This window comes from Kryptolebias marmoratus, linkage group LG19 (genome assembly GCF_001649575.2).
Source record: "Kryptolebias marmoratus isolate JLee-2015 linkage group LG19, ASM164957v2, whole genome shotgun sequence".
Classification (NCBI taxonomy): domain Eukaryota; kingdom Metazoa; phylum Chordata; class Actinopteri; order Cyprinodontiformes; family Rivulidae; genus Kryptolebias; species Kryptolebias marmoratus.
In genome coordinates this window covers 11,569,369-11,640,678 of record NC_051448.1, presented here as the reverse complement: position 1 = coordinate 11,640,678, position 71,310 = coordinate 11,569,369, and the positions used below count along the sequence as shown (strand labels likewise).

The following is a 71,310-nucleotide window of genomic DNA, read 5'->3' as shown; positions in this document are numbered from 1 at the left end:
TCTCTGTTATTGCCTGGCATTTTGTTTTTTTTGTAAAGTACATTTACATTAAATATATTTACATGGATGCTGTTAATGAAATTGGGGTCCTCGGTGTGAAATTATAGTTTGCAATATGGCAAATAGAGATATGACACTGAAAAAAAAAAAAAAAATTTAAGCTTCATATTGTCATTATTATTATCATTTATTTCTCCTCAGGGGTCCTTATTTACATGTCCCCTGAATGACACCTAGCTAATGAGAACCTGTTCTCACTATTTTCCATCTTATTGCTTGAGGTCAGTGTAGACTGCTAGAATTTAAAACATATATATATATATATATATATGTGTATATTTAGTGTGGATGTCTCCTGCATTCCAATATCATTTTTTTACACAATATTCCTCTCTTATCACTGAGTTATGCAGTATATCATTTTCAAGGGATCTATAATTACCAGTTATGTTGCTAAAATATATTATTTTAACAAAACGATGAACCTGATGGTAATGTACTGCAGCTTACTAAAATATTGTTCTTAATTCTTTCTGAGTCAGTCATTTTACTAACAGGTCATTTCAGTGTTTTACAGCCACTGAATTAACCAGCCTTTTTTCTTTTTTGCATTTATGTGTTTTAGAGGTCAACAGAAAATGTTTTCGAACCATCACTGAGCAAAATTTTTGTTGTGCAAAGCAAAACAAAGACTTTATTGGTGTTTGCATAAAAAGAGGCAATATACATAATGTGTTTTATCTGAATTAAAATTGGATTGCCATTCATAGTAAGGAGCTTCAGCTCCATGGGCATTTTGTATTCTACATATGTTTATTACAATCACTTCTCTGCTCAAGTATAAGCAGGAGAAAGGCAAAATGTCCATCAGGAGAAAGTCAGGGAATAAATTCCCAGCTGTGAAGAGCCACGTGTGCACATTTTTCTCTGATGTGCTGCTAAAGTACACTGAGAATTGTTGTCATGCTGTTAAAGTGACAGTTATCAAGACGACTGAGAGAAATCTTTGCGAGGGCCTCCCGCTTAATATGGCAAGAGGAAAATACAGGCTCTGTTTACAGCAGCTCACCTCCTGGTAACTAGTTACATCTAGTTAAAGTAATGTGCAGGTAAAAAAATAAAATGGGGGGAAAAAGTAAATTCTTAGGCAAAAAAATTAAAAAAACAATACTACAAGATTTTTTGCCACAAAGTATTAAAAGTATCTGACAAAGCACACTTACTTCCTGTGCTAATTATACTTTCATAGATATGCTTCAAGTCTTTTACAGAGTAAAACTTTAAAGAATCAAACATTTGTAAATGCATAATTAAATATTGCCTGTGGGGTTCTAGTCAAACAGCATTGTTACACAGAGATTTTGATATAAAAACAAAATTTACCTCATTCATTCATTCCAGGTGAATGGTATTCTGGACGATTAAACTCTTTGTACAGTACAAATACAAGCAGTGTTTAAGCAGAGTTTCTTGTTGTGGATATGAGGGATTACATTAAAATTCCTCCAGTGCCCGCTCTTTAGTTGAGCCATACAGGAATGTAGCACCAACCAGGAATAAATAAAAAAATAAAAAAAAAAAAAAGTTTGTGATAGAAAAGAAGCTTTGCCTGTTGGGATCTAGGTTCAAACTAAATGGCCTGTAGCTACAGATGTTAGCAAGAAAACTCCTGTTAAACTTTTCAGCACTTTCACTCTGATGGCACCCTCACAGCTCCCAGTGCTCCGAGTTTTATCTTTCTTTTGCAGCAGCACAATCACAAAGCGGCAGTGGAGGAGCCTCCTTTCTGGCTCATGTGCAATGACCTCAGTTAGACAACTCTTAGTGCGCTGAGCTGTGCAATCAATACGGCTCACCTCGCTTCGCATGTTTCCAGATGCCTGTGTTCTTCCCGTCGGGATGTCAGCGTGAGGTTACAAGCTGAGATCTGGTTTTATTCTATGTGATATGTTCAGCTAAACAATTTTCATTGTGTTGGTGATGGTTGTGGGAAGTTCCGGTCTGACAGTCCTGCTGTTAAAGAGTGAAGACATGTTCCTGTGGGGCGGGGGGACTTCAGCTCCTCGTCTAATCAACACTGGCTCATTTCAGCCAGACTGACAGCTGAACAGTCCTCGCCAATGTGCTCGTTCACTACAGAGAGATAAGACAAAGTGGCATCTTCACTCAGAGGGCACAGGAGAAATGTGAAATTACCCCTACCACCTGCCCATGGTCTTAGCCACGCTGGCTTTCAAGATAATGAAATCCTGCAGGCGGCAGACTCATCGAAGGAAGCACCACTTCACCACACCGCACAGCTGCAGCACTTCAGCGGCACAAGTATTTCTAAACAGCCTCATTTGGCACAGGTACTAAAAAAGGAATCATTTTGCCACAATTCTTCACAGCAATCTCATCAGAAAGAGAGAGAGAGGGGAGGAAAAAAAAAATAGAAGTGAAAACATTTGAATTGGTTTCCAGGAAATGTTCTGTCAAGTCATTCAAGTGTTGAGTGTTTAAAAAATTATTAATGCAGCAAAATAATTAAAGACTTTATCTCCTGGTACTGATTTAACCTTGAAACCAATCCTTCGTTCATCAAAACTGTATATTTATGAATATGAAAATAACCCCTCCTCGGTTTAAAATGCCTTGAATAAACTGCACCATTGCTTTATTTAATGTGTATGGATAAATACAGTATTAAAATGTAAAAATAACCTGAATAATTTGGAACTTCTATCCCCCAAAATGACTTCAGCAGTTCATTTATGGCTCTGATCATTGTTAACGTACTCTATGCTATATTCATGACTGGCAATAAGCATGAATGAAACTTCTAAAACCATATATGCATTAATTAATAGTACATAATAAAGGGATAGTTCAGATCTTTTGGAGTAGGGCTCTGTGGAAAGGTAAAGCACAATAAATATTTTACCTTTGATGACCCTTAGTGTAGAGGACAGTAACGGTCCACTGTCTGGCCCCTAAGCTCCCAACACTTGTTGTCTTTGTGAGTTTATAACTGGAGATATGGCTAATAGCAGTTAATTGCTAAATTACACAAAGTGCTGTAAGCATCATGGTGACAGGAAAACACTGTCACTGCAGTATTCAACAATAATATCACAGTCACATTGTTCCAATATTGTTAAGTTCTATTACAAACGCTAGATGTATATTAACTTTACAGGAAACCTTTTTTCATTCTAAAGTCAGGTTTTCATCCCATTTGATATTTTGATAAATGTAGCCACATTATCTACACTTAACTCTCTTCCCTAAGTTCTGGGGGAAGATTCTGGCCACGGGTTTACAGAACCTACGCTGCAAAAGACGTTTTCAATGTGACTGCCTGTGAAAATTGATTACACATCGAGCCAAAGTAAAAAACTGAATTAAAATGTGCACCAGTGCCTCAGTTGCTCAGCGTTTGCCTTAAGCCTGGTAATCCAGATAACACGGAGCCTCGGATGCTTGCTTAGCTATGCAACTTGTGAAACCTGAGAGACAGAAAACTTCTTCGGTTGTGGTGAGTGTGTGTGTGAGACTTCTCTGGGGCGCTGAAACACATTCGGATTGATGATGAACACCGGAGAGTATTAAATCTGTCAGTCACAAGTGAGACGTACTGCCTAAAACCATTATTACTCTCGCCCCCCACAATAAAATGACATTCTTCACTCTGTCACACTTTTCTTTGAACCTGTTCTGATACTATTTAGCACCTAATTGGTACATTTGTTGCAACAGATTTGAATTAAAACTTTGATTGTTATAATCTGATTTATTTATGTGTTTGTTCTGAAATTTTATAGTATGATGAATTATTAGTCCCAGATTAACAAATATATTTTAAAATCACATTAATCTGGATCTATTTTTGTATTTTATTAAATTATAGGTGAGGCTGATACAGTCTAATATATGATGTTATCAATGTTTTTGACCAACAAACACGTTTGGCTTAACTACACAATTTGATTTGATAGACTTTTTTTCTGATGTCTCATAATGTTCGAGACTAAATGTCACAGATCCAGCCTGAGACGTGCACCACACCACAGCTCCAGCCTGTGCCTCAGTCCAGCACTATGACACAGCCACACCTCCAGCTCAGGCAAAATGTTCAGTTTCACACCTGAGTCCTGCTCCTTGCCACAGCCTCAATCAGCATTTTATGACGCTCCACCTCATGGAACCAGCCTGGGTCCTGGCGTCGTACCACCATGTCACAGCTCCAGTTTTAGCTGGAACACCGACGGCATGGCCCCTGCCTGGAACTCCACCAATACTCTGGCCGACTTTCCATCAGCTTCTGCTTCTGTTACTGAGGGGCTCTGGTCCAACTTACTACAGGTACATCAGGTCAACAAGGGGGTCCAGGCTAACCTGCTTCTATCTGCTCCAGCTCCAGGAGCCCTCCTGATTTGTTTGACCCTTTTGGATTGTCCCTGAGCTGCCCTCCTAAACTGTTCTGTCTGCCTGGATGGCTTCTGGACTGGCCTCCTGAGGTGCATAGGCTTCTCCACATTTTGTGTTGCTTGGTCCCTCCTTCCAAGCCTTCTCCAACTACCCAGTGAATGATGGACATTTTCTGTTTTTTCTTGGGACTTGAGGAGTTAAAGAGACAGTACTATCATGGTTTGAGGTTTAGACATCTTGAGTCAATCCATGTTTCGTATTCTTAAGGTTTCACTGTTTGTAGTTTTGGTTATTTGTTCTTTTTATGTTCTTTTTTTTTGTATCTTCATAGCCTCAAGATGTCCTCAGCTGACACTGTTTTCAGCTGTAAAAGAACGAGGTGAAGTTTCAACTGCAGTCTCACTGAATTCTGAGTGTTTCCGACCAAGCAACCAGTGAGCAGTGCGGCCGCTTGCGAAATTGCATTCTAAGCCATGCACATTATTTAATTGTCCATCTCTGCACACATCATACTCGCCTCAGACTGCTTCTGGTATATGTACTCCTCATTCTCCAGCTCATGGTCAGATCCTCTGCTTCGTGTTTTGCCCGTTTGCCTTTTGTCTTTACCCTAAATTTGCCTTCAGCATGTCTGCATTTGAATCTTTTTACCTACTTAGCAACCAAACCGTGACATTAAAAGTCTTGTCACACATTTCTTCATGGTAAGTCAAGATGCACACACAGAAAAGCACAATGTAGCACAAATTCAAAGCTGCCAAATAATAGTCACAGACTGTTTCGCATTTTTGGATGAGCCGCCTCTTCTGCTTGTGCACTGACAGATAAAGCCTTGTGATCTCTTGCAGCCAACATGGAATTTGATATACAGAAATGGACAGCAGTGTTTGACCTCGACTAAAGCCATGACATCAGCTTGTTTTGTAACTAAGCACAGTAATGTGAGAGGAACAAGACAGCATTGTCCTGAACTGAGTTGTTACCCCAGGGCAGTGAACAGACCAAACAGTTAGTATACCTGACACGGACGGACTGCAGTATTCAAAGAAACTATGTTCCCGTAGTGCAAAGATAACGAAGAGGAAAAAGAGTGTCGGAATAAAGAATCATTGAAAAGAAAAGTTGATTTCCAAATAAATTCCTACATCTATTAAGATGTTATACATCAAGGTCAACACAGTGAACCCAGTGAACTAAACCTTTGTGCTCATTTTTATCACGTAGTCATGTATTATGCCTTGATTTAACAAGGATGAAACTAACCATGAAAAAGCTGACCTGTAAAATCTCTGCAGTTTGGTTTAGCACGCCTTAAGGCTTAGCACTGTTGCAGTTTATCATGCCTACAAATAAATGCATTGCTGCAGTGCTCCAACCTGGCAATCAAATAAACCATAAAATGAGTCCAATCTTTGGAGATGGTTTTACAGTGGGCCAAAGAGAGGCTGTTAACCTTGGAGGGGAAGCACCTTTCTTTGCAAACAGTGCTTCTGTGTGGAGTCACATCCATTACGCAACCAATCCAAGCACAGACACAAGAACACAATCTTTATTTGTATCTGCAGAGGGTTAATGGCTTACCTCTGGTAATTCATACTTTACATATGACAAAACTTTGCTGTAGGTACTCAGAAATTACCATGTTATTGCAGCCTCCAGTGCGTGGCATAGACTGACAGAATGAGATTAAATATCTGTGCTTGAGGCCCATATAGGAAGCAATTTACACAATGCACAACACCCAAGTCTTGGACAGAACAAATAACATCCTCATGGTGAGCTGGAATATTAACTTTCTGCCTTCAAAACAACAGTTTAACAGAGACGTGCTGCTTTATGTGGCAGACCATTTCTGTGCTACACCTGCTGCTCAGATACATTCTCCCTTCTTCTGTGAATCCACCTGTCTGGATTGGTCAGATCCTCAACAGTTCGGTTCATTTTATTTTTCTCTCTAAACGCCCTGCTGCTGCTGTTGAAACCTTTTGCATTCATATTAAACTCTTTCTTATGCCCCAAACCAGGTAGTTACTGCACCTTAGTTCCTGTTTTCACATAAATGCAACTATTTAATATCGCCATCACTTACAATCACATCCAGTGGTTTTCAAAAAGCAGACCTGTAAACATCTCCTCTTACGAAAACTTTTGTGTTGAACTTGTAAACCCGTGACTGATGGCTGAGGAAAAACAACCCAAATGCAGAACACCAGAGGCAGGCTGGTGACAGAAAACTCAACTGGAACTGACAAAAAAAAAAAGAAACTAAGGGAGACTGAAACTGTTCCAGCCAGCAAAACAGAACAATGATCTGGCTGAAAAGAACTGAAGACACAGAAAAATTAACCACCGACAGAATAATGGACAAATAAGGAACATGTTAGTGGCGATTAATAACAAAACCCATGTGTGTAACAAGGACAGGAAGACGAGGTAAACACAAAAAACTGGAGGTAACAAGATTTTCACAATAAAACAAGAAATTAGGAAAAATACAAAAAAGTTTAAATTAATCCTGCTACAAGAAACTAGACAACTAGAAATAAAAAAGCCCAAAACAATGTCTTAAAAATAGTTTTATTCTGCGCATTGTATCCTCTATCTAGCCCTTACTAAGAGTTTTAGTCATGTGTCTCTGATTAATTATCTGAATTAGTGTTTAGTGCTGACAGGGTCGTTGTTCCGAGCAATTTAAATATTCATGCTGACGCCGAGCGACACAGTCTCAGGAAGGCACTTTGTTCATCCGTCACACACTTATTCTTGTTTTGACCTATGCCATTAAAGTAAAACAGCTGGTAGTTTTTCTTCAGAACCACTCCTGATAAGATTTATAATCACATTCAAGAGCTGTATGAAGATGCTTGCCACCTAGCCGTTATGACTTAATTCTCCTTTTTTTTTTTGAATGTATAAATCAGGTCAGTTAAATAAATATATTTTTTTAATCCCAACACATGTTCAGCATGAGACACTTATACTCTATAAAGCATAAAAAGGCCTAATATTGACTCTTACTTTTCTGAATTATCAACATCATTGGGTTTGTTGTGCACTATTTGTTTTTCTGGTGTTTAAAATGATTAAAGCTCAGTTGAGTTTCATTTAACATGATTACACCAAATAATTTTATGTAAATACCTTTAGGTTCATGTATATGTACATGTCTATTTAATATAAAAACAGCTATATTATATAATCATACAAGAAAATTTTCCTTTAAATGTCAAGGGGGGTGAAGAAGGAGGTGAACCCAGGACGCAGACTCATCATAAAAAAACTAATTTATTAAAGTAAAGAAGGAACAAAAACAAAGGCTGACGTGGCAGCAAAAACTAAACAAAACAAAATCCGAAGCAAGGCAAGGCGAGAGACAAGGGACAAGGGACAATAGACAATGAACCAGCCGGGTAGTGGAGAAAGTGACCGGGTTTTAAGCACTGAGGATAATGAGGTGAAGTGGGCACAGGTGAGTGATAACGATTGCTCACAGGTGGAGACGGGCGTGGCAGACAAACAGGAGCAGACTGAGGATAAGTGGGAAATGATGACAAAACAAAGACAACAAGAACAAAACCAAAAACCCAGATGATAGAACAATGAAAGAAACAATAACCCGAGAAAACAGAACATAAGGCCAAAAACAAAAACACTAGAATTCATAACATTAAATGGCTAAATTACAAATGCTTGAAGTGATGCAGCATGAAGTGTCAGCTGGGAGCTAAAGGAGCCGAATGTTTTTGCTGAGAAAAGCAAAATGATCAGTCTCGCTAAAAAAAGGAAGATTGTCAGGACATTTCTTCTTGCGAGCCCCGTGTCGAGCAGGTTGGTAAAACAGTCCAGTGGAAAGTGTTTGGCACGCTCTAATGGCCTTTTGCTAACTGCTGCTACGAAATTGCTCTGAAAAAAGGAAGTTATTCCACGGGGCTCTTACGTCCGTGGAGGCTGGGGGTCAAGGTAATGATGGTTGCTGCTCTGTGCAGCTGAAAACAGAGCACTTCGCTTGTTTCCTGGTCATATCTTAGTTTGAGCAGCGCCTGCATTAAACGGTTCCAGGACCTCGGAAGTTACACGTCAAGCTGAAAGCGGAGATAAAAATTGGGAATCCAGATAATTCTAATGCCTGAGCCGGCGGCGAATCTGAATGGCTCACTAACCCATCTAATACGTGGATTAAACGAGGAAAACGGTCACATTAGAGTCTGTTCAGGTGTGCGTTGAGATAAATATTAACATCAATAATAGTAGGGCCAGCCTGATGATGTGTAACAAGTCCTACTGATCAGTTTACAGTTAGGCTGCACATGTAAACATTGGCTAAAGGTGAAACAAAAGGGTTAAATATAGACAGAAAACAACTGACAGGTGAGAAGGAAAGAGAAAAATAATCAAAAGATCAGAAATCTAACCCGTGTTTCAAGAAATAAAAAAAAATGACAGAAGCAAAACAAAAGATGTAAAGAATAAATGAAAGTTAAATGGATAATTTAGATTCTTTAATCTGAGGTTCTGCGGAAAGTTATGAACAATTAAACCTTACCAGTGACATAAAACTATGATTATTTGCAAGCACACATTTGTCCTTTCAGTTAGTGCAGCAGGGGGCATTTCTGACCGGAATATCGTAACATTTAAACAGTATTCACATAAATGATTTGTTTAAGACTGAAGTTGCTTTAGGATTGCAACAATCTAACTAGCCTTTAGCTCATCAGTCTGGTCTGAATTAAACTCTGTTTCTCCAAATTGAGGTCATTCAAAACACAACAGGTGAGATAATCATTCTTCCACAGAAAACCACTTCAGAAGATTTCAGCTATCGCCTTAAGATCAGTGAAAGGCAGAGAATGAAACTTGAACAGGAAAGAGAAGTCTGCAGTCTTTGTGTGCTATTTCGTTATAAACAGCTTTAAAGCTTCTAAGGCATGGGAAACTAATTTGTTGAGTGGGACATGAATAAACTTCAACTGGTCAAAACATGAAACGAACAGACACAGAAAAGCATCATTACTTTCAGCTGAGCGGAAAGTATTCATGTTAGCAGCGGCATTTCATCATCCAGGAAGAAACTGTATAAAGAAAAGTCAGCAATACAGGCAGGACTATAAACTGTCTATAGTCACACACACACACACACACACACACAAAATATACTTACATCATCACTAAAAAGTCTTTACTTTTCTATCTGACTGTATTGGCTAGAAATATTTTTCTTTTAAATCCATATCTGTTTGTCTCTTTTCCCAATCTAAGACCGTATTCGCGCAGAAATACAGGTTTTCTGAAATGTTTCTTTTTTTGTTCTTTCTAAAAATATCCGTGTAATCATAGAACAGCTTCTAAAAATGTATTCATTCGCACAGAAACACCAAAAACAACCCAAAATGCTGTAGTGAGCTACACCAAAAACAGGAAACCAGGCAGGGGGAGAACCCCAAACCCACAGTTTTCTCCCCCTGGTTCTCCTTCCCAGTGAGTCCAGTATGTGGTGTTTGTACGTTAGTGTTTATCCGTCATGTCTGCTAATTGAAGTAATTAGAGGTTTCGCTGCAATTAAGTAACTGGTTTCAGTCGCATCTGCAGCTAATAAATAAGGATGGCTTTATTAATAGGCTTTATTGGCTTGGGTTGTAGGTTAGTTTAGAGGCAGCATTGTTTTCTTCTACACAAGGGTGGCGTTTCAAAAATATCTCGATTTGGGGCTCCTAAAATCCTGTTTCCGGGCGGACGGAAGGCTGAAACTATTAAAAAAAAACACGGTTCCTGTGTGGCGTCTACATCTGGAAGAGAATAAACGACCCCGGTGAGACCTGTCCTCCAAACAAAGTGTCCAGAACCACAGAACCACTCGCCCATCATCCCACGTTCTGTGCACACATCATGCCACTTACAGGTACTTGTTGCAAACATAAAATTCATAAAGTAGGACACAAAGTTTGCACTTTTTTATTGTCATTTCAATGGTAATGCATGCAGTTTGCATTCAAGTTTACATTGAGAGTGGACCCACATTTCAAAATTGAATATCAATATATCTGGAAAAAGACTAGACTAAACTCTTTTAAGCTACATTATTTGATATACAGTATGTCAGGATAACCTTTAAATGTTTGATTTCATAGGTAGTAACTAGTACCCTAAAGATCCTTCGTGGAAACAACTGAAATCCAGAAACTGTTTCCTTTTCTTCGGTCATTTAAACAAACTGGAGGCGATTTATCACTTGAACCTTGCATTGTCTAAGCTGTTTAATTTCACATCCAGCAACCGAAGGGGAAAAAAAATAACAAAAAACCAAACCAAAAAAAAAAAAGAGAAACCCTTGAACCTGCAGAAATTAAGCATCTCATTGAAACGCACAGCTTGAATTTTATGCAGGGAAGTTCACGTGACACTTCAAATGGAGCTTAGCGCGGCGGCAACGTGTTAATGCAATCACCGAGCGAACTCAGCCGCTGCCAGATTTCATAAGGTGCCGTGTCAGTAACGATGGCGTGAGAGCGTAAGTGTGTGTGTGTGTGTGTGAGAAAAGGAGGGGGAGAAAAAAAAAAAAACAGGACACAAAGAAAATAGTGAGCGGGAAGCCAAAACAAAAGAAATTCCAGACCCAGCATGTTCTTCAAAATTAGCACTATAAGAGCTCGACAGCGAGCAGACCTGCAGAAACCTGCACTAAGACGCTGCCAAACCCGGAGCCGAACCGCCGTTTCAATCTCTGCCCGGTGCTTGGCTGCCCACTGGAGCAAAGCATCATCTCCTGAGCATCACACGTGCCGCAGCCTCCCCTCTCTTTTTAAAGCCAATGTAACGTTCTAAATTCAATTTTGGGCCCAGTCCGCAGCTCATCCCGGAAACATTCTCCCTCCACATTAAGTCCCCGCAGAGTTTGTATGTAATGTGTGAAAATCCCATTATTAAGGCCGACTCGACGAGAGCCTGAAGGACGGAGAGCTGCGCTGAACGCGTTGGGCCGGCGTGAGCCGAATGCCAACTGCACTTTGGGCTGAGCGGAGCGCCCGTTTGAAAATTCGTCCACAAAGGCAGAGCTGAATTCTCACCTTTCCTTTTTTTTTTTATCTGCACGTCTGCACTTTCAAGTATACTTTTGAAGTTTGGAGCAGAACTTGGAAACAGTTGTTTCTGCTAAACTTTGTTTGTTTGTTTGACTATGTTATGTGTGGATTTCAAGACATGACTGTGTTCTGTCTGAATTCCACAGCCTGTGAGGTTTTCACCAGATATAAGCTCCTGTGTGGACTCTGGAGGCAGAGCTTTGGTTCGGAGCATCCCGTTCGGACCTGGGACTCTGATGTTAATTCCTAATTGTCTTTAAGGCTCTCTGTATGTCATGCAACATAGATAAATAAACCTGTTTGAGTGTTTTCATCTAACAGGGCCTGGAAAATGATTTTCTTCCACAACAATTTCAATCCAAATCATATGAAGTTGGAATATATGTATATATATATTTATATATATATTCTTTGACTTTATTGGTATAGGTCAGCATCTGAAGAGCCCCTTCACATCTGGGATCTGAGTGCTCAATTTCCCCCCTCAGAGTGACGGGATGGACAGGACGTGACCCTGACCTTCACTGTTTCGCCCACATGACTTTTTGGGCTGCTCGGCATTGATTAAGACTTCCTGCTCGGATGAGGCCACAGCTGGGGTCTCCATTCTTCACTTTCCTCATTTTCGCCTCCTTCTTTTACCCACAAGAGTAAATACAAGGTCAGAATATATCTCCGTCACAGCGGAGTCAGAAATGCCCACTTCCAGCGGAATATAAATAATTGCTTTTATTCACTACGTTTCTCCACCGCCACCATAAAAGGAGGACAATATTGTTCCCTCCTCTGCATTTGTTGGTCTGTCTGTTAGCAAAATTCCTCATGAACCACAGGATGGATTTCAATGATACTTTTAAAAACTAATTACGAGCGGCTTGTCTACCACTGATTAACTTTTGGAGTTAACCTGATTTAAGATGACCACCACAGGTAATCAATCTTAGCAAACACAAAAAACGGCTACAACTCTTTTAAGCTAAGATTTGGTGTGGTAGCAGCTGAGACTCATCCCCACTGAAACCATGAGTTCATCCAGATCACATAAGATCTTTCTTTAAAATCTTGGCATGCTGACTTGTATGTAAAGTCAAGATTTGAGAAAAACTTTTTTTTTTTTGAGGCATATCTTATAATGTCACCCAAACTTATCAAAATGTTGTCTGCTGCTGGAAAAACACTAATATTTGGAAACTTCCTGTTGATCTTTTATGACTCAATATTTTTAAAAAGTAGTAATAACTTTACAATACTAAGATGTTTAAAATTAATCTTTACAAGAGACAAAATTGAACGACTCGATAAAGGACTGATAGAAAAGAACGATCAGAACCGTGATAATAAACACTTATTTACATACAAATCATTCAATATTATGGGGGGGAGGAATCATGCAACAAACTTACAAAAAATAAAATCTTTGAAAATTAGTGTTTTGTTCATAAATCAAGTGGACACATTACTTAAGTTTGTAATCTTGGGTAAGTCAAACCCAGGAAATGTCACATCAGGGAGGTGCAGTGGTGATGAAGACGGCTGCATCATCATCTGGTTTACATTATTATGTTGTGATCATCTGAGCACGACGGAACTAAATCTGATTTGACCATTTCAAAGTACAATTGGACTCAGTGCATGCAGGAGGCTGTAGTGAGAGGGGTTCAGCATGATTGATGCAATGTAGTTTACAACAAAAACTTTTTCTATTGTAAACAAATCACTATAATTTTATGAGGAGAATCACACAAAACCATAACTTGTCTCCTAAAAGTCAAACACCTCTCGTGTATTTTTGTTTTCACCAAAACTAAAACCTGCGTTCATCAGACAAACACAAATTTTATTCATGTGCAGCAAAAAGATCAAATATATAGTAATCCAAAAAAAAGAAAAAACTAAATAAAAGCTCCTTGTGTCTGGTTTTAATTGGACAGCCTCCGCAGTAAAAGTGTGACTTGCATGGTATAACATACTTAGTTCTCTTTTTGCTATGCTGGGTAAAAGGGGTAAAATGCCTGAAGGTGTCTTATCGTTTTCCTGACAATATTCTTAACTTCATGGCTATTTGCACGGAAAAGGGAGAACAAAAAAAAAAAAGATGAGAATTGACCTAAAAAATAAAAAGAGTAGCATGTTGGAGAGGATGAAGACTGAAGAAAGCAGCTATATTAGAGGAAAACGTCCTGTTCCTAAACAGTTTATTTGAGAGTCGTTAAGCTTGACTGTGAAAGCAACATTTTGATGTTTTTTTTTTTTTTTTTTTTGCCACCACTTTACATCGATTTGAATGTTTCCATGTTCTCAGCAGAGACTGTGGTCACTGTATTGTTGTTGCACTCTGCGTTAAGTTTTTCCTTGTGTTCTTCTTCAAAGCCACGGAACCCCAATAAAGCTGCGAGCGAGACGTCAACGGCAAGATTCTTTTCCTTGAATTCACTGATTGTGAGTGACACTGTGGAGGACGTCCGGGGTTTGAGCAATGGCACTTTGAAAAAAACGAACAGCTGTCAAGCACAGGATACAGTTTATTTTGAAAAAAAAAAAAGTGCAGCTTCCAAATTACACAGGACTCTAAGTAGAAACGAATTAGTCAAAATGTAAAATTCATTTAATTGTAAAATAATTATTTGCATATCTCCAAAATCAGTGAGAGAAAAATACTTTCTGTATGAGTCATTAACTGAATGGATAAGCTTGTTTTATGTCATTTATTTATTTGTTTTGGTGAGTGACAACATATCTGTAAAAGGGCAGCACGATGCTCGCATTATTTAGTCATCTATTGTGCCCTCGTGGTCTCCAGGAAGCACACAAACTGACTTAATTATGTTTGCCTGATTGAATTTGGGCTTACCTTCTGACCACTTATCTTATATTCATCCTGGGATATTTAATTATGTTAAACATCAGCTAAGAGAGCTCGGATGTTTGTGTGCGCCGGCTTTGATGCAGCTGTGTGCAGACACTTGTGTGTCAATTGGTCCAAATCTGTGTTGGTCGGATTGATCAGTGTTCCCTCTGTATCCTTGGGCTGTCTCATTTCCTGCTCTTTGACTTATTTAATGAGGTCTGCAGGGAGGTCTGCGCTTCCTTTTACTGGGATGGCGTCTGTTGCGAAACAGAGCGTATCAAAGGCAGCTTGTGCGGAGTGGAGCCGAGTCCCCTTTTTACAGTCTTTCAGTGTCCACTTTAAAAGCAGTGCAAGTTTTGTGCTCTTGTTTTTTTTGTTTTTTTTTATGAAACAACTCACAGCTTTGAGAGGGGTCAAATGCGAAGTCTAACTTTTTAAAAATCAGATGGAAACAAAAAGACTTGTCTCTTTACAAAGTCAAAGGTAATGTTCAGGGCTTCTCAGTTCGTTTACCTGCACCCCTCTCACTAAAATGACATATTGACATTGCAGGAATGCAGAGAAAGAAAAGATCTGTGACTAATTTCTCTTGATAAAATATCACCTGTCTGTGATGCGTTTCATGGACGCAAACAACAAATTTTGGCGTCAGGGTGTAAAATATCCCCTCAAAAAAACAGTGAGGCCGTGTACTTTACGAACACACCAGCTGTAAGTTTGTGTTGATTTAATAATACTCAGTTTCAAGATGTGGAGGATTTACTTCAGGAGGATCATAATCCCATTTTGAAAATGTTTAACAGCTCGACTTGGATCTGCCTGCTCTGTTGCTGCAGGAAGTCGGAGGGGGAAAAAAAATCCCTTTTCTAAAGTTCTCAGCTTGTATTTGCAAGGAAAAAAATAACAAGGTACACAATAACAGCAGCTTAAACTGACTTAGCAACATCTAAAATAAACTGGAAATAAAAAAAACTAAACCCGAACAACCAAATAATAGACATGTCTCCTTGAATGTGGTATTTTAGTGTGAAAGGCAGTAGCTGCATGAAAACGGAGAATTAGTAAAGAACTCGAGAAGCAGCCAGTGATTCTTCCACAAACGACATCTTTCCCTTCTATTTAGTTTTAAAGAAAGCGATTCATTCAGTTTCAAACTTATAATACTAAATGTCCAGCAAGATCCACGGGATTCAGACTCAAGTGGTTTTGATAAACCAACAAACACATAAACCGACAGATGACCCGTCCAATGAAACATCCACTCATCCAGTTTCTGTAGCAGTTTGGGCTCGTTCCGGGTGCTTCTCTCCAGCAGCCAACAACCATTTAGACGCACACTCAGTCCCCGGGGTGGCCAACTAAACTAACGTGCATGTTTTTGGATCGTGGGAATAAGAAACTGGAATTCCTGGAGAAAACCCACGCACCAGCCAGGACCTTCTTGCTGCGAGGCAGCAATTATAACCAACTTATAACCAACCGTTCCGCTAATGCTTCCCGCACTGAAAACATGTCTTTGCCGAAGGCGACAATACATGGGTTATGTCACATAGCACACACACACACAGACTCTATTTTGTTGGTCAGAAACATGTTCAGTTGAACTTTTAATCAGATTTAACTATAGTTCAGAGTCTAAGGACTTAGTTGACGTGTTACGTTTGTGAAAAACTACAATAAAATAATCCGCAATGCTTGTTTTTTTGATACATATATAACCAAATTCAAACACACAAACAAACACACAATGCCTGATATTCCAGAAGGTTTATTATCTTGTTGGTAAAACCGTAGCTTTATCAGTGGGCCCTTGTTAGCTTTCATCATTTAAGGTCACCCCAGTGTGTCAGAGCATTAAAGCAGCCTCCCATTTCACACAACACATCCAAGCAGAAGATTTATTAATTACTACACAGAATTTGACATGTTATAAATTTAGGAAGTCAATATTATCACCGTTCCCTGCCTGTTAGTCGCGAAGCAGTTCAATCTGCGCTGCAAAAAGAAACATGGACAGAGTGGCTGAGCGCGCGGGTTCTAGGCACTGAGAAAAAAAAGCCAAAACTCTGTCCGGGCCCCAGAGCGGATTAGCAGAGTTTATCAGCGCCAGCACACTGTGGCAGTCATTGCTTTCACACTCTGCCACGGATAAGTGGGTGAGTCGGCGTCTTGGTCAATAACAGCCCCGAGGATATACGGGCCGCTGGTCAATTAGAAAACGCTGAATAAGATTCTCGGTCGATATATCTGCAGCCACAGTTTGATTTAATGTGTATTTGTTAACACTCCGGTGATTCATATTGTGCTTTCATTTGAAATTACATTTTGGATTAAAGAAGTTGAGGGATTAAAGCGAATTAACACAAAAAAAAACATGTTCTTAATATTTTAATTGCTTTATATTGCACGAAACAAAGCATTTTTTAAAAATTTATACCTAACACTTGAAGCATAAAATCCAACTTTCCCTCTCTCTAATTTATGAATGGCTTGATTTGCTGTCTGTCACGCATCTTCAAAAGCTGCTTCTGAAAACATTTTTCCTCCAAATGTTGGAGAAGCGTCTGCATTTCAACGCCACGAGTCACATTCACCATAAATCTCAAGGATTCACTTATGAAACACGGTTTACATCAAGGACAAAAAGAAAACAAGGCCCATATGGTATTTCCTTGAATGAATCATTGTAGACATGCATGTCTAAACAGGGCTAAGTATGTTTAACAGACTGATGTTTGACGAAACCCATCTGGCTATGAGCAGAAAGACGGTAACTTGTGTAGCTGCTAAAATCTTCTTCACTCTCCTGAGATATTTTGCCTATTATTAACTCTAAGTGATTTTAGCGTGAACTCAAAAATTAACTTTAGTTGTGGTGAAGTTAGTTTTTATTTACTTGCTTGAGTCTATTTGAGACCTAACGCTCTTTTTAAAGGCCTCTTTTCTTAAGTTATCAAAATTTCCTAAAATATTTGTGTCATCTTTTGGTCAAAACACAATAAGAATACAGAAACACATCCTTCTAGACCATGACTTTGTCACTTTTTAAGCAGGTTTTTAGGGACATAATTAGACACTCTTTCCTGCTTTTCCACGTGGCGTGTGGCTTTTAAACTGGTTGTAAAGTCATAAATCTGGCCGCAGAATGAATAACCACTAATTACGCATCATTCACTACCAAAAGCCTACTGCATAATTTGTAATAAATGAGGGAAATCAGCAGAGTCAGGTTTTGTTGCCAACAATTACGAGTTGTTTGTTTATATTCGAAGACTGACAAGTTCACTTCAGACGGTCTTTTTGCACCATGCATATAAAGTCGGTAAAATAATCCCCGGATGTAAGCAAAGTCAGAGGGAGAACGATGGAATCAGAGACGCCAAAGTGAAAAGTTAAAGTTCTTTTTTCTGGAAAGAAACGACAGCTAAAAGCTGTGAGGACGAGAGGCGACAGAAGTGGAGTCATTCTGGGGAGGAAATCGAGTGGTGGAGAGAGTCAAAGCAAAAGTTAGGGCCAAGATTGTATGCAAATGAGCTGTGATGAGATATTCTGAGCTCTAACGGGAGAGTTTCAGTTACTGATCGCTGAATTTAGTTGCAAATTTGAGGAATATCTGCTGTTTTAACAAAAACCCTGATGAGTTTGAGTTACATTAACCCCCAAACAATCATTTAATGTAGAAACGTAATTAAAAAAAAGGGTATTTTCACAGCTATTATGGTTTTAACTAACGCAGCCAATCACATCATTTGTTGCACAACAGCTTCACAAAATGTGTGCTTTACTGTCGTTTATGTTCTCTGGGTTGTCTTCGATTGGCTAATATTAGGTCATGTCTATTTGTTGTTTGTTATTTTGTGATGGCAGGAAATTTGATGCGTTTGAAGTCAAATGGGAAATCAGAATTTCCGAGGGATGCTTGAAAAAATAAAATAAATAAATAAAAGCCAGTAATAAGTGGGTTTTCCTAGCGGGTAAAAATAAATAAATAAATGCTACACAAAGTGCCAGCAGAGCATTATTCGCTCATCTCCTTCTCAAGTTAAGTTCAACTCTTGATGAGAAATTGCTGTTGCTGCAAATCCAAAAGGTTCAGGCAGGGTTGTGTTTTTTTTTTATCACTCAAAGCTGCATTAAAAGGGGGATTTATGTGTACAATAAAACACATTTAAAGGGCAAAAGTAATTATGTCCTTTCAACACAACAGTGCTGATGTCTGTAGGTGTGTCACATGCCTACAGCCGACATTTAACTGTCTAATACCTTCAGCTTCATAGATGTGTTTACCTTCTAAAGACTTTGTCTATAACCCTATGTCTCTTCCAAACCTTTTTTAAAACGCTCCCTTCAGTGAAACGTTGTATCGCAGCAGTTGTCATAAATCGTTCAAACAGAACTGATCTGGATTATTAGCCGCCGTATGCAGGCTGTCGTGAATTCATGCTCCCAAGATTAAGAGCTAAATTTCCTTCTGTGAGTCCACACAATCGTGGCGTTGTACCAAAAAGGCGCTTTTGCGTTCCATTTTATAGAGATTCGATTGTCTTTGTGAGACAAATGAGACCAAAAAAAGCCATCTGTGAGGCAAGGAAGACGGAATATTACCAAGATCTCATTAATAGATGGCATAAAAACACATTTTGTGGAAATCACAGTCGGTGTTGCCAAAACAAACGGGATCTTTAACTGCATCATTTCATGGCTTTTAAACAATGAGACTCCATTACCGTGAATGGAGCTGATGTAACGCAGCGTGCCGAGCAGATAGCGGGGAGGCCTATTATTAAAACCTTTCACACTATGAACACAAGACGAGCAACCCTAATGTCAGATAAAAAATTATAATTATTGAATGCGTCTGCAGAACTCCAGATAGGATTCAGGACCATTTTGATCCAATTCCTTCAATATCTGAGCACGGCACTGAGAACCTCACGAGTCAGGGAAAGATGAGAGTTACACCAAACATCCTCAGGGGAGCACGTCGCATTTCATCTTCAGACATTTTTATTGTCTACTGAAGAGAACAGAGCAGGGAAATGTCTAATAACTACAACATGTTGGGAGTTTTGTATAGAATAGATATTAGTATTTCTATTAGACCATAGTTTATTAAGAAATGATTCGTATGAAACAATATAACCAGTCACTTTGATGCTACCATAATAATAAAACAATGACTGTGATAACGACCAGTGGTTTATATCGGAGCATTTATTCTAAAGTACTTCACCCTAACTCCGAAATCTAAAAGAAAACAATCTTTTTGTCTGCCTTAAGTTTTGCATAGGTGTTCATGCATAATGAACAAGGTGGTTTTAAATGTCAGATGCAATGTATTTGAGTCAGCTTTTATTACTATTACTGTAATTTTCACCTTTAATAGATGCTCAAAAGGCAAAAACAAAATACCTTAGCTGTAGTTATTTTGGATACAGAGGAGCTACAGCTGTACTCTGAACCTTTAGTGAAAGTTGGAGAGAAGACTCCCTGGTAGATTGACGATTTATAACCTTTTGGCTCAGATTTCTGCACCACCACAGACTGATGCACAGCCCCAAACTGCCTCCTCTATAGCCTCTCGAAAAACAGGGCCCAGAAACCCTTCAGCTCCTCCAGCTCACTACAACCCACCCTTCTCCATCTGAGACACGTCAACACACTCCAGTACCTGCTAAAGGTCTCGGTTCAGTGAATCCAAGAGGGCCGCTTGATCTGCGAAAACTGGGCTAACTAAAAAGCCTCTACATCTTGGTTAGAAATTTCGTCCATTAGGAATATAAATGGGACAGATAAGGATGAGCTTCTTGGGCAAACACCAAACAGAAACATATCTGATTTGCTACGAGCAGAACAAACAAAGCTCTCACTCTAGTAAGGGTAGCATATCACTGGGCTGTGACTGTTGGAGACTAGTTGGGAACTCAAAACTGTGAGAAAATTGCAAGAAAAAAGGCAAATTTTCCGTTGCAGTCTCACTGAATTCTGGGTGATTGCGACCAAGCAATAAGCAACCAGTTTATAAAAAATCCTGCGCTATTTTTGTGTGTAAATTACAGCTCCGACATCAAACCGAGAGGGCTTCAAAATGCACACAACAACACTGACTATTTTGTATGAAAATGTGTTGCACTGTTTTTTTGGGACATTTTTAAAATTCAAGCAATGAGGCTGAAGCAAGGAAATTGAGAAGCCCCAAAATGTTTTGAGACATTTTAGAGACTATAGATCTCTTGAAAATACATTTTTCCAGTTAGTTGCCGACAGTCGCAGCTCAGTGAGATACCCCACACTTTTTAAATACCTCCAACAGGACACCAGAAAAGACATTGTCACAAGCCATTTAACAGAAAAGCTGGTTGGGTAATCCTCCATGTGTCCTCCAATACTCTCAAAAAGATAAAAAGGATCCATCTTCCTTTGGTTGCATAATCCAACATCTGACTATTGGGCAGAGTTTTCTTTCCAGCACTTTGCCACAGATGTTCTCAGAGAGGCCTTAACATTTACTTAGCATTTACTTAGTAAAATAAGAGGCTGATGTTTGGATACATATTTCTCAACAGATAGATAGATTTAGTCCTCAGAAAACACTGGCCTTGATTGCAGATTCCACACATTTTCCTCCATAAAAAAAGATGAAAAAACAAACATGTGTAGACCACAAATTGGGAAGAACCGTCTTGTTCTTTAAACGTTCCAGTGTGCTCTGACATTTGAATGTCATTCCTCGAACTGAAAACACCCAAACCTTCAGATCTTTGCAGATTTGCCACTCACTTATACCAAGAATCATCATCCATGAAGTGTAAGAGTTCAGTCTTGGGTATTCCAGTTCTTTTATTGGTTGAGCTTGTTGTTTTTTTAAGAACATAATCATGTTTAAGCAGAAGAAACTTTAAGCTTGTTACCAGACTACTGGGGGTATAAATGAGAGGATATAACTAAAACTTCATCAGCAGCTTCTATATTTTTTTAAGAAAACATAAGTACACATGACTGCCTCCCCCTTCAGCTCTTTACATCAAGATACATAAAATTGTCTGAGTTGAATTTTCTTCCTATTATAATCTAAAGCACAAACCTCAGACATATTTTTATTAAAAGGTTTCCAGGAAGAATAAGAGAATGGATATCCAGCAGTTTTTATGCTATGCAGCCTTTATGCTTACTTTACTCGCCAAGTTCTCCATATGTGAAGTAGATTACAGTCCTTCTTTCCCCTCCTTCTTCCAGCCCCTTTCCCCATTACAAAGAAAGAAATCATTCAGTTCCAGCCTTTTTCTAAAAACACCCCCCTCCTCTTCCTTCTGAAACCCCTCCCAACAGCAGTCAGAGGCATACAGACAACCACACTCTCCAGCCAAACCCTAATTGTGTTTGCGTGTGTCTGCTTTTTTTTTTCCCCCCCTGTCATGAAGACAAAACCCAGCTGAGTATTTGTTCTCTTTTGTTTCTAAATGGTCCTCTTGAAGTCCCTGAGCTGATTTCTTTTGGACTCGAAAAGCAGAAGTGGCAGAAAACTGTGAAAAGTTACAGGAGTTGGGTAAGTTGGATGCATGCAGATTGATGAAAATTTTAGATTACAACATAATTGAGTCGAGCTCCTTCAGTCCCTGCTGAAGTAAAGGACTTCCCTTTGAGTTGCACACCCTGCTGGTAATTTTCATAGCATTTGTCTTTATCAAAGACAGAAACAAGTGTTTGGTAATAAGATACAATTACTGATGATGATGAGTTTCAAAAAGCATGAGTGATTTCTATTTTTATTTTTATTTTTTTCGTAAAGAGTTACATTGTTTATGTAATCAGTGTTAATGCAAAAGTTAGGGCACCTCAAAGTTTAAAAGTTTAAAAGTTAAAATCTATTTTATTTTCTCCTCTGGCACCTATAGGTCCTCCTAACAGCTGCTTGCCATTCTAACAATTGCAATAATTGACGTTCAAAATGCAGCACAACTCTGCAAAGTATATCTAACGATCTGCCTGGGAGGAGGTTCATTCAGCCGGTTGATTTTCTTGCCAAAGAAGCACAAATATGACAGAACATTTGACTAGGGAAATAATTAATTCATGTTTTATGTTAAGAAATCACACAATGGTAAATGGTAATGAAATAAAATGTAGAAACATTTTCTAGCCTGGGTTTTTAAAAACAAATACCTGCATAAGGTCAAAAAAAGAAAGACTGACTCTCAATAATCTGCTTTGTTTGAGCAACAATGAAACAATGAAAAGATAATGAAGCCAATAAAGTGGATAACATATGTGACAAAAGATGCTGGTTGTTGTTTGTCAGCTTTGCCTAAAAAAGGTTATGAAAGGAAAAGGCAGATGGACGAAAATGTCCAAGTGTTAGGATAGAAAAAAAGAGTAATCTGCCCTGAAAGAAGGAAAAAAAAACTCAAAAAATGAAAACTTATTAGGTGGGAAAAAAAGGTTTTTTAAGTTGTGACCAATAAGCTACAAAACTAGCTAAAGGTTTTACGATTTAGACACAGAACATCCAAAAGTAAACCATTTTTAACACCTAAACAGAAGGAAACGGCTTCAATGAGCTGAAGGAGTCATCATAAATGATCGGACTGTAGTCATTTTCTGTAAAAATCATCAATCTGAATAAGGCAAGGTGTGAAACTTTAATTTCATACGAGTCCAATGAAACACACAAGGACAGCTTCATTTTTTTTAAATCAGCAAAACTATTGACAGTATCATCTTTTATGTCAGGTAAAGAACTGGAGGAGGTGTCAGTCAGTAACCCCTACAGTAAAAACACCTTTCTTATTCCATCAGTCAACGGTAAGCTTGACCGACAATGCAGCAAACAGATACCAATGAGATTAAAGATTTATGGCAGAAAGAAGAACAGGATTCATAAAACGGGTCAGTCTGGCAAAACTGATTTATGTAAGAAAGGTAAAACCTGGCGGCCAAAAAAGTTTGTTTTTTATGAGATCTATGCCTCAAAAAGAAAGTGACTGAATGAATTTCCCTCTGCTTGATTGGAAAAAACCTGCTAACCATAAGTGTTTAACGAGAAAACTCCATGAGCTATTTGTAGAGTTGCTAGTAAGGCTAATCAAAACCACTTATTTATCGCAAAAACACTTTAAAACAGACTTAGCTGGCACACCACACTTACAACATGGAAGAAGACATTTTTTACATCATCCACACAAAGTTCAGCATCGAAAAGTTGCAAATGAAAATCTAAAGAAGCCTGGTGCACTTTGGAAACCAATCCAATACATTGATGGGAGTTAAAACTAACCACTGTTAGGCACAGAGGTGGATTAATCATGGTTTGGGTCTCTGTTACAAGTACCAGATTAAAAATTTTCACAAGAACCGATTAAATAAAACGCCAGCACCAACGTGAAGTGTCACATTGGGTGTCAAAGACTAAAGATGGGAAAAGCAAATATTTTTTTAGTAAAATGAGTCAAATTACACATCAAAATGCACAGTGAATGACCAAATAAAGGGAATAAATAGACAAGAACTGAAAGGCTTTCAGCGTCTAAAAGTAGGATTTACAATCTCTGAATTTAGAGTTCTAACCACTGAGAAGTGCCATTTTTTTCCATTCTCTTTTTACTGTTATTTAGAAATAGGTGAATGAAATAATACTGATGAAAACCAGCCCATCACTTACTGACACTTAGACCAAAGGTTTTGCGTTTGAACGTGCCGACGCTAAGACACTTTCGTCCGCCTTCCGAATTCCCATTGTGATCCATCTGTTGGGCAGAACCGATTCGGCGACCCGCCTGCTTTTTTTGCCAGAGACCTCGTTGGCATAGTGATACTGAAGCAAATGCGCTGTGACAGCTGTGAAACACACCTGTTCGGGCCCTGACGAGATGAGCCACAAAGCCAAACGGCCGTCACCCTTCAGATGCTCTTATTAGATATTACTCACAGCGAAGGAGGAAGATATTGGCAGCCAGGAGTATCAGTTTTAATCTACTCCGCATCTGCATGTCAAGGGGTTAAAACACAGATTAACTAAGGCAAAAAGATGTAATTCATTATTTGATCAGATGACTTTTAGAGCAAGTTGTCATGTCAGCAACAACTTAACTTGTGATGTATTAGGTGTTTGTCTTTTTAAAGAATAAAGATAAGAACCTAAACACCCTAAAGCCATGGTTTAAGGTATTTAAACGCTGATTAAACAGCATTGGTGGTACTCAGAAGAAAACTTGATGAGTGAGCCAGTTGATCATCAGAAGTTGAACTCTAATGTAAAGCTAAAAAGATGAATGGGTCAAACGTCTTACAAATTTGGCTACAAATGGAAACGATATGAAACAAAATGGAATGGACAATTTTTGGAGAACCCCTGTGGAAACTGGAGGTTAACTGGTGTTCTAGTGGCTACTTAAGCATCGTCAGTGAAGTCTCCATAGGACCTGCTAAGAACAAAAGGTGCAAAACAGTAAGGAAGCTGGATTCAAGTCACCCAGAGGAGGAGCCAAGATTGACGTGTATGGGATGCTGTTCTCAGCAAAAAAAAAAAAGGAAAGGAACCATCTCATCTTAAACCACACCCTAGTTTGGGAGTTTGACCAGTTTTCTTGTTTGTGTCAGACACGAACATGAGCTTGTAAGCTCGTACTGGTGTGTTTTAATTGGAGCCTAGTAACGTTTGCGAAGGTACTCGCCATATAAAGTTTGAGAACCACTACCCTAAAGGTTCTTGGTTTTCCCTTCGGAGACAGCTTCTGCTATTTCAAGCCAAGAAAAAAAAAAAAAGTCAGCCTATAAAAGTCACTTCAGTGAGACGGATCCTTCCCAGCGAAGCCAAAAACGGTCACCACAGGCCCCAGAAGGTCCAACACAAACACCGTCTCAGCTAAACCACAAAACACCAGCGTTTACACTTTGCAAACCGTTTTTCAAAGGCAACTATTCGTGACTGCAAAACAATGATGAGCGTATGTTAGAAGGCCGTATTAAAACTGAAATACAGACAAAATAATTAGACAGATTACATTCATATTTGGCTGCATTTTGTCATCAGGATGAATGTTGTCAAGCTGCACCAATGAGGATTAGAGTGCATTAAAAATCTGGAATAAAAAGAGTTTTGTGCTTACAGTTCTCCAAACCACACAAATAGATTTAAAAAAAAAAGTTTTTAATCAGCTTCTATCCATGACATAGAGGCATATTTTAGTATTTAAAGGCGTTCTGTTGCCACTTGATGACAAGTTTCACATCAAAACCACCTACAAATGCAATCTCTTCATAATTTAAGGAGACTGCCTCTGTTTTGAAATGGTCAAAAGTACTAAATGCCACTCACTCGCACACGTTTACTGATACAGATCTGTGCACATGCGCCACCTCTGAAAACTCATTAAATCTGTCTCATCCCAGTGGTGATGTAAGCCTGTCTGCTACAATGCACATGCCAGTCAAAAGAAAGAGATTGTGTTACCCTAACATCGGGATAAAGGCTCATCAAAGCCTAATTTGAAGCCTTCATCTGGAAACTACAGCAGCATATGTCACCATTTAAAGTGGCCACAAACAGAGAGAGCCAACAGTTGGTTATTTTATGAGGGTTTTTTTCCCCCTCAAACAACAAGTCATCCTAAAATAAACAGTTATATGGCGTCTGTCAGCACACTTGGTTTGGCAATCGTGCTTCTGAAGAAGACGTAGGTAAAACCTAATTTCACTTTCAGCTCTGAGGAGTTTCAAAATGGTTGACGTAAGAGTGAACTCCAGCCGAAACTAAATGTGCTCTGACAGCAGAAAGCGCTCTGCGATGCCTCTCCTTCGCGGGGCCGGTGCGGGCCTTTGAAAACTTTCCATTTCCAGACGGAGGAGTGAGAAACTTAGATGCTGACACGATTTCACTGGGAACTGTAATGACTCCCCATGTGACGCGAGCTAAAACTTTTTTATTTTTTGCCAGATTCCCAAAGCACCACCCATTATAAAAAAAAACAAACCAAAAAAAAAAAAAACTACACAAACACTGTTGTAAGAAGATGCTTCAGCTTTCGCAGCCACAGCGGGACACAATTCAACACACGGCTCCGAAACGAGCACAACTGACCAACTTTGTACTTTATTTTACCAGCAGGGTAGATGGGAAACACTTAAGGCTTATTTTTCCATCAGAAGACAAAAAAAGACCTGTCATATCTTCTAAGGTTTTTAAAACATATTTTGAAATTTAGAGAACCATAAATTTATCTGTTATATAAAATCTACGGCACGGTTTTGTTTGGCTCTTGAAGCTCGTGTTGCAACTCCATAAAATCTTTCAAAACCTCAGCAATTGCCTGTTATTCATTGGATAGGGTTGGAATTGTTTCTGAGCAAAACAATTTTAGATTCTGACTAAAAGCATGTAGAATTGAGTGTAGTGTCTGATCAGCTCATTGGAGACCAGTCAAATGGACTGTGGTGTGTGTGTGTGTGTGTGTGTGTGTGAGGGAGGAGGGGGCTTTGGTATTGAAGATTAGCACAAAAAAAGTTTTTTCACTTGTTTTTTTCACAGCAATTCACGTTTGTCTCTTCAGGTCACCATGAAGAAATGTTGGCTGAACTTCATCTTGGCTTGGGTATCCATGGCAACCCCGATCCTCAGCCAAAGTGGAGACGGTGACTGGGGTTCAGGCTATCTCGCCTTCCCCGCCACAGCGGACAACAATGGCTCACTGCGGGCCGTTGGTGATGAGCCGGGCAGGCTGACGGACGACCATCGCCCGGCGGCGTCAGAGGGATTCTCGCCATCCCCTTCCCCCTCATTCTGGTACGACGTCCGACCGGACGAGTGCTCGGTCCACTTCGGCACCAACTCGGCTGCTTCGGCTCGACGGCTGAGGGCGCAGAAGGAAGAGCTGGCCCGTCTGAAGGCCATACAGCGTGGAAACAAGGCCGTGGTGGAGAACTTGGAGCAGTTCGTAGGGGGAGAGCTGGGGGATCAGAGCTACGAAGACATGATCAAGGATAATATCGCCGGGATCCAAGAGGACCAAAAGGGCTGCAGTGAGGTGATGGAGAAAGCTGAAGATGGTTTAAAAAGGCAGCTGGAGGGAGACGGTCTGAATGCCTTTACGGGGATGCAGAAGTGAGTGCAGTTAAAAGTTAACATCTACAGTTAAAAAGGGAGAAGAGAAACAACATGTAGTCTTCTATCAGACACTACTAGTTAGCTGCTCTTCTCTGCTTTTCTCCGGTCTCTGCTTAATCACACAGAGGGACCCTTTCTTTCTATACTGTCACATGATTCAACTGATCATCTGACTTTTACATGTGTCAAACTGACTGAGCTGTAGCCTTTTCCTTTTAAGGTAAATTAGCTGTGGGGCTTATCTTGTATTGAGTTGATTCCAAAAGTTAATCAAGGTAGATTTACATCCAATGATTATTTTACGAATGTCTTTAAAATCTGAGATACCGTATTTTGGGTTGACTCCAACAACAACAACAACTTACACGCAGGCACAGACAATTACAAATTAGACAGTTGCATAAAGAAAAACAGACCAATCTCTGATTAAAAATATCATATACTCATTAAGAATAAACAAATAAGCATTCATTACAGCTGTGTAAAACCTCTGTTTAATGCACGTTCTGTTGCCAGTTCTTCCTTTCACTCACTCTCCTTCTTTTGTCTTTCCATATGTGGCGCGTTCCCCTTCTGATCACGCCTTCAAACCGGACCGTTTGCATTTCCGGAGCAGAATAAGAGAAGAGTCCTTAGTGTTTGAAGACATGCTTCGTGCCGCGGCGGACACAGCCAGCAGGTTGGAGAGGTCATCCCGAGCCCTGCGCGCTTCATTTAGCAGGCAGCTGAAAGACATTGTCAAAATCCACCACTAGAAAAAAAAAAAAAAGGGGGCTTCAAAACTGTCCACACACCAGCTTTCATCGGAAATGAAGTCTGGAATGAAAGCATTAAACCTTGCTGCGTTTTTCTTTTCTTCTTCTTTTTTGTTTTTTTCGTTGTATATGTGACGCAGCGGCGTATCTGTGTGAGCCTTCGGAGGATCTGTAACAATCAACAGGCGCGGGTGGCGGAACGGGAAGGGAAGCAGCGGAGAGGACACCTCACACGAACACCACTTCTCCTCTAAAGGGTGTAATAAGCCCTCGACTTATTAAATACTTTCCACCCGCAGGCATTGCTTGTGGAACTTGGTGAGGTCAAAAATGGCAGCAGTATGTGGCGTGAGCTTGAAGCGGTTCCAAGATTTATGAAACAAACTTAATGACTGTGTTGGTGGAAACTATGGACTGACCATCTGGTTCTAGTATCAGCATGGAGGTCAGAATGCTTCGAATAAACAGTGGGACAACGGGGATTATGTTATTAGAAACGTGACGAGTCTGTTGTTAATAATGGTGGTGATCTGTCATTCATGTTTGAGACAATAAAGGAACCTTTTTCCTTGGTTAACTTTCACATGCTTTTTGCATCCATGGTAATGTTTTAAGACCTTTTTTTCCCCATCCATCTGTGTGGTTTGGAGAACTAAAAGCGCATTAATTCACTTAGTCTGCCCTCTAGCTGATCTCCACAGAAACAACCCGCTTAAGTTGAGCTGCCTACATTGCTCATCACTCATCATTTTGGAAATAAGTAGTGGGAATGCTGTATTTTAAGACAAAAACAATTTGCACATGAGTGTTTTTTTTTTTACGGGGATCCCTGAGTGACAGAAGGAAAGAGAGAGAGAGAGAGAGAGAGAGAGAGAGAGAGAGAGAGAGAGAGAGAGAGAGAGAGAGACCTTTAATGGGAGCCAACCAGATAAAGGTGCTCACATATGTCCCATCTCTCCCAGCTGGACCCAATAGACCTCCCTGCGCAGACCCGTCGTGGAAAATAGTGAGCCTTAACTTTAATATGGGATAAACACAGCTTTGGCTTCCTGCGTAAAAGGGCGCACAGGCTTGGATGCTGCGCAGACTCAAACCCGGATTGTATTCCTTTTTTATGTAAATTTAGTTTTACATTTGCTAAGCTGTTTGTATTAAAATAAAGCCCTGGCTGATGGCTGGCTCTGCCGCGCGCCCACCGGACCTCCAGCCGGCGTTTCCTCTCCACGCCGGCCGCGATGAAAGTGGCTCCTACCGGCGCTGAGCGGCATGGCGGCGGGTCTGCGCGGGTCGCTCCCGGTTCTTGGACGCCGCCCTCGGTTGTTGTGAGAGTCGCGGCGAGGCTGTCCCCCCCTCCTCCCGTGATGCCTCCCGTGATGCCTCCCGGCTGCGATGATGACAGATGTCGCCCGCACTGTGACAGACGGCACCAGCTCGGCTTCCCTCTCCGGTGAAGTTGGACTTTTCTTCTTCTTCTCAACCGAAGGGCAAAATGGTTTACAACCACCTGTTCGTCTTAAAAGGGACTTCTGTCGCCTGGGCTGTGCTTCTGACTCAGACAGGTAAGCGCTTCTTTTAACCGAACCCGAACACGAACAGGTAGTTAGGTTGTTACTTGATTATTTTAATTAAACTAAAACTCCCAGAATCCTCTCTGATCCCGGAAGCGAAATCAAACGGCGCGTGCTAGTTTAAGTTAAGCATCTAAATCAGCAAAATGCAAAGAAAAACGGCTTTATTTCGTGCAAAAACTGTGCTTCTTATTCGTCTCTTTTTGTCTCTATGTGTTAATTTGAAATTATTTGTAAATAAAAGCAGTTTTTCTCCTCTGTATTTCATAAATTGATAAAGAAAGGAAAGAATAATGATGCTAGCTAAAGCGGCTCCTCCGTTTGTTAGCCGGAGCTATCAACAATTAAAGATGATTAAAACTACTCTTTTGTACAGACTTATTTAACAATTATTAAAGAACTTAGTAAATATTCATGTAACAAACTGTTCTAAATACAATACTTTTTGAACTAACAAACCTGGATAATTGCATGTTGTTTTCCTCACCTACTCTCTTAAGCAATAAAAATAAAAATAAAACCCCCTCTACTGAAAAACTTGACTTAATTAGCCTTTTTTAAATGCCTTTATTCGGTTTTACAGCCTTTTCATGGCATGAAAAAAAGTAACAAGAGCCACAAAGTGGGGTAAATTTCCCCCCATGTGTTTGTCAATAATTATTTGGTGCATCATCTATTTTGCCTCGTTTTTTACATGTATTTACACCATCACAGGTAAAGAGAAATGCTTATAGTCTCAGCAGAAGAAGTTTTCTGCAGGTTACTTTCTAAGACGTTTTATTGTTTATGTAAATTAAACTAAACGCATCTGTTGTGCTCATGTTTTATGAAAACACGGTCTTCTCCAGGCGTAATTGTAAAAACTAATTTCTTTTATGGAAATAGTTTGACTCTGGGACTTGGAGACACTTTTTTTCTTGGAGATGGTTTTAAAGGCTTGGCATGGATGTGAATACCCTTTTCACTCCATTGCAACAAAATAAAAAAACAAATAAATCTGCAGAAACTCCCTCAACAGATGCCGACTGTGGGTCCGTGTTGTATGTAAGCAGTTGAATGTGAATGTGATCTTGAGCTGGTTCACTCGCCCTGCCTTCCGACTCCCCCCCCCCATCCTCCCCACGAAGTGTTGCGTGTTGTTTTTCAGTGAGCTCTTTACTGTAAGCACTTGACAGCCCAATTTCACCTAGAGCGCCTCTGGCCGCGGAAGCTGCTGACTCCATCCTCCGAGCCGGTCAGTGTTTCATATATCTCGCCAAGAGCGTTGGCCGGCGTCCAGCGTTCTCGGTCCAGAGCGCCGAGCGTTGGAGGTGTCGCCTCGTTTTCGGGAGGAGAGAGGGAGGATTTGATATACGGTGCCCAGGGGCCTTTTTTTTGTCAAACCCCACATCTGGTCTTTTCCCAGATGCACGGTGCAGATGAACGTTATCGAGTGACAGTGTGAGAAGCCTGAGGGGCTTCCTTCCTTGTGTGCCAGTTTAAAAAGATAAACCTTTTGGGCAAATTAGCAATAAATTCAGACACAAATCTACCACCTTCATACATCACAGAGCTCATTTCTAAGTAAGCGACGCCAAAAAAAAGAGAAGACAAAGTTCTGATTATTGTGACTGATTGTTAAATCTTCACTTCAGTTCTGCAGAAAGTTCTTGTAATAGATTTCCATTTGTTCTTGCAGCGACGAACCTGTTGAATATTTGTCTCTTCTGCAGTACAAGTTCTTCACGAACTAAACTCCAGCTCACCCCTGGACAGGTAATGACGTGGCCTTGGCAACACTGTTTGCTGCCGGATGAAGGTCCTTTTTGATGGTCCTTGATGGCAGCACACTTCACTGGGTTTTTACCCTTCACCGTTCAAGACAGATGCATACCAAACGGGACACTTTTTTTTTGCATCCCAATGCCGTCTTAATAGAGCTCTTAACTTTGGCCGTGATTGTAGTCTTTGGAGTGGTGCTGCAAATCTATTTCCACCTTTCCTAATGCAGTTTCTGGTCTTTTTTTTTTTCTGACAAAAAGGCAAAGCTTTTCTCTAATTTCAACAAGGAGAGAATGCGACAGATTTGCAAAAATAAACGATTTTTCAGACGGAAATCGATCAACCAGTCTTGCCAGGTGTTATGTAACCAAACCAAACCATATAAACGACATGTCACCGTTTTTTTTTTTTTTTTTTTAGATGAGTTGTGAGCACGATCCACCCCAAAAATGTCCGATTGTCCCATGTGTATTCTCTTGTTTTATTGCCAATTGAACAATTAAGGCATTTTACAGGTTTACTTTGTGGATTTAGTCACTGTGAGGTCTGCTATCTTTAACTACAGATGTGAAAATAGTTTCAACCTAGATCAGGTTTTTGCACCACTAATCACATGACACACAAATAACTTTAGCCTTCTACTCCATCCAAAATGGCTGCCACAGCTAATAAACCTTAGCAAAAACAGAAACTACCACAACTCGGCCAATTTTACAGATATTGCGTTAAAATCTGGTGTGATAGTAGCTGAGAATCCTGGCATACATGATGGCCGGCGACATGGAGACTTTCAGGGAAATCCAGTTTCGTTGTTATATGCTTCCACTAAAGCGAAGACGACAGACATCTCAACAATAAATCACTGTTAACCAGGCAGAAATGAGCTCACCTCCTCTTAATCTTAACTCTCGCAAGTAATGATGTGTGTAACTCAGTCCGACTCCGCTAAGAAAGGCTGAAATTCGCCGTCTATGCATCGACTCGGCTCGAACCTGGATGCAAATCTGCCCAGATTGAATATTAACAAACCATCTGAGCAGGTTACCTCTCACTGTGAAAGCCGCACGTGCTTCAGAAAAGTTGAGAAGCCCTTACAGGGAGAAGTCGTAGATATTTAACGTGGGCTTCTGTGATTAAAAACGCCACATGTTCCCAGCTCTCACACCTTCTTTCCACGAGCCATAATATCACACCGGATAGATTTACGGCCATTTGTTAGGCGAGGATCATGAAGGTCAGGGATGAGAGGAGATCAATACACTACTGAACTTCCTACTCTTTCATTTAACTGTTGTATTTTATTGACATATAATTTCCTAAAAAGGTGTGTGGCAGTGAAAAGGGGAAATTCAAGCCATTTACTTGGAAAACTACATGTTCAAACTTAGAAACAAATGTTTTTATGACCTGTTGTAGCTGTTTTTGGTGATTAACTTGGAAACGGACGGATCCTGTGCAATTCAAATATATCTCTGTATTTATTTATTTTTTAATCCACAGTTCTTAGCCACGTGAAGACCCACTCCCACGCTGAAGATGACCTCTTCAAGAAGCTGTTTTCCGGTTACAACAAGTGGTCCAGACCCGTGCCAAACATCTCCGATGTCGTCATTGTGAAGTTTGGGCTGTCCATAGCTCAGCTCATAGATGTGGTGAGTCTCCACAGATTACCGGTTTGACAGAAGAAGTTCAGACAAACAACATCAAGAACATTATTACTACATTACACATGGGGAAAATAAAAACTATCATCCTTTATTTAACCAGGCAGATCCCACTGACATCAGAGCTCTTATTGAAAGAAACAAACTTTACTACATTTTTACTAAACCCTGCACAGAAAGGTATACTTTATTCATATTATTTAACAGTTTAGCATCCAAAGAAAAGTGTTTTATTTCAGAAAGTTATTTATTTGTTAAAAGTAGTTTTATGGTTAATTGATGTGACTTTAAGTTGTGTTAGCACAATACTCTGAAGAAATGCTCTGCCTGTTACTACTTTTTTTTTTTTAAATGGGATTTTAAATTAATTCATAAAGAAAGAAACTTTACTTGTGCTGAGAACCAAAAGCATTTTATCTCTTTATATTTGACTCCTTTAGTCTTTGGGTTTCAAACCCTCACAAATAATTTTCCTTTGATAAAATATTGGGGTTTTTTTTGTAGTTTTTTTGGCCTCACCGTGAACTAACATTTTCTGCCTGTCTTCATTTATCGTTTAGGATGAGAAGAACCAAATGATGACAACTAATGTGTGGCTCAAGCAAGTAAGCAGAAATGTGGCCATGTTGATTCGTTAGAACCTCTTTTGTTTTAGAAATACGTCACACAGGAACCTTATTCATCAGAGAAACCTCATTTGTGCTTCCCAGGAGTGGAACGACTACAAGCTTCGCTGGAGACCGTCGGACTACGACAACGTGACGTCCATCAGAGTCCCGTCAGAGCTCATATGGGTACCAGACATCGTGCTTTATAACAAGTAAGTTTAAAGTGAAAATGGGCCTAACTTTAGGGACAAACATGGCTGTAGTTTTCGGCCCCCCTCTGCTGAGGTTACAGCAGTAAATTGTCTGTAATGTATACCAGCAGCAACAAGTGTTCTGTAAAACTCATTTTTTATTAAATACTTAACATCAGTTTACAGCTGTTCTAGGTTTAAACACAGGACATCAATACTTGTATAAAACAGTGTTGCTTTATTTATTTGCCTGAAGACAGCACAATTTATTATACCTTTTTTTTCTTTTGTTTATTTATTTAGTAATAAAAAAAGTCAATAAGTCTTTAATTACCGTTCCTGCATAATTTAGGTTTAGGTTTCAAACCTGGAACCAGCATGCTGCCTGTGTCACATTTAGTTTAAAGGCTTCTGTTTTAACATTCCTTGTCTAAGGAATTGTTATGGTTGTTTTAAAAAATAATCTTTAAAATGGAATCATTACAGACTGCAGAGTTGAAGCTTTTCAATCTGTTTACTTTGTAAACTTGTTTAAAATATTATCTATCTGAAATTTACTAAAATTCCAGGCTAAACCTCCCTAAAACTCTTCAGTTTATGGTCTAAAGGATTCTTTCTACAGAGCTGTACACAATAAGAAAGTCCCATTTAATTAGTACACAGAATAAAAGTCACGTTTGATTACAAGCTGAAACAGCGCATGAAGATAGCGCCATCTAGTGGTAAAGTAAATCTCGTGTTTTCTAACGTTTGCTGTTTGATTAGATCACATATCAAATCTGTTTTAAACTGTAACCCTGTAACTTTATTTGTTTTTTCTTTCTTTCAGGGTATCTATTGACGAATTGTAATTATTTCTAAATGAAGGCAGCACTCATAGAAAGATTTCTGTGTGAAATCAATTACAAAATCCACAGAGCGTCGCCTCGTCTCCCTTCAGCTGAAGTCACCTTATGGAGAATAAATGGAGCAGGTTGATTGCTGAGTTCTGCTCTGCTGAGTCTCTGTGATCAGTCTGTTAGTGAAATGAAAAGAGGAGACTAATGAAATGATAAGGGCTTCAGCCGAAGCTTTCAACTCCTTTATGTTTTCCAAAGTGAAAGAACAGAAATAGATTATTTTTTGTCTGTTACTCTAAATGAGCTTTTCTTCTGATGCTTTCATCCTGCCTGTGCACCCTCTTCTTCCCCAGTGCTGATGGTGAATTCGCTGTGACCCATATGACGAAAGCCCACCTGTTCCACACGGGCAAAATCCGCTGGGTGCCCCCGGCCATTTACAAGAGCTCGTGCAGCATCGACGTCACCTTCTTCCCCTTCGACCACCAGAACTGCAAAATGAAATTCGGCTCCTGGACCTACGACAAGGCCAAGATTGACCTGGAGCGACTCGAAAACACCGTGGATCTCAACAACTACTGGGAGAGCGGCGAGTGGGCTATCATCAACGCTGTGGGAACGTACAACACGAAGAAGTACGACTGCTGCCATGAGATCTACCCAGACATCACCTACTTCTTCATCATTCGGAGGCTGCCTTTGTTTTACACCATCAACCTGATCATCCCCTGCCTGCTGATCTCCTGCCTCACGGTGTTGGTTTTCTATTTGCCCTCAGACTGCGGTGAGAAGATCACTCTTTGTATCTCTGTGCTGTTGTCCCTTACTGTCTTCCTTCTGCTCATCACGGAGATCATACCGTCGACCTCCCTCGTCATCCCCCTCATTGGCGAGTACCTCCTCTTCACTATGATCTTCGTCACGCTGTCCATCGTCATCACCGTGTTTGTGCTCAACGTGCACCACCGCTCCCCTAGCACTCACAAGATGCCCCGCTGGGTCCACGCCGTGTTCCTGGACTTGATCCCGCGCTGGCTGTTCATGCGGCGGCCCGCGCCCGACGGCCGGCGTCGCCGCTTGCTGCTGCTCCAGCAGGAAGCGGCGGAGGATCGGCGGCTCCTGCGGGCGGCCGGGTACAAGCCCGCCATCTGCATCAGCACCTCGTCCACCTGGTTAAGGGACGGGAGCACTCTGGAAAACCCAGAGAGGAGCTGCTACGAGGATTTGGAGCTCGGAACGCTGGCGACGTACTTCTCCTTCCGCCCCTCCTCGCCGAGGCCCCCGGGGTCGACTCCTCCGCCGCAGCAAAAGCAAACGCAGAACCAACAGGAGGCGGCTGCGGGGTCGAACAGACAGTCGGCTGGAGGCAGATTTAACCCCGCTCCGAGGCCAGGCGACAGTACGGCGTCAGAGTCGTTCCAGCTTTCACCAAGTGTGATGCGTGCTCTGGAAGGGGTCCACTACATCGCAGACCACCTGAGAGCTGAGGATGCTGACTTCAGTGTGAGTATCACATCCATCAGATATTAACATCCACACCAGCAGCACTGTTGACCTGCAGAGCTTCCAGCTTGGTTGATCATCAAAGTAACCAAACAGGTGATTGAACCTGATCATCTGTCACTAACTGATAAGTAAAATTCCATTTATTTACCTTTAACTCAGACACACTGGCCTTCACATACCAAAAACAACAATAAAGGAAGAATTCCACTTTCTGTGGGTGCAGTTAAAATCTTTGACGCATACATTAAATTCCTTAATAAAACATTAGACAAACATGTCATCTTGTAACGACACAATAAAGTCATTTTACAAAGACGTACATTGAACAATAAATAGGGCTATTTGAACATCATTTGTAAAATTAGCATGCCAAAATATTTCCCATGGCATTAATGTTTCACAGTTTAATCATCACGTACCTCACAGCTGGTAAAATGGCCAAAATAAATTGCTATTCTCACTATATTTAACACTTGGTTTGCTAAATAAGATGATGGGAAATAAACATCATATAACATAGATTATACAAGAACACACTGTATGTAATCCATGTTATAAATATTGGATTATATATGAAAATAAATATAACTAGACTGTAACATAAACATGCAGTGGGCTAACCATAACATTGTGTTAATTAAAATAAGACTTTCTTTAAATCTTACCTTTCATTATGACTACAACCTGTGCTGCATCTTATAAAACTCAATGAAAATCTTTACTTTACTTTACTTTACTTTACTTTACTTTACTTTACTTTACGGTTTCAAGAAACAGTCAACTTAAAGACGTTTCTTCAGGCTCGAAGCAGGAAAACAGAGCAGGGATGAGCCTTGAAAATGGTTTTGCACAGCTAATACTTCACCATTTTTATCTAAAAATGATTCCCTCTTTGTTTTCTCTGTCTTTTCCGACAGGTGAAAGAGGACTGGAAGTACGTCGCCATGGTGATTGACCGCATCTTCCTTTGGATGTTCATCATCGTGTGCCTGCTTGGGACTATAGGCCTCTTCCTCCCTCCGTGGCTGGCCGGCATGATTTAAATCTTTCGTGTGAACGTGTTAAAAAAGCAAACAAGCAGCTGAACGTCGAGACTGGGACTGGGACCGTGTTTGGATAAAACACTACAACCTCTGTGGCCTAAAAAGTCTATAAAACTCTTTACGCATCATTACCTACACGATTAACAGATCCGTGGGATTTTTCCGATTCCCGCCGTTCATATTTTTATTCCGCGTTGCTAAAAGTGCAGCTTTAGGATCTCACGTGCATTTTATCGGACTGAGACATCCAGACTTGTTGCAGCTTTAATCCGTGTATGATGTACTCCACGTGTTTGACCTGAATGCTAATGTTAGCGTTCATAAATGACCTCGGATGTTACCAACCTCTGGAGGAAATATACTGTTCATCATATTAGCATGCTAACTGTTGGAAATTAAAATCGGCTCAAAAGTTTTAACAGAAATGGTTGCCAAGTCTAGATAAAACTGAAACAACTCCAATAATCTCGTCTCACAATATTGACTTGACCAATTTTCATATTTCTTTTTAAGAAAAAGTATTAAAGAAAAACATGAAATGTGGCTAAAATTTAGGTCAGAGTTTGGTGAATTACTCCTGTCAGTGTTTGCTAATGTGTTAGAATGATATATACTGTAGTTTAACTTTAAAACAGCTTCAGTAATAACGTTGTATTTACTGGCCACAGTGACAGCTGTTTTGAATAAAAATGTTGGGGTTTTTCTACCCAGCTTTAAATGAATTTCTTGGTAAATCACCTAAACTTTTAACTCCGGTTCAGTCAAAAGCTGTTTGTTTTAATGTGATCATTGAGTTCAAAGGTGTCCAGACACTAATTGCAATAATAGGAGGGATATTTTATCTTTTAGTTATGCAGAATAAACAGTTATCGTCCCATTTACGATTAATCATCTGGAACCAATGACTGCTCTGAACAATCTCAGTCAAAGGCAGCTGGGCTTCTCTTTTGACTCTTAAAGACTTTTCACTTCCTGTTCAAGGAGGTTTTTCGATTTGCTCCACGAGTGAGATGCAAAATGTCTTCCAAGAATAAAACAAGCAAAATAAAAATAAGTTTTGTTGCCTTTGATTGAATTGGTTCAGATTATTACTTCTTAATATGGCAGAGAATCTGCACCAGCTCACTAAATTTTATGTCAGCTTACACAAGGAGCCATGAATTCATCCGTGTTACCGTTAAACAAAAGCCTCATGATTAAGTAGGAAAAGCTCAAGTTGTGTGAGGCAGACCTAAATACATACTGTATAATGGAATGACATTCTCAGCTCGTAACATGTACAGTATATATATCATCTAAACAACTTGTTTTTTCTGTTTTTATTCATTTTACTACGCCGCCAGAATTCCATTTATTTCTGAATGAGCACACCTGTGTTTCCCTGTAAAAACATATTTATAGATTTATGGCCAAAATAATCTGACTGGGACTGTAGCTACATCCTCCTGGAGTTCACTGAACTCATTCGAAGGACATTTAGTCTTGAATGAGCCGGTCTAGTATCAGCAGAACCTAAGGGGGGGGTCAGGCCTGTAATCCTGTAGTCCTGAGGCTGCAGGTTCAAGCCCAGGAAGGGCATCCGGCATCAAACAACTGTCAAATCTTTCATGTGAGTTTCCTTGCTGTGGAAGGGTAGCAGCTGAAAGAACAGAATCAGTAGAAACTAAAACCAAATTGCTTTGTTTCTGCATGATGATGTACTTTACGGGAAAAAGCACAATGCGATACTGCTACAGGGCAAACGCTCTCAACACAAGATTCTTTTTCAAATAAAATGTACTTAATTCAACAGGCATCCTTCAACCTCAGTTCCAACTCAATAAACATTTTTTTATTATTATTTAGTATTGATAAAAAAAAACCCATTGTGCTACAATGAATGAGTGAATGACTGACTGTAGTGTAAAGCGCTTTGGGGTCCTTGGACTACATAAAGGGCTATACGAGTGCAGGCTATTTACCATTTATCACTATTATTCTCCCCAAATGTTGTATTTATACTATTGTCAGCTACATTTTTAGCTAGTTTTCTTTTACATTTATGCAGCGTTTTGTGGAAAGACGCTTCTTTTCACAACTTATAACCTTGACTTTGCTGAGAATGAGTCTTAGAATTGACTGTAAAGTAAGTTTAAAAGGAAAAATGTCACATTCGGTTCGCACTGTTGCCTCACAGCGAGGAAGTTGTCGGTTCAACCCTCAGCTGCTTTGTTGTAGTTATAGTTTCCACGTTTTAGAGCTACAAAAGTAAACCCTTTGCTTCTGTCTTTATTTGCGTAACATCTATGGCTCTCAGTTATATTAAAATTGTCACAGGGCACATCAAGTATTAACAAAGAGGTTTAATTTTCTGATCAGAAACAAGGGACATTTCATTGAAATATTTTTTGGAAATGACTACCATCTAAATACAAAAAATATGAAGTTGAGTGATAAACATTGTTGTCTGACTGATCCATACTCACTGAGTTACACAGTAGCATCACATTAAAACTAAACATTCATTTACAAGGTGATGGCTGTTCACAAACCCAGAGGCTCGACTGCGATCAGTTTGACTCCAACAAGAACGTCTGACTGTGCAAGTTTTGTTCTGACGGAACTATTTTAAAGATCTGATTTAAAAACCAAAGAAGACCGGCCGCTCAGGGGGCAGCTGGTTTAGCTAAATTAGCCCTGACTCGCGCTTGATCCACGGCATCCAGCATGTTCTTGCTGTCCATGGCCAGAGTGTGTGCAGCGGCCAGCATCTGTTTCTTGCACTCCTCCTTTAAAGATGTGATGGCATTCTGCTGGGCCAGGCGCATTTTACTGATCAGCTCCGCCATGTCGTTGTTGAGCAGCTTCTGGGTGCCTTCGATCTGCGGAGGCAGCAAAACGGTTAGGGTCTAATTACTAAAAAAGGAGAGTTCAAATCTTTCAAAGTGGGGTTCTGTGGACAGATTATGAGCAGTATCTTACCTGTTGTAGATAGCGCTGATTATGAGCTAAAGGCTAATGTAAGCAGAGCCACTGTCAAAGTGGACTGCTGCCATTTTTAAACACTTCCAAAGGTTCATGTAAGCACAATTGTATAAACTTTTTCATTGCTGTCAATTTTACATTACAGAGTTTCTTTTAAACATAGAATAAAGTGTTTGTTTTGCAAGGACTGGAATAGAAATACATGCTAAGGACCACTGTAGATAAAAGGCGAGATTTGTGGCCACCATCTTGCTAGGTGCTACATGTTTTACTGCAGTTTTACAACCTAAAGATTTAAAAAATAATATGATTAATGAGGCTGGAGTTGTTTTAGGATGGCAGCAGTCCACTTTGATCCTAACCCTAGCTTTTAGCTCATCAGTCGGGTTAGAATTAAACTCTGTTCCTCCAAACCGAGGTCGTTCAAAGAGCTATCTACAACAGGTAAGATGTTGTTTAAAACCTTTTCACAGAACCCCGCTTTAAAAGATCTGAACTGCTCCTTTAAATGGTGATAAACTCTCCGCGCTCTGCCGTGCGACGCACTGTACCTCCGTCCTGTTCGACTCGTGTAAAGTGGGCAACACGTCATCCACGCTGTGAATCAGATCTCTTAGGGCCATCCCAACGGACTGCGGGCACAAATCGATACGGGAAATTATTTCTGTGGTGACTCAGGGAGTTTGTCTTTGGGGGGGGATAATTTGTCTCAGCGTGTACCTTGATAATGGTGATATATTGTTCCGGCGGCATCTCAGGGACGTCGTTCTTCAGCTGGACAACAACTTTGACCAGGTCCATGACAGTTTCGTAGACTCTGTCGTCGGTGCGGTCGAGCTCGGCCGTGGGTGCAGCCTGCGAGGAATTTATTTACACAAAGTCGTGAAACCAGGACTTCAAAAATACGATTTAAATGTTCTTTTTTTATCACTAAAATATCATTATTTAGTTAGTTTGGGGTAGTTTTAAAAGGACTGCAGCACCAAAGTCGATCTAATTACCTGTGCTTTTAGTCGCGGGGGCTTCTCAGGGGGTGCTGTGGGGCAGAAAGATGTATTATACGACAAGATAAAACCTGTAAAGGATGAATCTGTAAATTTATTTTAAAGTACTTACCAGCCTCACTGTCAGCTTCAGGCGGCTACAAACAGACAAAGAAAAAAAGAACGTGGATCATGATTCACAGAAATTGCATTTGGGTTAAGGCTGTTTGTGAGGTCATTATGTTCCTGTTAAATTAGTTATTAGTGATGTTTGAGTATTTCAGCCGGCATTAGATACGGTCAGACGTTTATGCCTCTGGTATTTTCTTAGTCAAAGATCGGAAACATTGGGAACCACTGCTTTAGTATGCATATTAAATTGCAGTTAACTATTTACGCAATTAGTGCGAATCCAAGTGAAACGCATTCCAGAGTAAAAGACGGCTGAATTGACCAATGAAGGTTTGTGAAATCAGAGAACTTGAGAACAAAATGTCTAATAACAACGATCATTTATGATGCAGAGACATGAAAATATTTTCTCAGACATCATTTCCAGCTGAGGAAGTTATTCACTACAGCAGTTTAGTGCTTGGACTTCCAGTTTTTGCTTTGTTTTTTAAAGTGAACTGACCTGGCTCTTATTTTATGTATCTGAAAAAAATATTTTCAGTTTGTGCAGGTGGGACACCTACCACTGGAGCGTCAGCATCCTCTGGGGCCATGGGGTCCTGCAAAAGAACAGGCAGGTTCACTTTACAGATCACAGAGCCTCTCTTTGGAACTGTTATCAGGTGAACGTTCATTAGGAAACTAGCGGGGCGTCGGGGGCCAACGGGTGGGTTGGCGATGTTTACAGGTGCCCCGTTCGGCTCAGCCTCCAGGGTAACATCGAGCTCGTCCTCAGAGGGACACAAAGACACAGGGAGGGGACTGACAAAAGCTAATGATGCTCTGTTCCCCACCAGGAGTCTCTCCTCCTGCTCCAGCCACTTCTTGTCCTCCATCATCTGCTCTTTCTGCTGCCGCAGCGTGTCCTGCATGAACTGCCGTTCCCTCTGCCACAACCGCTGGGCGTCCTCCTTGCTGTTCGGTTCCACTCGCAGGAACTCGCCCTCCTACGAGGAACACGCGGACAGGTAGGGTTACAGCGCCTGTTGTGTTGGCACGTTCAAAGAAACGCTGGGAGAAATACAAGCGGACTGATGAAGGGGCCTACACCTTCCGAGTTAGTGTGTCTTACCCCCATGCTGCGACGTCGAGGGGATCGAACGGGGAGCGCGAGAGTGTTTCTGGAGTCCACCGGGGACTGATATTCACACGGACTGGCCAGGTCCGGTGAGCTGGCACACAGAGCCTCATTCAGCTGCACAGGTACAAACACACACACACGTCAATTAGAATTAAAAATAATAATGTAAAGAGAAAAAAAGCATCATCTGAGCTTATTTTGCTCCATTTCTGTACCTGGATGTGTAGACCGATGCTGAGCGTGTTCCCAAACCTCGCTGGCATCAGGCGTGTGGGCTTCAGTAAAAGGTTAAAAAAAGAAACGTATTAAATCTACACGAAAAGAGTCACTAAATAAAACGGTGGCTGGATTGTAAAGGTATTCATACCTTGGGAGGAGGGTCCGCAAAGTTGATCTTCGGTTCGAAATACCTGGTGGAGCGCACTCTGTCTTGCTCCCTCTGTACGTCCTGCTCCTTCTCCATTTTCTGGACGTCACTGACAGATTTGAGACGCAGTTAGCATCGTGGGTTTGAAACAGCGTAAAAGTGAACTTGTTGAGCAGGCTGACAGATGGAGCATGACGTTTGCAGATGACAAATCGTGATCCGGTTAAAACAAATGACGGGGAAAAACTCTCAGTCCTTGGTTGAGGGGCGGGGAGTCAGGATTGTGGCAGTGGAAAACTCTCAAACTTGCTGTTAGGAACACTGTGATTAACGAAGAGGATATAATATGTGTTATTAACTGTTTTCATTTCTGAAATCTGTTTTATATGATGCATTCATGTGCTACCCAAACAAAAAACTTGGTTTACAAGTGATGTAATCAGGAAGGTGCACTTTTTATGTCCAGTAGACGTAACTTGATGTGTGACAATTACAACAAGAATTAAATTTACAAAAACACAACTGCCCTGGTTTTTCAGCTGACATCCTCAGTTGGTTGAGATGAAGATGCCACGTTGGGAACAAAACTGAAACGTGTAGCTATTTTGAGGTTTTCTTGGTTGCATAGTCATTTAGATCCGCTTTTCCTCTTCCAGGGACAATTACCTTGGCGTGACAATCCTAACGAGTCATGCACCACCTGATCCCCTCTGTTTGACCCAATCAGAAGCAGTGTAGAGCGAGTCACGACTTCCTGTTACTGAGTACCGGCCCACTTCGAGCACTGGTCATTACTAGATGCAGCAGATGACACAACTACCCGCCTGTGTCCATCTTTAGCTGTTGTTTCGTAATCTGCAACAAACGAGTACCTGATCTTGACCACGAGCTCCGTGAAACTGGGCCTCTCGCTGGGATCGTAGGACCAGCAGCGGGTCATGAGCGAGTAGAGAGCAGGGGGGCAGTTGTCCGGTTTGGGCAGCCGGATGCCCTGCTCCAGCTGGATGATCACGTCTTTGTTCTCCAGCCAGAAAAACGGCTGCTGCCCGCGGCTCATGATCTCCCACACGCACACGGCTGCAGAGCAACACAAAACGCAGAAACGACTCGAAACAAGCACCTTTCTGTTGCTCCATGTCCAATTCCAGGATGAGAGAGTGAAGGAAGACGTTAAGGAGTTACAGACAGTGAGAGAAAGACATCACCAGCTCACCAAACATCCAGACATCGCTTGATGTGGTGAAGCGTCTGAAGTTGATGGATTCTGGGGCCATCCACTTGATTGGTAAACGGGTAATAGATGCTGCCAGAAACAAAAGGTTTTCCAAAGGTGCTTTTATTGGAATTTCATTGACAAAAAATGTATATCAGACTGCCTTCCATGCTAGTTTTTCACCTATAACATCGTGGAAAAAAAAAATAAAAAATTTGCCATATACTGTACCTTTGTAGTATTCTTCATCCTCTATGTATCTCGACAGACCAAAGTCTCCGAGCTTCACACACTCTGGGCTGGCGACTAACACATTCCGCACTGCAATGTCTCTGAAATAAGACCAAAAACATATTGATATTAAGGCTACAGACTAAAAATCAAAACACAAAATCAGGCTGATACTGAAGCCAAGGAAAACTACTGAAATAAGAATTATCGCCCATCACAAAACAAATGTTTTTGTCCATTTCTGTGTGTTAATCATTGGATGCACATTAACAAGTGATTATGTTTTAGAGTCAACACAATTCAAGATGGCTGCCACAGCATGAGATTCTACATATTAATATGTTTAAGGTTTGACCAAGATGGCGAGAACTCTGTCATCTCTGATCTTTATCTAAAACTAATATGCAACTCTTCAAGGAATGCTTTAATTTCCTATTTTTTACATTTTTTACTTCTCACCTGTGAACCACGTTCATCCCTTCGAGGTAGACGAGGGCTTTGCAGATCTGTAGGCTAAACAGAACCAGAGTTGTGTTTGTCAACTTGTTCTGGTTCTGGGTCAGGTAGTTTCCAAGCTGCAGGGATGTCAGTTACACAGTCAGTCAGGTGAACTAATCCACATCAGTGCTGCCAGAAAAAATAAAGCTTGGGATCCAAATACAACACAAGCATGTCTAAACTTAAGTTGCTATGTCCAGATAAAACAGTGGCACAAACCTCTCCGTACTGATAGAGCTCCATGACGATCCACACCGGATCCTGCTCTATGATTCCAATCAGCCTGACGATGTGGGGATGGTCGAGGTTCTTCATAATAACTGGAAAACAAAGAACCCGAGCAGTGAGTGTTGCTCTCATACGTCGTGCAATGCCACGTCTGTGGTTGCATAGAAGTAGCGGCGTTTGCTTCAAGCTAATTTTGGTGTTTGTACCTGCTTCACTCATGAATTTCTCCATCACATCAGCAGAACAGTCCTTGCAGGTCTTCACTGCCACGTTAATCCGCTCACCATTCTGTTCGAGTAAAGAATGATCACTTCAATACTGTGAATCTGTGGCGCCATTCTGTGTCCTCACTGGCCAAGCAGTGGCACTGCATCAGTCTGGATATGCATGAATATGAACTTATTTAGGGTGTTCCAGGTGTGGCATGAGGCAGATCACCACTGTAGCTGCTGGTTCCCGGGCTGCGCCATTTAGTAGAAGATTAACTGGAGTTTACTTGTTTTTATTAGTAAAACTCTTAAACTTTCTTAGTGTTGTGTTTGGTGTCCATTGAGCTGGGTTCATAAAAATACATTGGGGGCTCGTCCAGGATGTTTTGAACTTGTAGAATAAAGACTGAACACAATATTGAGTAGTGTAAGAGTTATATTAGTATGAACAGCTATATATGTTAAAAATGTTCTACATAACACCCCGACAGCCATAGTAGCGATCTGCCTTAAATCAGGCGCACCTTAAATCCACACCTCCACAGGTACATTCACGCAGATCCAGACTGATCTTGGACAGCGAGAATGCATCGTTGGTTTTGTTATCCAAAATGGCATATTTCCCAACTGGGTCTTACAGATTTCTTGTAAACACCATCGTAGACCTCTCCAAAAAAGCCTGCCCCGAGAATCCGCCCCAGAACGATGTTGTTTCGATCAATCCCATACTTGACAACTAAAGAGCAACGGGGACAGTTGTGAGAGACCATAAATACGTTGCCACTGGTATATTTCTGAAAACGCTATGAGTGGCAGCTTCAGTCAAACCTGATTTAGGCCTCTCGTCAAGAATCTCACAGTAGATATCTGATCCTGAATCCGAAACAAAAAAAGAGCCAACTCAAATCAACATGGATTTCTTTGTAACGTGTGACGGATGGAAACGGATCATAAAAGATATAAAGATATGTATACAAAAATATCTCACCCATACTGTGTCGGAATGAGGAGTTGTCTTTGCTGCTCCGGAGAACAGACAGAATAAAAGAAAGTCAGAAAAGTTCAAATTATGGCTTTATAGAGCAAAAGAATATAATTTTAAAGAAACAGCCTCTCACCCTGTAGGGATGTCAGGGAGGGAAATCCGTGCAGGCTTTGGATCTAGTTTAGAAAACAAAATGTGCAAATTCAGGATCCATGTCATGCAAATATTCCTAAAGAACTTGAAGGGATAGTTCAGATCTTTATGAACAATTACTATCTTACCTGTTGTAGCTAGCTCTCTATTCTATCTATCTATCTATCTATCTATCTATCTATCTATCTATCTATCTATCTATCTATCCCAAGATCCAAGTTTACTTTATAAGCCTTTCGATTATTCTCAAGTTTTCATTTCAAAGACTTTTGTGGTTATTTACAAGTCCAACATCAGCAGTACCAGCTAAATGTAGCACTTCCAGTGCAGCCTGGGGCTCCTCAGGCAGGAATATTCTTTTTTTAAAAATGACCAAAGTCCCATATAGAGTAAAACTGGTGGCTTATAATAATGTGAATAATATCTGTAAAGTAAAAGTAACTGTATTATCACAATTTTTCTGTTTAAGCAGAATTAGCTGTGGAGGCCATCTTAAATTTGTCTGACTCCAAAAGTTAATCAGTTGTAGACAGGCATCCAATGATTATCCAAATGTCCTCCAAACTCAGATTGATTAAAGAGCTATCTACAACCGGTACAGTACTGTTCATTTCCACCGAACCCCATTAAAGCTGAGCTAAAAGTAGAAGGAGCTGAGTTCCACACCTTTGTTGGGTCTGTAGATAATGCTGTCATCTGTGTCATTTTCCAGGCGACAGTATCCATCAATGAGGTCCATCACATTCTCCGCCATGGGCACAGAGGCCACGCTGATTGATAAGCGCTACCAAAGACGATACAAGAGCATGACGTGAAACAACGCCCCAGACCAAAGAAAAAGCTAGCAAACAGCTCGTTGTTGCAGTTACCTGTTTGGCCCCCTCTATGTCGATGTTTAGGAGGGCCTTGCCGTCACTCTGCGGTAAGCACTGGATTTTCTTTATCTGTTTGAAGTCTGCTAGGAACACCGCCTGGGGCACAAAAGTTAGGGCAGCAATAAGTTTATTTAGTTAGGCTGAACCCTTCCAGTTTTGACATGATGAAGTATCTACCGATTGTTATGAACAAGACTTTTTTTTTTTTTCTTTTCTTCTTTTTGTTTTTTTGTTTTTTTTGGCACGACAAGTTTGGACTCGAAAATATGTGGAGCAGAAAACCTATCAGAGGAATTAATTAACCTGAGCAGATATAAAAATCAGGAAAAAAAGATGTCACATAAATGAGAGGATACAGAAAACAGGTTAGTGTGTGGTCCCGTCACGTTTACATCATACATAAATGAGGTTTATGAACTTCACCTATTTTTGTTTTCAGTTTTGAGTCACATTTTGCTCTTTGTATAGTATTGTGGTTCTGTTGGGATTGTTTGTGTTTGATTTATTGGTTGTTGTTTTTTTTGTTTGAATGATTGTATATTCTCAGTCATGTTTTTCTGCTGCCCCGTCACACCTGGTTCTTGTTTACTAATCAGCACACCTGCCCCTCGTTAGCTGTTGCCTTGTTAAACGCTCCCTGCTTTTCCTTTGTTCTCTGATAGATCATCCTTGGTTTCAGCTCCCAGCATAGAGTTACCATTGGGAGGCTCCTGTTAACTCTTCTTTTATGTTTTTGCCTCCCACAGCTCACTTGGTTTGTAATGAAGTTAACAGTTCTGCACTTCCTTTATTTTCCCTAAATTTATCACACTCCATATAAACCCTGAGAGTCACAATCGGCAGGTTGACTATTTCTAGTAAACTTTTAAGGTGCCGACTGATAAAATTAATTGCCATCGAACACATGCAAACAACAGAAAACCTGTATTTTATTGTATTTATTTTGCTACAACCTTAAGTTTTGACTGACTCATAGATTTAAACACAGATAAAGTGATGCCAAGTTGAAAAAGTGTTAAAGAAATAAACAATGAGAGCACACAGAATTGTGCAGAAAATGGACTGAATGATATCTCACAAAGAATATGGTCTGAAAATTATAGTTTTAAGTGGCACAGCAGTCATCTGACATTGAACCTGTAACAAAAGCCAGATCTTTTTCTGGTCTGGATTATCCTTTTGCATTGGACCAGGCACAAACAAGTTGTGACAACAGTGTAAGAAAGCTGCCATTTAGCTGCTTGAACTGACTGCAGTTCTCTTTTTTAACAGTAGGTGTCACTGCTGAGGGAAAAGGCACTAGACAAACGACTACAGGAAGTACATTCTTCACACACAAATCTACCTACACAGCCTCATCAAATCTGCTTTAAGCCAGTATCTTACTGGACTATTGGCAATGACTTGTGAAAGACATTCACGAGGGAGTTTCTAAAATGTCTCAGCATTTGAAGGGGCTTTCAGTTTCCCTGTGTGAGTCGCAGGGCTTCGCTGTCATGTCGCTGAAGTTTAGAGCATGTTCAAAAAAACTTTACATTACAAATTTACTCTCAAATTAGGTTCGTCGTGGGCGTCTGGAACCCAACGCAGTTTAGTGTCTGCGAGTCACAAAATGCGAGAACGACGAGACGAGGATTTGGAGGCTTACAAAACCACATTTGTGACTGATTAAAGACCAAAAAGAGTGAATAAATTGTGATCAAATAGAAACATAATTAAGACACTTTGTGACCGAACTGAGATAAATACAGTAAATGTGCGTGCCATTTGCAGGAATGTCACATATACATACAAATGTTTCGTAAATACCTATTTGGTGTGATTCCAAGTGAGAATTTGTATATTTTCTAGCAATTTTGTGTCTTTAATTAGTCGCCAACAGCCTTAGCACAGTTAGTACCAAGTTTTACTTTTAGGCTGTTGTAAAGATTCTGCAACTTTTGCAATAATTGCACATTTTTAAAACTTGTAAACACAAATCTGCTTGTAGTGTCTACTTTGCAGCTCTTCCACAGACCAGATAAAGACAGATGGCGGTTAAATATCTTCAGGCTTACTGCTGCGTCCTTCTGAGTGCGCTGACGGATGCCCCTTCCTCCAATGACCAGCTCCACTGAAAGACTCCATCCTTGCTGGTGTAGAACGAAAACATATGTGTAACAAAGTGTGTCTGAAGTGCTTGACGGCCACAGAGTTCAGGTCTTAGGGGGACACTGCTCCACACTCACCACCAGCTCACACCGGAACACCTCTTCGTCATAACAGCAAAAACTTTTGAGGGTCTCGAAAAACTTGATCATGCAGTCGTCCTCTTTGAGTATCGCGTACTGCTGAAATGTTTGCTGGATCATCTTCCGTAGCTGCTTCGACTGGACCAAAATAATCAAAATAGTTAAACATTAACTGTAAAAGCCTAGTCACTCCTTCTGCAAATGACAGCGTATGTTATTGGAAGAAACACGAATCATTACTAAGGAATGTGAATGTAAATACAGATGTTTACCTTCATGCTGTTAATCAGCTGCTGAGGGAAAAAAAGGTTGAGACCCACTTCTTTTCTGAAGTGGTAAAGCAAAAACACACAAAAAGCTAAATTAAACCATTGAATTTTGCTTTTAGACACAACTAAAAAATTGCTCACAAGATTTAGACCTTTAGGAGGGAAAAAGCAACAACCCAGACTGCAGTTCTTTAACGTTTCTAAGAGGCACGGATGTTTTAGCAAGCTGAAAACTGACTCCTAACAAGTGCAGACACACGCCGTCTTTAAACTAAACATACGTCAAAGCGCACCGCTAAAATGAGAATTAAAAGCTTTCCATTGACAGCAGAGATGTAGAGGACAGCTGTTGTGTCGAGAGGAAGAACTCACTCTAAGAGCTCAAAGTTCGATTTCTTTTCAAGGCCTTTTGCGTTCATGTCTTTATAGAATCTCCTGTAAAAAGAAAAACCATGTAAGGACCAAACACTGTTGTAACATATGCCACTGGTTTCAGCTGGTATGCAGTTTTATTTACCCACAATGCAAAGGTGAAGAAAGGGCCAGCAGTGTAACGCTTGCATAATGTCCTCTGACTCACCTGAGCTCCAAGCAGCCGAGCTGCAGCGCCATCCCATCACTGACGTGGCTCGCGTGATACTGCATGTAGTCACTGCGTACCTGCGGGGAAGCGTCAGGAGCCGTCATGCAAACGTGCGCTGAACAGTTTTACTGTGAATACCCAATATTTGTATGGATTTTACATTATTTCCTCAAACAGAAAACAGGACTTTCTAGGCTGAAACACAGATCTAGTCCTTAAATTCCAACTCTGTAATTATGTGTAAAAATTCTAAGTTTTATGTCCATCAGCCACCACTATCCCAGAACTATGAGAACCAAAACAACTTAGCAGGTCAGTAAAACATTTTAGCACTTTTGTTAGCTTGTTAACCGAGCTTGTCTGATAGAGAAGTTTGGATGATACGCCAACTTTTTATAGTAACTTTGAAATAAAAGCCTTAGTTTTTTTTTTCTAATATATTTTATATAACCCAACAGCTTTTTTAAAAAGCCACCTGTTTTTAAAGCCCTGAATTCAAAACAATAATAAATTATTCATGATCCCACCATTGACAGAGAACTGGTTTTTAATTCAAATGAAAATTCAGATCTTCTGAATTGCGGTTCTGTGGAAAGGTTATGAGCAATTAGTATCTTACCTGTTGCAGATGCTTCTGAAAGAGCTCAGTTTGAGGAAACAGAGGTTAATTTCCACCCTGATGACAAGCTAACAGTGACTAAAATGGATTGACTGCCATCTTAAAACAAATCCGATCCCAAAAACCGTCAAAGTGGTTAAAGAAAACGCCATTTTATAAACTTTACATTGCCAGGATTATTAATTAGCCTAAGTGGCATTTAGCCATAACATTTCCTGTGGGTCCTTGGGCGCTTCCTGAAGGAACATCCTAACATTTCTGCTGGCAGAAACTGCTGTGAACATTTTGAGGCTGGAGTTATCTTAAGCATTGAATTTTAGTTTTTCAATCCGGTCAGATTGAAACTCTATTTCTTCAAACTAAAGTCATCCAAAAAAAACTATCTGCATCAGGTAAGATAGTAGCGGTTCATATCGTTCATTTCAAAAGATCTGAACTGTCCCTTTAAATACTAAATTCTAATGTCAGTCATTTCTTTAAATGATACTCTCGTAGTGTCAGTCAAAAAGTTACTGCTAAAAACAACAATGAAGAATTCAAACTGCGTACCTGATGGTAAAAATAGACAAACGTGGATCTGTCGTTTTTAAACCTTTCCAGGAAATTAACGGGAATGTATCTGACTCGGAGGTCATACCTGGAGTCGAAGAAGAAAAGGAAGAGGAGTTTTATCATCTAACAAACAGCGGCGGGCGATACTAACGGCGCGCGGCCCGTACCTCCACTCCGCCTCCACGTGGAGGCTCTCGTAGCGCTGCTCCACCTCGCCGACGGTCAGATCCGGGTGGAGCCAGTGAAGTTCTTCTGACTTTAAGTGCTTCAACATGAGGCCGTAGCATCCTTCCAGATCAACATTCGGTCCCAGCCGGCCACTGGCCAGAATGGAGTGAATGATGGCCTAAAGGAACGAAGGAAAAGAACCGTCCACGTACAACGTTTTATTCTTTTAACCTTTTCTGACTCTTTGTGGTTGGCATTTCAGTCACATCATCTTCTGTGTGTGTGAAGACACATTCAAATGTTCAGAAACCATAATGTCAAGCACTGGTAATGAAATTAATTGTATTTTTTTTTCCTAAAATGACAGATTTCCATCATCCTGAGCAAAAAGGACAGAATGAATCAATTTTCTTCCTTAATAGTAAATTAAATCGACTTATAAAAACGATCTCCGTCATCGTTTTCATCCTCTGATAATTGTGTAAACGCTGATTCACATTTCTGGTTTTTATTTTTCTCTACTTTTTTTTTCTTCCATCTAACCACTTCTGCAGAATTTATTTTAGCCGTTCATACATCAAAATGTTCAGCTCATTTAGGAGTTGAGGGCTGTGATTTGGGGGTTTTGGAACTTTTATAGATTTCAAAACATTTAACTTTATTTACAATTATTTTTCTCTGTATATTAAGATTTCTTCAGTTTGTTCAAAAACATAATTTTCTGTGAAATCTCCTTCAGCAGATTTGCTTTATTTTTGTATTTTTACAAAACTTCTAGTCTTTAGCTACCAGTTCGTTGTTACTTTTAGCTAGCATTTTGCTACTTTTGGCTTTTAGCTACCCTTTTGCTACTATAGCTTTCAAGTAGCATTCTGCTACTTTAGCTTTTAGCTCACCTTTTAATGCTTTTGGCTTGTAGCTAGCATTTTGCTATTTTTAGCTTTTGGCTAATCTGTTGCTGCTTTAAGCTAGGATTTTACTACTTAAAGCTTTTAGCTAGTACTTGGATATTTTTAGCTTTTAGCTAGCCTTTCAGCTAACCTTTTGCTACTTGTAGCTGCTCTATTGCTACTATAGCTTTTACAAGCCTTTTTTTCTACTTTTAGCATTTAGGTAGCCTTCTGTTATTTTAGTTTTTAGCTAGAATTTTGCTGTTTTGGCTTTTAGCTGGCATTATGCTACTTTTAGATATCTTTTTGGTACTTTTCCCCTTCAGCTCGTACTTAAACAGCTGGGTTTCAGCTTGTCCCACACATTTCTCTGTATTTTTCAGGATTCTTCGCTCTCACCCTGATTTTCCAGGAGCTGTCACATTTGACCAGCTTGAAGTTTTTGCCCAGGTTGTTGTTGGTGCAGAAGCACACTTTGAGGATCTTCACCGGGCCTCCGTCCCCCGGCAGCTGGGCCTCGGTGCTGGGCTCGGAGTCTTCTTGTTTTGGAGCGGGCCCCCTCCAGGACATGTCCCCGGACATCACCTCGTACATGGTCACAGCTGGGTCGGCGGCGTCATATCCACGTCATCCTTTCGACCGAAAACAGAAACACCACACGTCTCAAATTCAGTCAAAGTTACAAGACGCGGAGCTCAAGCTGTGCACAGAAGTTATCTGGAGCGCAGCGTTCTGTGACTTGTTTCGTCGCGCCTCTGCAGCCATGCCGACTTCAGGCTCTTCATCCAGCGATCTCACCGATACTTACTGATCCACGTGATTCACACCATTTCATTTCAAAGATCTGCAGATCACATTCCTGCCATACTCGGGGCTTCGTGTGAGGACCTGCACGTTTCGTCAAGCGGCGCTGTGGCAACGCAGAGTCCTGTGGGATCTCAGATGACTCAAAGAAAAAAAAAAATCCCAACTGAATTACCTGACGTTTCATAACACAATTCCTGCAGTTGCATTTGAGAAGCGGCAGCCTTCAGCAAGACGACCAGGAACAACGAAGCCTCGTAAACCGAGACAACCCAACAGGCTGCAGTGGACAGATGCTAACAGTCGTTAGCACTGGTCTGCTTTGATTTTAGCTCAAAAAATAACTCCAAATGTGACACTTCTTCTTAAATTAAAAAACTGATACAACTAACCAAAAATAATAACTGATTAAAGACTGATTCATTTACCTTTTTCCTAAATTCTAGCTAGCTTTTGTTAGCCTAGCGTGCATTAGCACACAGACTCACATATTTATACAGTTAATGCAGAAAACACTTTATTTTTGTACACTTTAATTAATATTTCAGTCTTTTCCATTGCTATCAGCGGTAATCCAAAAGTCGCAGCGGTCCTCAACAACAACCGGGGTTCCGGCAGAATTTCGACAACATGATGCTGCCGCTGCCGTGCTTAACAACTGAATCAGCCAAACGTGTAGCCAAAGTCGAGTTTCAGTTCAGAAGACGAGGCGTTATCATTTCTCCGTCCTCTCAGCGCCTCATAAACGCAAATAATCCAATGCCTTTCCACTCACGAGTATTCAGACCCAGTCAGATACTATTTAAAGCCACAAATCACGCAAAAAAAACGAATCACATCCGCACATGCACTGTGTGAGTGATTTGACTCATTTAATTGTGTAATACTATTACCTTGCATCAATTTGCTTGTTAGATGTACCAAAGCAGGAATATGAGACTTACTTTAAGAAAAAGTACTCTAACATGTATTACACACTGTACACACCATCATATACAGTATTTATTTTATGCAAAAATAAATTTTATGTGACACAGATAGATATGCATGTCCCTGATAGGTAAATCAATACACTATACATGTATTTTACTCCATGTATGTCTCACATATGGATACTTAAATATGTAATTATAAATGCTGGGAACAATTTGGTACTACCGCCACCGTGCTTTACAGTGCATACAGATTTAGCTAAATGTTTAGCCGGAGTTAGTTAGGATTTAGTTCATATTTAGTCGTATTTTTATTTGGTTTCTCGCCGTTTGATCACATTAAACGACACAACGGTCGTGTTTACGTCACCACTTCCTTCAAGTTCACCCGAAAGACTCAACTTTAAAGGGTCCGTCCGTCAAATATTTCCCTCAGGGGCGCCTGGCCCTCTTAAGTCAGATTCTACCCGACGGCAGTGACTTCCCAGCACGCTTATCTCTTTGCTTACGAGACACGTACGCCGGCGACAGGAGATTATTCCTTAAAACAAACATGGCTACTGTGGGTGACTGTAAAAGGAAAAACAAAAGGGGTCATAAAACTCCACGACGACACACCTCGAAGCCATCCGCTCAAGTTTTGTTCACCGCCTGGAAGAGCCAGAAAACCCGTGCGCACCATTCCTGGACACCTGAAGGTTACAGAGGAGCGCAGCAGCCAACCGGAGAGAAGGAAATCTATGAAATGCAACTTTTTAGGATCCAAAAGACGCAGACATGTTGACTCAAGCCGTCTTGCAAACATGTGCACCGTAGCTGCAAGATTTCTGATTAAATAGAAAAAAAAGAAAAACCCCACCTCACAACGCTGCTCAGGAGAAAAAGGTTTTTTTTTTTCGAAGCTCAGGAAAGGAGCTCCATGCCGTTTCGTCGGCCGCTGAGCTGGCGTAGCTTCTCCCAGGGCTTTCCCACCGCTGTTAGGTTGGGTTTCGTTAACCCGAGGCCATAAATTCCAGCAGGATCGAGTGGGAGTGTTTTTGTGTGCCGGAGCGAGAAAAAGAGAGCAGGACGAGTGTGGAGCATGGGGCCGCGTGTTGCACCATCGCCTGGGTGTGTGTGTGTGTGTAGCCTGACAGGAGGGGTTTCAGGTTGACGTTTAAGAAAGCCATCCCCAGATTAAAGCTCGAGGAAGGCTGGGTGTACACATGCATTTCTTTACTCGTGTTGCAAAAAAATTAACTGAGCAAACCTGAAGTGTTTAGAGCGTTGCAAAATGATTGTTTTCGTCAAGCCTTTAAAGCTGTGTACGCAATCACACACAGCGTCGTCTCCAAGCTCCTAATGTGGATTACTCTCAGCTACTACCACGCTAAGTGTCAGCTCGGTGTCTGTCAAATTCATTGATCTGCAGCTGCTTTTGTGTTGGCGAAGTTCAGTCGGCCGCGGCGCCCATCTTGAATTGGGTCGACGTCCATCCAGTCTGAAAGTCTCACTGGAATCTGTGCGGAGCTTCGTGAGATATTTTGCTAACAGACAAACCGTGTTGACTGCAACAACTAATGTTTTAAGCCACGTTTTGCCCATTGATTTTTTTTTTTTGTCTATTAGCAAAATATCACATGAACCATTGGAAGAATTTTAATGAAACCTTGAAAGTGCAAACTTTGGATGCGCCTCTACAGCTGATTAACTTTTGGAGCCAATCCAATTCAAGATGGCGTTCACAGCCAACTGAACTAAAAAAAAAAAAATTTACTATAGTTCAGACAATTTTACAGATGTTGAGCTAGAATTTGGTTTGGTAGTAGCTGGGAGTCATTCACAACACATGCTCCAAGGGCTGCTCGTTGCACAAGATCGTTACTTTGAACTTCAGCAAATAACTGCCGGAGGCAATCCTGTTTGTCTGTTAGCAAAATATCTCACTAACCACGGGGCGGATTTCAATGAAACTTTCAGAAAGCGACCAGCGAGCCCAACTCAAGATGGCCACAGCAGCCAATTGATGGCCCAATCAGAAGCGGTCCAGACGCGGAGCTCAGATCTGGCGCGGCGGTAGCTGAGAGTCATCCACAACGCTTACCTCGAGGGTGACGTCTCACCCCGTTGCACTAGAGCAACAAGCAGACAGAGCGCTCTGAATAGGTGACCAAGATTACGTGTGTAAATCTGCTGTGCCCGGAAATACTCACTGGAACTCTTGCAGCCACACAGGTCTCTATGGTGACGATAGATCCTTAAATAGAACTTTGTATTTCAGTCACCAAAGTGGTGTGAAGAAACCGTGAGCCCTCGGCCACCGCAGGGGACAGGGACAGATCACTCGTTGGACAGAGGACTTCCTCGTGTGTCCTCCGAGCTGCGCTGCCTGGGACTGAGCACACCGCAGGGTGAAATTCCTCAGGGGGCCCGGCGCAGAGGAGCCGTCTTTAAACAAGACTGCACTTGAGGAAAGAGGAAGCTCATACACACACAGAAAGACCGCAGTCGGTTTGCACATGAAGCACAAGTCGGACGCGAACCTTTCGGCGCTTGAAGCGCTGCGCTTCAAGCCCGACCATTTCAGGTTGTCCAAATTCTTAGAACTCAGACAACTTTAAACATATTGAGCTAAAACTCGGTGTGGTAGTAGCTGAGAGTCATTCAGCTACTACCAAGCCCTGACAGATCACAAGAGGTATTGCAAGAGTTTGAGCATAATCCTGTTTTCAAGGTTTAACCAAAACAGATGCATCTCATTTCTCAACTTAATAAGATCTTAGTTTAAAACTCTGGCATGAAAGGTGGCGGGCGATATGCAGCAATGTTGTTATTCATGAGGATTTATGCAGTTTTAATATAATTATCTGTGTCTAAAACTAGCTGGAAAAAAAAAGACGTAGCTGTTTTCATAAGAGTTCAGTCAGTAAACCCATCGTATCTGAAGCTTTTGAAGTGGAAAGATTTGCTGCTTTTTCCGTAGAATACCAAAGATCTAAATTAAATTAGATCTTTGTAGTATTTCTGTCAATTGAACAGAGAAGCAAAGATGTAATTAATAGTTAGTTGCAGCCGTATTAGAAATAGTAAGAAAATTCTGAGCAGAAGGGAAATTTAAGGTCAAGTTCAGGCTTTTTCTTTTTTTTCTTGCCTTCAGCGTGCCTCCAGGCCACAAGATTAAAAGATAACGGACGCACAGAAAGTCGGTTTGTCAGGGTTTAGAAAACTGCAACGGGCCCCTGGCTTGATCTTCTTCTAATTTATTCTAAACTCCACAAAGTTAACACCCCGTTTAAAAAAACAAACGTGTTTGTCAAAGCCTCTCTGCAGGCTCAGACTCTGACCGGGTTCTCTGCTGCCTTTTGAAGTAAAGTGTTTCGGCGAAGAAGGCGAAATGTGTCGAGACACGCGGCTCCGACTGTAGCTGCGCACGCTGCTGACAGATGCAGCTTCAGATAGCGGTTCTGGGAACCGTGGCGATGTTGTCGCGCATTTACGGCCTGTCCTGTTCCTTCAGGGCCAAATTACACAGAAATTCACCAAATTGTTTCACAAGTAGGGCTGAAGGTTCAAATTGGAACTAAACTGACGGCAGCTGGAAGTTCGTCTTTGCCCGTCTGTCACTTTAAGACGACAGGAAATTGGTTTGGATGTTCACGAACAATCCAGAAGTGAGGTGGACGCTGCCGGAACTATAGTGTCCCCGTAAAAAAAAAATAAAAAAAATAAAGAGGGGCTTACAACCCTACGAACGCCATGGCAACTGTCAAGCACGGCGGCGGTAGCGTCATGCTGCGGCGCTGACGGACCGCACAGGATGGACAGAGTAATGAGGACGGAACTCCCGACCGCTAAAGATCTTGGACAAGGTTGAGAGTTCCAACAGGATCAGGATCAGAACCGGTTTCTGATTGGCTACAGTGGGCCGATTCAGGTCTTCACAGAGACCCGACCCTGCCGATAAGTTCTGGACCATGACGCACGACTATGCGAGAGCTGAATCTGCGTCAGGAAACCCGCCCGACTTAGGTGAACTCTACTGATTAAGTAGCAGCCAGAACGAAGATAATCCGTCCTGTTTCCTTTAAAACGGACCGCTTTATTTTTTCCTCTGGCAGGAAGTCCCTTCATATGACGTTTGGTGTCATTGTGAACCTCGTGAATTCTCTTTTTTCACATACAGGCCAGGAATTCCCTGCAAGGTCCCTCTGGATACACCCCCCCCCCCAAAAAATAAAAAATAAAAAAAATGCAGTTTTCTTACCTGAACTCTCAGTAGAAATAATTTTAAAAAACAAGCTTGTTGCCTAAAGGTTCCAACAAACAGCGGCTTCATTTGAGAATTTGAGGAATTTGAGAAGGATAACGACTCCGTATTGATCAATTCTGCCAGCAGTATGGAGCCCGGCTGCAGTTTTGTTTTTCTTAAATTAATAATAAATAATAATAAAGTCTAGAAGTTGTACTTTAAGCTGGAATAAAGAATAAATCAGATAAACCCACATGAGTCCATAATGAGTCAGATGTTCATGGATGGACTCCTGCTGAGCCTCCAGGCCTCAGGATCCAGGACCAGCAGGAGGGTTTTAAATGACCCAACCCAGCAGGAAGAGGGGGATTTTTATACTCTTTCATATTAATATTAATAAAAAAGTCTTCTCCATGTGACCCTGTTATTCCTGTTAGAGCAGCTGGTGGTTTTTCTGCTCTCTAAACCCAGTTTAGTGTGAGATAGGTGGCAGGAATGTTGCTGCTGCCTCCTCACCTGCAGGGACACGCCTCACCCTGGTCCCGTCAGAACCAGCCGGTTCCGAAAACCCAACCAGCGCTCCCTGCAAAGGGAGGCTTCAAAAAAAAAAAAAAAAAAAGCGACAATCTACAGACTTCTGACTCCGTGAGAGCGTCCTCAGCAGGAGCTAGAGCTGACAGAAGGCTTACCTGAGTGGGACTGCGCTCCTCCAACAGAGAAGAGTCCTTAAATCCTCCCGAGGAGCCCAGAGCTGAGGAGCAGGAAGGAGCAGGAAGGAGCAGGTAACCACTCCCTCACCTCCCTCACTTCCTCATTTTAACCTCAAGCTCATCAAGTGGCCGACTTCTGCTGCTGTCCTTCCGCAGTTTGCCTTTGTTTTTGTTTTTTGTGTGTTTTCGTCTCACCTTCCTCCTTGAAGACAAATAAAGTTGTTTTATGCGGCAGGGACTGGTTTAAAATGGCACAAAAATGCGCACTTTTAGGGCGAGGTGAAAGCAGACTGTTTCATCGAGGATGTAAACTAATCTGATCCTTTTTGTTGATTCATTTAGGTCTTTTTTCCCCCCTCGTCTTGCTCACTTTACTTTAGAGGCGACGCGGTGCAATTACACCGTCTGACCACAAGATGGCGGTGTGAGCTTGGAAAATAGACCTGAGTAGAGGTTTTTCTTTTTATGAAATAAAAGAAGAAAATGCTGAGTAGTTGTTGTTATTATTATTATTATTATTATTATTATTATTATTATTAGTGGTGGTAGTAGTAGTAGTAGTAGTAGTAGTAGTAGTATGAAAAAAGGAAGAATGTATTTTAAAATGTCCACAAATTAAAAACACGTTTTGTCACAAAGACAGTTTTTATTGTCTGAAAATAATTATTTTTAAGTCTAAATTGTCTCAGTTTCTTAATGTTAAGTGTTTTATGATCTCTAATAATATTATAGTGATGAAATAGTAATAACTGAGTAATATAACCGGTTAAAAGGTTTAGAGTTTAGAGTATAGTTAGAACTATTGCAAAATATACTGAATAAAAATTTTAAAAGAGAATTTTTTGTTGCATTTTTGCACAATTATTTACACAACAACAACCAAAGGCTGCCAATTTAAAAGGGTTAAAGAAAATCTGCATACAGAATTAAAAAAAAAACATGTTTTAAGCATGTAAATAAGTACGTACACATTAGCAGTCATTAATAAAGACAAGTTGTTATTAAAGTTCTTATTTTATGTTCTTTTTCATGCTTTTACTTGAGTTAAATGCTCTGTAGGGTGTTGTTGTGAGCCTTACAGGTCTTTGTGAAGCTCTGGTTGTTTTATGCCTTTAAAAATAAAAGTTGATTTGTTTGTATGAATAATAATACGAAACAAGCAAAACTTGCATTTACGTTTTAACCACTTGTTTACTGGAACTCATGAACTAATAGAGATGAGAGCTAAAGCAAAGTACAAAAAAAAAACTTCTGTAACAAACCAATCATGTGTGATATAAGATAAAAACGACTGAAAGTGACTTGTTGAAGCTAAAAGGAGCACAACAGCAGCTAGAAGCTACAAGCAGCAAAATGCTACTAAGACAGAAGCAGGTTTCAAAGACAACAACACTTTGGAAGGAACTGAAGAGATCACAGCATATTTCTATGGGGAAAATATTTGTAATAAAAGTTACTAAAACTAAAATCTGCAGCACCCATTTCCTGAATGAGTCGAACCTTTGTATATAAAAAAAAGTAGCACAAAGTGTTCAGATGTAGTTATAGTGCAATAAAGTAAATCCTGAATCACGGTGGAATGAATATAAGAAGCTAATTACAACAGTAAAAACATTTTTTTTGTAAATTTTCCACACTGAAGAACAGATACAGGATTAATCAGTTTTATTCTGAACAGTATTATACAGATACTAAGAATCATCATGATTACTGGCATGAATTTATATATTTTGCTATTAATATAAACTGTGACACAAATTCAGTGGGAATCTTTAATTATATTTGATACATTGTGCTGCTGGATGTTATTTTTCTGAGCTTGAGTATAAAAAAATCAGCTAGTAGAAGAATATGAAGACATTAGGTGAATTATTTCAGTGCAGCTTGCTGTTGTTTGAGTGTTTTTTTTTATTCAGTGTGCCTACATTGCCAGAGGGTCCAGAATAACACTGAGGTATATTATTAGCTCATTTACATGCTGCCATAACATATATGATACTTTCCAGCGCACACCTCCGACTCCCCGGGGAGAGAAGATGCTCCACATGCCACGAGGCCGTCTGTGGAGCTCGAGTTTATGTTTCGAAAATGCTGGCGCGGCTTCTTCGCGTCCTCCAAGGACAGAAATGAATTGGAAGGAAGAGGGGAATGCGATGAGGATGACGGTGTCGGAGCTTCGGGCCAAAGCGTGCCACCCCAGTTCCCCACGCCCACTCCCGTGTGCGTGCTGGGATTAACGGGCACCTGTTGCACATTCCTGGCCCTCTGACACCCATTCGGTCTGCTGCCTGACGGGTGGGGCTCAGACCGCCCCAGACTTGAACTCGTCCTCCAGCTGTCACTGCGAAGCCCGGTTAGTCCAACACTCCCCGACGGGGCGGGAGTGGGGAGGGCTCGGCGAACAGAGGGTCCCACGGGCAGCTCGGAGCTGAGCCTCACAGGCTTGTTTACACACTGTCATCAGTTTTGCTTTATTCTGACAGAAATGTCATGATGCTCCAACAGGAAGTGCCCCGGCCTGCACAGAACATGCTGCAGCTCGTCACTACAGCCAGCTGCTGCTGCAGGTACTGTATTTCCACTCTCATACCGTTTTGCTCCTAGCCTCGATCAGATTAACCTTTAGCTTGTCGGTCTGGCCAGAATTAAAGTCATTTCTCCAAACTAAGCTCGTTCAAAGACCTATCTATAACAGGTAAGATATTAATTGTTCCTAACCGTGTCACAGAACCCCACCTTAAAAGAGCTGAAATATCTTTTTATGTGTTACCTTGAGAGAGCAACCACAAAACTGGCTAAAACTTAGTCAAACATTAAGTTTTTTTCAAGATTCAAAAAAGCTAAAACTCTCATCTTTTTAAAAATAAGATAATCTCAGTTTAAAACTCTGGCATGAAAGGTATCGGGCAATATTCATTCCTTCCTTCATTAAAATATGTTTATTGTTTTATTGTTATTTAAGATGGCTGTAGCTCAGGAGAAAGTGTCCCTTAAACATAAGGTTGCCAAACGTCAAAGTAGCCCTGGATCTGATCCTAAACCGTACATTACACTCATGTGCTTCTCTCATTTGTATTCTTTTGAATAAAAGCATGTGTCGAACTAATGTTATAAAATGAGTGTGTGATATATGACTCTTAGTCCACAAACAGATCTTTATAGTTTGCAGTTTCCCTGTTCGAGTCAAGCAGAAGTTAGTAAATCTCAGCACTGTTCTCCAACTGATGTCATCTTGATGTCTGTTATTTAACAGCAGTTCTTTCGTCGTCCACCAGAGGATTCACAGCACTAATTATCTCAACACATACTTTGTTGTGAAAGTTCTAATTAATATTTACTCCAACAATGTGACACTTTTGCGAGGAACATCTGGCGGTGCTCACCACTCTCAGAGCAAATGTTTAACTTTTTCTTTTTGTCTGAATCTCTTGGACTTGCCCCTGCTATTTTTGGCAGCTGCTCTTTAATAAGAGATGAACTGTTAGAAGTGCCGTAATGACTCCCACTCCTGTCCGTTTAAAGTCCACGCCCCGGAGTCCTCGCTGCGAAGACGGATGACTGGGACTGCTTTGATTCCAAGGCTCTGCCGACCCCCACCTCCCAACTACTTCCAGAAAGCCCGAAGTCTGCGTCTTTAATAATGTCAGAGAAATATTTGTCTTTCCCTTGATGGCCATTAGGTCATGTTCTCCCAGCCGGCGTGGTCAGATGTACTCGTGTGAGTAACGGTTCACCGTGGTTTGACCGTTTTCCTCTGTTTGTTCACCTTTTGACTTGTGGAAAGGACACCTGCAGGACAAAGAGATCACAGAGCAGAACGGCAGAGGAGGGAAGGGGAGTTATTTGGTTTGGGTAGCAGGTGTGTAGATCTCCAGAGTGCATGTGTGCGTGTGTGTGTCCTGTAAAGAGCGGTCATGGACTCCCATCCAGACTCAGCGGGGGACCTCAGTGTTCACTGAGGTGCGAAGTGGCCCGGGCCAGGACTGGATTATAAATCTGGCCCCGCATTACAATGAAGGTGAGAAGCACCGGGGGGGCCCCTGAACTGCAGCTTTGGCAAACAAGTTCGAATGCACAAGAATGTCCCGTGTGTTTGCTGTAAAGAGGGGCTGCTGTTTGAAATGATACACAATTAGGCCCCCCGGAGAAAAGAGCAAAGGTCACAGCGATGGTTAAATGGGTCTCGTAATAAAAACAACTCAAAACAGCAGGTCATTAAAAACAGGCTGAGCAGGTTAGGTTATTAACATAGCTGATAAGATTGTTACGACAAGTAGCAAAATCTATGTTTTTTAAAGTAATCTCAAGATAATAAAAGCCTAATATGGAAATTGAGTGATTAATGCAAAAAAGATCAAATATACTTCAATAATCTCATCATTTGAAATCTAAGTTCTAAGTTATTACAATATCTGGACATGCCAGTTACTCTAAGAGAGATTGTAATATTAAATATTTTTTGTAAACGTAAAATGCCTAATAAAAAATAAAAGCTCTACAAAAGACAATTTGTGTTTATCCTAAGTTGCTTATTTTACACTTTTAGTTTTCTTGATAATGTTACAAAGATTATGTGAAAAAATTTTAATGTCCTGTTTAATTTTTAATGGTTTCTGTCCATCTAATCTGATCTAATGATTGTCGGCTTCATTCTTCTTTTTGAATCTGAGAAAAACACTCAACCGTGTGCCCTCATCATAGTGTTTTTATCTTTGTATTAAAAAGTTTTCAGCTGCCAAGCACCAAATATCTCCATAAATCTCAGGGGACTTTAAAAAAATAGTATTTTACGATTCAGTCGTTGAGCCATTGTTTATGAATGCTTATCAGAATTACCTAAAGTGATAAACTGAAAACTATATTCACGACTGAAATGTGACTCATGTCAGTACTTTGTGAAGACTGAGTGTGGCATTAAGTTTGTGGATATAAATCTTTTGGTAGGTTGACTGAATCAGGTTTAAATGCCATGAGATACACCTTTTAGAAACTCATGGACAGGATCTAAAGGTGTGGAGAGAAAAGCGTCGGGTTTTGGGAACCTCAGAGTGTTATTCCTGTTTGTTTGGCATCTTGAAGCCATGACCTTCAGCGTGCACTGGTGTGGTTTGCAGTCTGAAGTTTGAAGTGGCTGAGAGGAAAGACAGCTGCTCCATGTCTGAGGTCATGCTTCTCAGCCGGTAAAAAAGTGATTTTTTTTTTTGGGTCAAGGGTGAGTCTTTCCTTCAAGCGAAAGGTTTCAAATATCTTAGAGTCTTGTTCACTTGTTGACGGAGCGGGAGATGGATCAGGGCCTCCGGTCCATCGTGGTGAAGAATGAGCTCATCCCAAAGGCGATGTTACATCTTCGTTACAACCATCACCTGTGGTCAGAAGGTATAGATCATGACCAAAAGTATGTAATCCTGGATAAGAGCTGAGTCCGGTGATTGGCTTTAACTTAGTGGTGTTGATGTAGAGCACGACACATAAAAAGTGTTGTAGACATCAGAAGTTCTAAATCCTGCAGAGCGTCATACAAACCGTCTGTCATCCCCGTATCACACTCTCAATGTTGGCTTAAAGCTCCGGCAAACTCCATAAGAAGTCAAGAAGTTGGTTCAGACATTCATTTTCTCACACACCTTTCATCGTCCACAAGACACTCGGATCAGAACTCCCAGGAAGCTCCTCCCTCCTCCTTCGGCGTTAAAACGGGTTTCCTCCCGCCGGCTTCTCATCTCTCCTGTCCTTGTTTTGCTGGAACAGTCGTAAAGATGGCTGTATTTTCTAACAGCCTCCAGCTGCTTCTCAGTGGAGCAGCAGAGGCAAAATAACTCCATTAAAGCTCACCGGCTTTTCCTCAAAAACAACCTCTGACCGATCACACGACACTTGGCTCAAACCCCTGTGAGAAACCGTTCAACCAGGGTCACGAAGATGCGGACGAAGCTGCTACGCGAACAAAATGACGAAATCTTCATCACGTAGCCACGTGACTGAGAGCCGACTTTGTGACTTCTCATGGAGTGTGACAACAACTTTACCCCTACATATCCTGACCGATTCAGGTCTGTGACTACCTCCTTTGGCAGCTCAGAGGTGTAACAGCGGCGAGTTGACTTCATCTCCTCAGTTCCTACGTACATTAAAATGGGAAGAAGGTGTCTAAGGCCTGGCTTAAAGATGTTCCTTAAAAGAGGATAATGAAGCAAATTGGATCAAAATGGATAGCTAGAATTAAAGTCCATATTTGTGTTTACAAACTTCTGTCAGAAAGCTATATTCTGAGCTGACACACAAAAAAAGCTTTAACTCTTTATATAATAACATAAATAACTTTTAAAGCTAAAATGCAAACAAACAGAAAAACAACAACTTTCAACTCAACAATTCCCATAAAATTATTGATGAATTCTTAAAAAATCAGAGGAAAATATTTGCAATGAAGTGCTATTGGTGATCCTTTAAAGTGTTAATTTATCACACCTAACTTGCTGTGAGATGTAGTCAGATATCCGAGCGAGAAATATTAACAAACTTAATCACGTGGCGCCAACATTAGATGGACATCAGATTTACCGAACCGAAAACACTGAAGTCACTGAATAAATAAAGGGAAAAGACGGCGCGCAGACAAACATCCAACTCTCACTCATGTCAGTCTCAAATGAAAAAAAAAAAAAAAAAACCTTCCCGTGCACACGCCTCCGTGCACGCCAGCAAACAGACTCCCGAACACACCGAACACAGAGGAGGAGGAGGAGGAGGACGGGAGGGGGAGGGGCATAGAGGGGATGATGTCACCTCTCCAGGCGGCTAAGCAGAAGCTTGAGATAATGGTGACATTTCAGGGAAGGTGATGTCATTCTTCCACTGTTTCCTCCTCCTCCTCCTCCTCCTCCTCCTCCTCCTCTTCTTTCCACTCCTGTCCTCCTCCACCCCTTCCCTTCCCTTCCCCCCCTCTTGTTCTCCTCATCCTCAGTTGCAGGTGGCTGTCCGGACTCTTTGAATCCCAGCACAAGGAGAATTAGCTTTTGAATAGGCTCAGAGGACGCAGGCAGAGTGAACTACCCCCCCCCCACACACCTTCATCTGTGCTCATAGCTGGGATGTGTGTGGGTGTAATGTGGGTGCCATGTATTTGAATGTGGGTGTTTTATTATGTAGGAGTACGTGGCTTTGGATTCTGATGGGCCTTTTTTTTTTCTTTTTTGCAGTTTGCTTCCCGGCTTTAATACGAGCTGAGGTGTGTGTTACTGAAGCGTTCGCGTGCACAGTTCTCAAACGCGCACGGCCAACTTTGCACGCTGCAAGTGAGTGGAGATGGGATTTCTGCCCTCCGTCCCAGTTTCCCCACTGAGACCAATCAAGCTGAGAGCTGCCAGGCTGCGGGGTTGGTTGGCAGCGACGCCCTCAGTGGGCTCCGAACACTCAGGATCTGCTCATTTAAGGGCTTTTCATGGCTCCCCCGCGCAGTCCCCCGTTTCTCCTCAGAAATGCACGACGCTCCGTATGATAGTCGGCTGTTTGAGGCTTAAGGAGTGTTATCCGCTCCAAAGGCGGTCTCTCCGAGCCGTATTCATGAAGGAAAAACACAAGTTTTGTTTTTGACACTATAAAAAGGCAACCTGGCTTTCCAGAAAGTTTGACCCAAAGTCTTGAGGATCATTTGCATTTTACGGAGATTTGGCTATCCCGCTTTTAACACGCCGGGCTGATTGCCACAGACATGTAAAGCTTCAGAGCCCGGAAGCTGCTGCACCTTCTAGTCTCACCGCCGCCGAGCTGGAGGCTGCTCACCGCCAGTATTTTTATCCTCGAAAACTCACCACCAGCACGGTGCACTTTCACTCCGCCAAGTTCTGTCTTTCTTTCCCTGTCGAGAGGGCTCGAAGCAGCGTGTGTGTGAGCTGTAAACAAGTTCCCACCCCCCACCCACACCACCACCACACACACACTCTCATGCTGTATCTGGGCAAAAAGAGCTTTCTGAAACCATAAGCGCACGTCTTATCATATGATTGCTTTTTTTTTTTTTTTTTTTTTGCATGACACACTTGAATCACGGGGCACAGAAGGCTTCCCTTCACACCTAGAGGAAGTCGACCAGAGACCAGACCGCAGAGGGAACAACTGTCTGAAGCGCGTGCAGAAAATGAACGTGAGCAGCGGCGGCATCCTCGCAGTTCGATCCAGCTGAATCCCGACCAGCAGCACCTGTCGCTCGCGCACGAAATCCACACAATATTGCTGCGAAAACGGTATTTTTTGTGCAGCTAATATTTATGCAGCATTTGCTTTTCAGGTGCTCAGATCCGAAACTGCAAACTTCACCTCTCTCACAGGAGCAGATTTTTAATCACGAACAAGAAAAACAGACACATAGCAGCTTGCATGTAAACCATTAGCATCTTACCTTTCAAAAATGGAAAGTCTTTGGCTAATTAAATGGTTATAGAAATGGTTCTGGATTTAGTTTTGTTTTAAAGGTACAGTTCAAACCAGTTTGATTGGGTACCTAATATCATATCTGTCATAAAACTTTGATTGACCTCAGTTTGGAGGACAAGAGTTTGACTGGATTGACTCTTAAACTAAAAAAAAATGAATTCATAAACTTTCACACTGCTGCCAGTTTTGCATTATGTCATTATTCCGGCTGACCTATTCATGCTTGAAGTGGCCCAGGATGTGCTAATGCTGCTATTGGCGCTAACAAGAACCATCTAATTCTGTGTAAATGACTGAATAATGTGATATTTGTTTCAGTGTAAAGGTTTATAAGTTAGCTTTTGAACGATCTGGGATTAAACCGTTGCAATTTGAGATGCTTTAGCAAAAAACTTTTGGTTTGAGCCGTGCTAGCTGTTAGCTCGTCAGTCTGGTCAGAACTGAGTTTGCTTTTATCTTGAAGCAACTTCAGTTTCAATGGTTTAATGCAAGTGCTGCTTTCTAAACTTTTGCACTCCTGTAAGTTTTGCATCACACAGAAAAAGAAGGATATTTCTGCAGGAAGTCCAGTGCAGGCCGTACAGCTAGTCACCGCTGTTTGTAATCACAAATACCAATAAAATCCTTTGTAAATATTGTTAAACGGATGGCAATGGAAAGGAAAATGATTATAAATTAGCGTTTGCACGAATCGTTATGAAGTTTTGAGATTTAAGTCGTTTTAATCGGCCTCTGCTCTGACCTGCTGCTAACTCGTCAAACTGAGGTCGGTTAAACAGCTACCTGCTGCAGGTAAAATATTAACTGTTCATAACTTCTCCACAGAACCCCACTTCAAACAATCTGAACCTATTGGTTTAAAAACGAGGTGTTCTTTTCCGTCACGCTCAAAGATATTATGTGACCTGAAGTGTTCTTGTTAAAACCCAAACAAACCCGCCCTCGTACACACCCTTTCGTCTCATCTCATTTGACTTGCTTTGGAGATTTCTTTTCACCTCCGTAACGAGGCACGCATCTTTGCGTGGCACAGCACGGGCTCCGACGAACGGCGACGCGTAATTGGATCTATACATCCACGTCGGCGCATCAGCTGGAGGAGGCGCTTTCTTTTTGTCTGTCTGAGAACACGAAGTGAAGAAGACGAAAATGTTTTCACTCGGAGTGAAAGGAAACGGCTCGCTCCGGTTGTTGACTGAATCTCAGCATCACAGCCATTCAGCACAAAGTGCTGTTGAGAGGATGTGTTGAGAGCAACAGCCTTTCATAGTGTGTGTGTGTGTGTTGTTGTTCTGCCTCTCTTTTCAGTCCTGAAATCCAAACTTAACTCAGCACACATCATTTTCAGACTGATTGCCTCACCTGATGTGTGAAAATTGTGTTGGTGACTAACAGCATGTAGATACTGAAGCCTAATTCACAGCTTGCGCTCTTGAGGTAATTCACTCTCAGTCGGGAGGCTTTTTTGACATTTGCACACCACTCCTAGGGCGTGTTAACACACATTCACTTATTTAACTCATGCCGAACGCCAAGGAAATGAGAGTGGAGCGACGTGCGATGGCAGGTTACTTTAATTCGCCAAAACAACAGGTGCGCTTGCACGGGATTTAACTCAAGCCCCCTGTTTGGGGTAAACACAACGCACAGGCAGGATGTGATGGCAGCTGGCATTTTCAGTCCTTGAACATTCATACGCGATACACTGGTAATCTAGCACTGAGGATCCCCCGGGACACGGCGCTGACAAGATGACGGACTCATTAGACGTGCATCAATGTCTGTACACGAGTGGGCCTGCTTCTGTCACCCCAGGGCTGTTTGCAGCACACTTTCCCCACACTGAACTGGTACTGTATGTGCTAATTAAGATGGAGGGGTGCTCTGGTGCCACTGAGGACACTAAATATTCCTTCCTTGTTTCCTCCACCTAGTTTGATCTTATTAATTTATGGCAGAGATGGTTGGAAAACCAGAAAAGATTGTTGACCCGGTTATTGTTTATAAACCAGTAGTAGGACTTAATTAACAGATTTCGATTGGATGCAACCTCTTAAAATGCAAAATGTCCTTTTTTTGGGAATGGCTACTTGACTGGTTTAGAATAAGAAAAGCTATGATCAAATTGTTGTTGTTTTCCATTAATATCAATGAGCCAGAATCATTATTTTTGATGAAATAATTCAACATTATGCCATGTAGACAACAGGTACGACTCAAAAATAGAAAACAACAACGACAAAGCCCAAAATGTTTTTCCTTAAACCCTAAAGATTGTTTCTGTTGTGTTTATATCTCTTTCTGACACTGAGAGAAACAAGATGATGTAAATGAGAGGAAAAAAAGAGAAATGACATTTATCAGTTTATTTTCTTTACCTGCTTGGAGCTGTTTAGAGATGAAGGGAACTTCTTACAGGTTAAAATCTTCAGTCTTTGCTCTGACCCTGAGTCCTGGTGAGGTCACTCATCATGTGTGCCTGTCTCGTCTCTTACATGAGACGAGACAGAAACCTACACAAGGTTCATTTAGAATGAGTAATTTACCTAACGTGCATTGCTTCTGGGCTGCAAGAGGACACCGGACCCAGAGAAAACCCATTCATGCGTGAGGAGAACGTGCAAGCGCCACACGGGAAAAGCTGAATTTTGAATCTGAACCCTTCCTGATGTAAGGCGACAGCGCTAACCGCTGCGCCGCCGTGCCTGTCAGGAATGACATGCGGACCCTTCAGTCTGTACGTCTTGTTTAGATGTGTATTCATTGTCCAGATATGATGCTGTAGTATCAGCGTTATCGTCTTACTCTTGACAAGAAAACAGCTACACGTGTATTTTCTGTGATTTCTACTAAACAATCTCCACTTTTTCTGAAAAGTTAGCAAATAAAGTGACAAAATCTTACATGGACTTTAAGTCAATATCACTTTTTTAGGTTTATTAGGACCACTAAACTGTTTTAATTACAACCTTTTTTGGCTTGGAAGCAGTTTCTAAGTGTCATAATTAGGTTTGAATGGTATTTTGAACCAAACCAAGTGTAGAAATTAAAGCGGTTCCACAGCCACGTATCATCCGACTGTCAGCGTATTAAAAGGACTTGGACTCAGTGACCTGAGACAAAAAGACCAACATTCCTGCTAGGTGGATTTTCCCTGACCAGACTGACTACATTCAGCAGGAATGCTTTGTAGCCCTGGTTCAAGCCTTTGCCTCGCCAACGCCCAATGTTTGCCATCTGGGCTGTAGCCCTTCCTGTGAAACCCCCTGATTTGTGTTTATGAATTGCAGGTGGTTTTTGAGGGGGGTCAAAGGACTCCCAGGGGAGACCACAGAAGATCGGCTTAAAGGGTGAGATCACTTAATCCCGACATGCCGATGGCTCATTCAGCGTGCTGAAATGTGTGCGTAGGAGTTTGATCCTGATGTCATTGTTTGCCTTTTCTGTTACCCCAAAGCCCAGACAGCCCACATAAGAGAGGGGTCAAATTTTTGGAGCTATTTCTGTCCACGACAGACCTCTCCCTTAACTTTCTGTTGAGCAAACGCTCGCTTCCTATAGC

At 41.1% G+C, this 71,310-nt stretch overlaps 3 protein-coding genes across 6 annotated transcripts; 2 read left to right on the top strand and 1 right to left on the bottom strand.

Annotated features, from left to right (window-relative positions):
- The first annotated feature begins 21,675 nt into the window (after positions 1–21,675).
- On the top strand, positions 21,676–28,768 carry si:ch211-142k18.1. Its single transcript, XM_017427280.3, has 3 exons — positions 21,676–21,883; positions 26,883–27,433; positions 28,053–28,768. The coding sequence occupies exons 2-3, from the start codon at positions 26,889–26,891 to the stop codon at positions 28,189–28,191; spliced, it is 684 nt and encodes a 227-aa protein (XP_017282769.1). The 5' UTR covers positions 21,676–21,883; positions 26,883–26,888; the 3' UTR covers positions 28,192–28,768.
- Positions 28,769–29,127: 359 nt separating this feature from the next.
- chrna2b (cholinergic receptor, nicotinic, alpha 2b (neuronal)) lies at positions 29,128–39,983 on the top strand. The gene is made up of 6 exons (XM_017427295.3): positions 29,128–29,750; positions 33,021–33,172; positions 33,745–33,789; positions 33,895–34,004; positions 35,176–36,325; positions 37,246–39,983. The coding sequence occupies exons 1-6, from the start codon at positions 29,681–29,683 to the stop codon at positions 37,369–37,371; spliced, it is 1,653 nt and encodes a 550-aa protein (XP_017282784.1). The 5' UTR covers positions 29,128–29,680; the 3' UTR covers positions 37,372–39,983.
- Positions 39,699–59,432, bottom strand: ptk2bb (protein tyrosine kinase 2 beta, b). 4 transcript variants are annotated; one of them, XM_017427301.3, is made up of 31 exons: positions 59,295–59,432; positions 53,041–53,273; positions 51,751–51,929; positions 51,581–51,668; positions 50,410–50,489; positions 50,202–50,264; positions 49,833–49,887; positions 49,558–49,698; positions 49,387–49,461; positions 47,324–47,425; positions 47,121–47,238; positions 46,435–46,477; positions 46,305–46,336; positions 46,145–46,189; positions 45,955–46,052; positions 45,314–45,395; positions 45,099–45,199; positions 44,841–44,956; positions 44,382–44,482; positions 44,151–44,240; positions 43,810–44,014; positions 42,938–43,046; positions 42,786–42,845; positions 42,562–42,684; positions 42,284–42,436; positions 42,014–42,049; positions 41,452–41,476; positions 41,337–41,371; positions 41,056–41,190; positions 40,887–40,967; positions 39,699–40,232 (listed from the first exon to the last, which is right to left on the bottom strand). In XM_017427301.3, the coding sequence occupies exons 2-31, from the start codon at positions 53,233–53,235 to the stop codon at positions 40,017–40,019; spliced, it is 2,982 nt and encodes a 993-aa protein (XP_017282790.1). In that variant the 5' UTR covers positions 53,236–53,273; positions 59,295–59,432; the 3' UTR covers positions 39,699–40,016. The 4 variants fall into 4 exon arrangements, with proteins under 4 accessions (XP_017282790.1, XP_024864096.1, XP_024864097.1 ...); XM_025008328.2 differs by lacking the exon at positions 59,295–59,432 and adding an exon at positions 59,122–59,233 and having other exon boundaries at positions 40,017–40,232; XM_025008329.2 differs by lacking the exon at positions 59,295–59,432 and adding an exon at positions 56,570–56,738 and having other exon boundaries at positions 40,017–40,232.
- Between the last annotated feature and the right edge of the window lie 11,878 nt (positions 59,433–71,310).

Bases quoted from the DNA above. Each gene is read 5' to 3' on its own strand.
- ptk2bb (XM_017427301.3), bottom strand. From the start codon at position 53,235: ATGTACGAGGTGATGTCCGGGGACATGTCCTGGAGGGGGCCCGCTCCA. The intron at 49,888-50,201 runs GTGAGTTCTTCC...TTACCACTTCAG, and splicing joins TCGAACTTTGAGCTCTTAGA to AAAAGAAGTGGGTCTCAACC. The intron at 42,685-42,785 runs GTACAGAAATGG...GTACCTGTGCAG, and splicing joins GCATCGGTCTACACATCCAG to CTGAATGAGGCTCTGTGTGC.
- chrna2b (XM_017427295.3), top strand. From the start codon at position 29,681: ATGGTTTACAACCACCTGTTCGTCTTAAAAGGGACTTCTGTCGCCTGG. The intron at 33,173-33,744 runs GTGAGTCTCCAC...TTTATCGTTTAG, and splicing joins TAGCTCAGCTCATAGATGTG to GATGAGAAGAACCAAATGAT. The intron at 34,005-35,175 runs GTAAGTTTAAAG...CTTCTTCCCCAG, and splicing joins GACATCGTGCTTTATAACAA to TGCTGATGGTGAATTCGCTG.
- si:ch211-142k18.1 (XM_017427280.3), top strand. From the start codon at position 26,889: ATGAAGAAATGTTGGCTGAACTTCATCTTGGCTTGGGTATCCATGGCA. The intron at 27,434-28,052 runs GTGAGTGCAGTT...TTTCCGGAGCAG, and splicing joins GCCTTTACGGGGATGCAGAA to AATAAGAGAAGAGTCCTTAG.